This window comes from Spermophilus citellus, assembly GCF_964194105.1.
Source record: "Spermophilus citellus genome assembly, chromosome: 1".
NCBI classification, from domain to species: Eukaryota; Metazoa; Chordata; class Mammalia; order Rodentia; family Sciuridae; genus Spermophilus; species Spermophilus citellus.
This window is the reverse complement of record NC_138182.1, coordinates 61,098,932-61,171,020: the sequence shown is the minus strand read 5'-3', so window position 1 is coordinate 61,171,020 and position 72,089 is coordinate 61,098,932.

Here is a 72,089-nt window from a genome sequence, read left to right as displayed (position 1 = left end):
GTGTTGGCCATGATATTTACTTTTCCATTTAAAATTTTTTGAAATTTAATTTTTCTCTCTCTCTGTGAGAATGGCTAAGGGTTTATTAATTTTATTTATTTTTTCAAAGAATCAATTTTTGTTTTTTTCAATTTTTGAATTGTTTCTTTTCTCAATTTCATTGATTTAAGCTCTGATTTTCATTATTTCCTGACTTAAGTGCCTTTGGTGTTAATTTGTTCTTTTTTTTGAGATATAATGTTAGGTCATTTTTTCATTGACTTTTTATTATTTTCATGAATGTGCTCAATGCAATGAGCTTTCCTCTTATGACAGCTTTCATGGTGGCCCAAAGATTTTGATAAGTTGGCTCACTATTCTCATTTACCTCTAAGTATTATTTTATTTTATCACTGATTTCTTCTGCAACCCATTCATCATTCAGTAGCATATTATTTGGTCTCCAGGTATTAGAGTATCTTCTATTTTTTATTCTATCTTTGATTTCTAATTTCATTCTATTATGATATGATAGGATACAGGGAATTATCTATATTTTTGAATTTGGTAAATTTTGCTTTATGGCATTAAATATGGTCTATTTTAGAGAAGGATCCATGTGCTACTGAGAAAAAAAAGTATATTTGCTGATTGATGGATGAAAGATTCTATATATGTCTGTTAAGTCTTAATTATTGATTGTATTATTTAGTTCTAGAGTTTCTTTGGTTAGTTTTTGTTTGAAAGATCTATCCAGAAGTGAAAGAGGTATGTTAAAGTCACCCAGTATTGTTATGTTATGGTCTATTTAATTCTTTAAGTTGAGAAGGATTTATTTGATGTATGTATATGCTCAATTGTTTGGGACATAAATACTTACAACTGTTATGTCTTGTTGATCTATAATTTCCCTAAGCAGTATGAAATGTCCTTTTTTGTCTCTTCTGGTCAACTTTGGCTTGAAGTCCACTTTATCTGATATTAGGATGGAAATTCCTGCTTGTTTATATGATCCATGTGAATGAAGTTTTTTCCCCATGGTTTCACGTTCAGTCTGTGAATGTATTTTGTTTTTTAATCCAATCTACCAGTCTATGTCTTTTGATTGATGATTTTAGTCAATTAACATTCAAGGTTATTATTGCAATATGTTTATATTCCTGATCATTTTGGATTCTTTTCTGGTTTTTAATTTGACTTAGTTTTTCCTTTGATTGACACTTTCTTTAGTGTAGTTTTTCCCTTTGCTACTTTTCACTTTACCCTCTTTTTGAGAATATTCGGTAGTACTTGATTTCTGATTGTGAATTCTTTTAACTTTTGTTTAAGAAATGTTTTTAATTCATCTTCAAATCTAAAACTTAGTTTTACTAGATACAAAATTCTTGGTTGCCATTCATTTTCTTTCAGAAATTTCAGAACTATATTATTCTAGTACCTTTTTGTTTCAAAGCCCTGAGATGAGGAATGAAATGAGATCTGAATTGGTGCTGGTAGCAGGCCCAACCTGGCCCCTGGGGACTCAACCCCCAGTTCTTTGTTCTGCATGTCAATGCGGCCAGCTCACAAGGCCTTGACGCGGGCTTGCGGTTTCCTGTTTATCTGCCTCGAGCACACGTGTCTCTCGGGAACATCTTGACCTGTTCGAGCCTCCTGATAGGGAACGGTGATGGTGGCGGTAACCCAAGGATGCAGTTATTACTCTTCCCTCCTCGCTTTTGAGTAATTTCACGCAGCTGTTACAAAAGATATATAAGGGGAACAAATTTGGCAATAAAGCGCACACACGCCTCCTCCTGGATGAAGAACCTTGGTGTCCTGTGTATTTCTAAACCCCACCGTCCCTCGCCGGACTTGGCTGCTGTTAGCCGGACGCGGCATCTGGAGGTTCCCACCGAGATCCGGAAAGCAGGGGTAAGCGGATGGGGCTCACCTTCTAAGGAAGAAGGGGGAGGATTGGTTTAAAGACAATTTAAAGAGACAGGGTACATACCATGGGTAACTCAACAGGGAAGCTTCGTCTGGCCAGCGAGGTTAAAGAGATGTTAAATAGACAAGGAACAGGAATAAAAACCAAGACAGCAACGGAATTCGTTGAAATTATAGCCCAGGCTTGTCCATGGTTTCTGACAGGAGGCTTTTCCAATAACAATGATTGGGACTTGGTGAAGCAGGACCTCCAAAAGTTATTGAGAGACCAGGGTCCGGATAGAGTCCCGATTGCTACTTTCTCTCTATGGAGATTGGTTAAAGATGCTCTTTTTTTTTATTGATTGTTCAAAACTTTACAGAGCTCATGATATATCATTTTTCATACATTAGACTCAATTGGGTTTTGAACTCCCATTTTTACCCCAAATACAGATTGCAGAATCACAACCGTTACATACTCACATTATTACATAATGGCATATTAGTGACTGTTGTATTCTGCTACCTTTCCTATCCCCTACTATCCCCCCTCCCCTCCCCTCCCCTCCCATCTTCCCTCTCTATCTCCTCTGCTGTTGTTCAATTCTCTCCCCTTTTCCCCCCCTCCCCCTTGCCCCTCATAACCTCTTATAATTTTGTGTATCATTGAAGGTCTCCTACCATTTCCATATGCTTTCCCTTCTCTCTCCCTTTCTCTCCCCCCATTCGTCTTTGTTTACTGTTAGTCTTTTCCTCATGCTCTTCCTTCCTGTTCTGTTCTTAGTTGCTCTCTTTATATCAAAGAAGACATTTGGCATCTGTTTTTTAGGGCTTGGCTAGCTTCACTTAGCATAATCTGCTCTAATGCCATCCATTTCCCTGCAAATTCTATGATTTTGTCATTTCTTAGTGCTGCATAATACTCCATTGTGTATAGATGCCACATTTTTTTATCCATTCATCTATTGAGGGGCATCTAGGTTGGTTCCACAGTCTAGCTATTGTGAATTGTGCCGCTATAATCATTGATGCAGCCGTATCCCTATAGTGCACTCTTTTAAGGTCCTCAGGGAATAGTCTGAGAAGGGCGATAGCAGGGTCAAATGGTGGATCCATTCCCAGCTTTCCCAGGAATCTCCATACTGCTTTCCAAATTGGCCTCACCATTTTGCAGTGCCACCAGCAGTGTACAAGTGTACCCTTTTCCCCACATCCCCACCAACACTTATTGTTGTTTGACTTCATAATGGCTGCCAATCTTACTGGAGTAAGATGGTATCTTAGGGTGGTTATGATTTGCATTTCTCTGATTGCTAGAAATGGTGAGCACTTTTCCATGTACTTGTTGATTGATTGTATGTCCTCCTCTGAGAAGTGTCTTCTCAGGTCCTTGGCCCATTTGTTGATTGGGTTATTTGCTATCTTATTGTTTAATTTTTTGAGTTCTTTGTACATTATAGATATTAGGGCTCTATCTGCGGTGTAAGGGGTAAAAATTTGTTCCCAGGATGTAGGCTCTCTATTTACCTCTTTTATTGTTTCCCTTGCTGAGAAAAAAAATTTAGTTTAAGGAAGTCCCATTTGTTTATTCTTGTTATTAACTCTTGGGCTATGGGCATCCTATTAAGGAATTTGGAGCCCGACCCCACTATATGTAGATCGGAGCCAACTTTTTCTTCTATCAGATGCAGCGTCTCTGATTTGATATCAAGGTCCTTGATCCATTTTAAGTTAACTTTTGTGGATGGCGAGAAAAAGGGATTCAATTTCATTTTGTTGCATATGGATTTCCAATTTTCCCAGCACCATTTGTTGAAGATGCTATCCTTCCTCCATTGCATGTTTTTAGCCTCTTTATCAAATATAAGATAGTTGTAACTTTGTGGATTAGTCTCTGTGTCTTCTATTCTGTACCATTTGTCCACCTGCCTCTTTTGGTACCAGTACCATGCTGTTTTTGTTACTATTGCTTTGTAGTACAGTTTGAACTCTGGTATCGCTATACCTCCAGATTCACATTTCCTTCTTAGAATTGCTTTTGATATTCTTGGTCTTTTGTTTTTCCATATGAATTTCATGATTGCCTTATCTATTTCTACAAGAAATGCCATTGGGATTTTGATTGGCATCGCATTAAACCTGTAGAGAACTTTGGGTTATATCGCCATTTTGATGATTTTAGTTCTGCCTATCCATGAACAGGGTACATTTTTCCATCTTCTGAGATCTTCTTCTATCTCTCTCTTTAGGGTTCTGTAGTTTTCATTGTATAAATCTTTCACCTCTTTTGTTAGGTTGATTCCCAAGTATCTTATTTTCTTTGAGGATATTGTGAATGGAGTGGTTTTCCTTATTTCCATTTCAGAGGTTTTGTTGCTGATATACAGGAATGCCTTTGATTTATGCATGTTGATTTTATAACCTGCCACTTTGCTGAATTCATTTATTAACTCTAGCAGCTTCTTTGTAGACCCTTTTGGGTCTGTTAAGTATATTATCATGTCATCCGCAAATAGCGATAATTTAATTTCTTCTTTTCCTATTTTTATTACTTTAAATTCTTTTGTCTGTCTAATTGCTCTGGATAGTACCTCGAGAACTAAATTGAATAGAAGTGGTGATAGAGGGCATCCCTGTCTTGTTCCAGATTTTCGAGGGAATGCCTTCGGTTTTCCTCTGTTTAGGATGATGCTAGCCTGAGGTTTAGCATATGTAGCTTTTACAATGTTGAGGTAAGTTCCTGCTATCCCTAGTTTTTCTAGTGTTTTGAACATAAAGGGATGCTGTACTTTGTCAAATGCTTTTTCTGCATCTATCGAGATGATCATATGGTTCTTGTCTTTAAGTCTATTGATGTGGTGAATAGCATTTATTGATTTCCGTATATTGAACCAGCCTTGCATCCCAGGGATGAATCCTACTTGATCATGGTGCACAAGTTTTTTGACATGTTTTTGTATTCGATTCGCCAGAATTTTATTGAGAATTTTTGCATCCAAGTTCATTAGAGATATTGGTCTGTAGTTTTCTTTCTTTGAAGTGTCTTTGTCTGGTTTTGGGATCAGAGTGATGTTGGCCTCATAGAATGAATTTGGAAGAGCTCCTTCTTTTTCTATTTCTTGAAATTGCTTGAAAAGTATTGGTATTAATTCTTCTTTGAAGGTTTTGTAGAACTCCCCTGTATACCCATCCGGTCCAGGGCTTTTCTTGGTTGGTAGTCTTTTGATAGATTCTTCAATTTCTTCCTTTGTTATTGGTCTGTTTAAATTATGTGTGTCTTCCTTTCTAAATCTGTGCAGATCATATGCCTTAAGAAATTTATCAATATCTTCACTATCTTCTATTTTATTGGAATATAGGGTTTCGAAATACTTTCTAATTATCTTCTGTATTTCTGTAGTATCTGTTGTGATATTGCCTTTTTCATCCCATATGTTGGTAATTTGAGTTCTCTCTCTTCTTCTCTTCATTAGCATGGCTAAGGGCCTGTCTATCTTATTTATTTCTTCAAAGAACCAACTTTTAGTTTTATCAATTTTTTCAATGGTTTTTTTCATTTCAATTTCGTTGATTTCTGCTCTAATTTTAATTATTTCTTGTCTTCTACTACATTTGCTGTTGTTTTGCTCTTCCTTTTCTAGGTTTTTGAGGTGTAGTGTGAGTTCATTTATTTGTTGTTTTTTTCTTTTTTTGAGAAAAGAACTCCAAGAAATGAATTTCCGTCTTAAAACTGCTTTCATTGTGTCACATAGATTCCGGTATGTTGTGTCTGTATTATCATTTGTCTCTAAGAATTTTTTCATCTCCTCCTTTATGTCTTCTGTAACCCATTGATCATTCAGTAACATATTGTTCATTTTCCATGTGATGTAGGATTTTTCCTTCCTTCTTTTATCATTGATTTTCAATTTCATTCCATTGTGATCAGATATGGTGCATGGTATTATCTCCACATCTTTATACTTACTAAGAGTTGCCTTTTGGCATAATATATGGTCTATCTTTGAGTAGGATCCATGTGCTGCTGAGAAGAACGTGTATCCACTTGATGATGGTTGATATATTCTATATATGTCGGTTAAGTCTAGGTTATTGATTGTGCTGTTGAGTTCTATAGTTTCTTTATTCAGTTTTTGTCTAGAGGATCTGTCTAATGGCAAGAGCGGTGTGTTGAAGTCACCCATAATTATTGTGTTGTGGTCTATTTGACTCTTGAACTTGAGGAGAGTTTGTTTTATGAATGTTGCAGCTCCATTGTTTGGTGCATACAAATTGATAATTGTTATGTCTTGTTGGTTTTTGGTTTCTTTTAACAGTATATAGTGTCCTTCTTTATCCTTTTTGATTAACTTAGGTTTAAAGTTGATTTTATTTGATATGAGTATGGCCCTTCCTGCTTGCTTCTGAGGGCCATGTGAGTGGTATGATTTTTCCCAACCTTTTACCTTCAGCCTGTGTATGTCTTTTCCTATCATATGAGTCTCTTGAAGGCAGCATATTGTTGGATTTATTTTTTTGATCCAGGTTACTAGCCTATGTCTCTTGATTGGTGAGTTTAGGCCATTAACATTTAAGGTTACAATTGAGATGTGATTTGTACTTCCAGTCATGCTTATTTATTTATTTATTTTAATTTGACTGGTTTTACTTTTTGGTTATTTTCCTCCCCCTTTACTGAGATACCTCCTGCTGTTAGTTTGGGGCAGTATTTTTCAATTCCTCTTCTTGTAGTATTTTGCTCAAGATGCTTTGCAGTGCTGGTTTTCTTGCTGTGAATTTTTTTAGCTTTTGTTTATTGTGAAAGATTTTAATTTCATTGTCAAATCTGAAGCTTAATTTTGCTGGATACAGCATTCTTGGTTGGAATCCATTATTTTTCAGCATTTGAAATACATTGTTCCAGGATCTTCTTGCTTTCAAAGTCTGTGATGAGAAATCAGTCGTTAACCTCATTGGTTTACCCCTGAATATAATCTGCCTCCTTTCTCTCGTAGCTTTTAATATTCTCTCCTTGTTCTGTACATTGGCTATCTTCATAATTATATGTCTTGGAGTTGGTCTATTATGGTTTTGAATGTTTAGGGTCCTGTAGGCTTCCAGGATGTGGCAATCCATTTCATCTTTCATCTCTGGGAAGTTTTCTAGAATTATTTCATTTAATATGCTGTCCATTCCTTTGGTTTGAGTCTCTGTGCCTTCTTCTATCCCAATGACCCTCAAATTTGTTTTTTTTATGACATCCCATAACTCTTGAATAGATTGCTCGTGGGATTTAAGCATCTTTTCTGTGTTGACTATATTCTTTTCAAGTTGATAAACCTTGTCTTCATTATCTGATGTTCTGACTTCTACTTGATCAAGTCTGTTTGTAATATTCTCATTTGAGTTTTTAATTTGGTTTATATTTTCCTGCACTTCTAGGATTATTGTTTGATTTTTTCTTTAAGATCTCTATCTCCTAGTAGAGCTCGTTCTTTGCCATTTGAATTTGTTTGTTTAATTCATTTTCAAAATATACTTTTATTGCTTGGACTTGCTGTCTCATGTCTTCCCTAATATTCCTTTCCATTCAAGTTAGGTATGCCTTGAGTTCTTTCCCTATCCCTGCTTCTAATGTTTCTATGTCCTCCTGTAGAATTAAGTTGTCCTGCATTGTTTGTACTCCTTTTTTCCCTTGTTTTCTCATGTTGTCCACATTACTTTCTAGCTCTATTTGATTGCCGTGTTTCTGCTCTCTTCTATATATATGTTTTGGTTCTGTATTACTCTGTTGTTTCTTCTTTGTGTTGTTAAACTGTGCCTGCTAACGTGGATTCTGCTGGGAAGGAATTCCAACGGCCGAGCTCCAGTGATGTCACTACTCTGCTATGACGGGCCCCAGGCTCCTTGCTGGGGTGTCCTAATGGGGCTGTGTGACTGGACTGTCTCTGTTTGGTTTCAGCTCCCCGTCGAGGCAGGCGGGCAGTCTCCAGCTGCCCAGTATTTCAGGCAGCGGGCGGGTGATCGGTCGTGGCGTGGGAGTGGACTCTGGCCGCCCAGTCTCGTGGGCAGCGGGCCGGCTGTCGCAGGTGGTCAGGCGATCTCTAGGCACCCAGTCCAGTGGTCGGTAGTCGGCGGGTGGGCGTTCTCCTACCACCCAGTTACGCAGGCAGTAAGCTAACTGTCACCGGCGGGCCTGCGGTTTCCAGCTGCCCAGTCGCGAGGGCCTGGCCTCTAGTCCCCTAGTTTCTCCTGCTAGTCTTGGTTTCTCCTGCTAGACCAGATTTCCCCTGAGTGATGGCTCTCGGCAGTTCAAACTGTACTCTGGACCTGCCGTTTGTTGGGTGTGGAGGGTGTCTATTGGGGACCCTAGCACTCTATTGTTTTGTTTCCGTTATGGGGGATAGAACTGTACCGCTTCCTTCCCCCTCTGAAATCCCGCACTCAGCCCGGGGGTCAGTACGGGCTCATCCGGCAGGATTCCACAGAATTGCAGCCACTTTTCTCCCTGCTTGCTAATTAATCACTTCTCTGCAGCGCACCGTCTTCTGTAGCCGCGGGGAAGGCCGAGCGAATCAGTCAGCCCGGATCCCCATGGTCACACTTGGCTTTTGGGATCCCTGGCACTCTATCGTTTTGATTTTTTCTGCTTGCCCCTCCCCCAGCGCTGGCTAGACAGGTTTCATTTTGGCTGTTGATGGGAGGGGGAGTTGAAGGTCAGGTGTCTCTAGTTCTCCCCTAGTCTTTATGCGGGCTCACTCTGATACTCCCTCCCCCCGGAAAGCCTAGGAGAGGTTTTATGCGGATTCCCCGATGTATGGGGGATGGGCTGAGTGACACAGACCTGTTTTATTGTCGCAGTCTGTCGGAGAGTGGTGGTGGATACTTCAGCTCTCCAAGATGGTGGCCGCTGATTGCCTTGGTGGAGTTTCCGTTGTGGGGGACGGGACTGTATCGCTTCCTTCCCCGTCTGAAATCCCGTACTCAGCCCGGGGGTCAGTGCGGGCTTGGCCGGTGGGGTTCCACCGAATGGCAGCCACTTTCCTCCCTGCTTGCTAATTAATCGCTTCTCTGCAGCGTCCCACTTTCTATAGCCGTGGGGCAGGCCGCGGGGATCAGTCAGCCCAGATCTCCGGGGTCGCACAATTGCCTATTGAGCAAGGATGCTCTTTTAACTGACAAAGTAAAGATTGCCGAGTGCGAGCAAGCCCTCAGTGAGGTTCAGGAAGAGCAGATGGCTGCGTCTTTAAAGGATGAAGGCCCCCCGGAAGACCTAAATGGTAAAGCAAAGAGGCGCCTTCAGGTCCCTGCTTCAGAAAAGGGTGTTGAGGATCTTAATTCTCTCTCTCTCCGAGGTGGGGGAGCTGGAAAGGGAGATAGAGGAACTGGAGGGTCGATTGAGGAAGTCAAGACTTAAAGCACCCACGGCCCCAATCGCTGTTGCGCTCCCTCCTTATAATCCCGATTGGGACGAGGGCAGCCCCAGAAGGCGCGGGGGTGTTCAGTGGCAGCCTAAGACAGTCCAAACTTTTCCGGTGATTGAAAACTTGGGTGCCGATGGACAACTGGCCAGAGCGCATGTTCCTTTAGCCTTTAAGGATATTAAACAAATAAAGGAGGCAGTTACTAATTATGGACCCCATGCTCCCTTTACGTTGACTCTCTTCAAGTCTTTCTCTGCCAATCAACTGACACCTAGTGATTGGCAACAGCTTTGCAGGGCTGTGTTGTCCGGAGGGGATTTTTTGTTGTGGAAAAGTGAAAATCAAGAGAGGTGTCGCGAGCTAGCCCGAGTCAATCAGGACGCCAGCTTCCCACGGCGTAACCTCAAAATATTAACAGGCTCGGGACAATATGTTATCATAAATCAGCAAATTAATTATGATCCTGGGGTCTATGCTCAGATAGCCACAGCAGCCGGAAAACGGGAACAGGGGCCCACCCCGGGCCCCGGAATCCAAGGTGTATGGGGCAATCCAGGGATGGAATGGTGCCCCGGGGAGTGGGCGACTTTGTCACCTCCCACGGACCAACCCCTTTCTATCTGTAGACTCCCCAGGGGAACGCCAGGAAGTGCAGGATGTACATGAGCTGCAACCGCAGGTCGCAAAGACAGAACAAGCTGCTACCGCAGTAAGATCTTGGCCAGGCGAGGGAAAATGCACACAAAATCAAACAAAATGCAATCGGCTAGGAAAACTTGGGGAACTTTTGCCCCAAAAATGGGCAGCGGACTCCATGTTGTTTGCATCACCATGGTAACCATGGGGTGCCTGGCCGGAAGAGCGGCTTCCTGGTCCCACCTCCCACACTTTTGCGGGCTTCCGATTGGTTCTTCCACAGTCACTCAGACAGGACCTACTGATTCTCTTAAACATCTTCAAGTTATCAAGCTTTTGAAACCGCAGATCCCTGAGCTTGTATACCACCCCTTGGTGCTGCCTAAGATCTGGATGCTAACACGTTAGATATCTGAAGGACCACCTTTTCCTTGCTTAAGGACTCCAATCCCACACTTGCTAATGATTGCTGGCTCTGCATGACAACAGGGGCGGTTATGCCCGTAGCGGTCCCTATTAATGTCACCATGCATAGTAATGATACTTGCCAGCCCGGATTGCCTTTCAAGGTCCAGCCCATGGGTGTCTTTACAATATGCCTTCTGGGTATGATGCAAAACAATACCTACAATGTGGATGTTGGAGTGACCTCCTATGGGAACTGCTCAACGGTGAAGAATTATTCCTCACCCACTCCAGCCCTCTGTCCCCATAATGGAACTGTTTTTATGTGTGGGGGAAATTCTGCCTTTCCTCAACTCCCTGCAAATTGGACAGGTGTCTGTGTTCTCACCCTGCTCCTCCCTGACATAACCATTGTCCCTGTGGATGAGCCCCTGCCCATCCCCAGCCTAGACACTCTAGTGAGAAGACACAGGCAAGCTATACAGGCTCTACTCACCACACTGGGGATAATGGTTGCTGTGGGCACAGGCACAGCTGGACTGGGTACAGCGATACATTCTTATCGCCGTTTATCTCAGCAGCTTATAGATGATGTGCAGACCCTATCTGGCACTATTAGGGACCTACAAGACCAAATTGACTCTTTGGCAGAAGTGGTCATCCAAAATAGGTGAGGCCTAGACTTACTGACTGCCAATCAGGGGGGAATCTGTTTAGCCTTAGGAGAAAGGTGCTGCTTCTATGCCAATAAATCGGGCATAGTTCGCACTAAAATCAAGGAGCTTCAAGAAGACCTAGAGAAAAGGAGAAAAGAATTATTCGAGAACCCTCTTTGGACTGGGATGAATGGGTACCTGCCCTACCTTCTTCCCCTCCTGGGGTCCTTACTGGGTCTTCTTTTGATTGCAACCTTGGGACCTTGTGTTGCAAATAGGATAACTCAATTCATTAAGGACCAAATTAACATTTTAACCTCCAAGCCAATACAGGTTCACTACCAACGCCTGGAGATGGACAACTCCGCCCATGAGGTGTACTTACGACTCATCCAAAGATGAGATGTGATCCCTGGGGATGAAGCCAGCATCCAGGCCCCTGCATATGTGTGTTTGCTTTGTGTTTGAGTCCTTTTGTTGCCTTGCCACCGTCGCCATAAAACCCTGTGTTTAGGGAAGCTCACTGGTCATAACTGTCCCATCAACAAAAACGATAAATGGGATCCGCAGTCATGCCCTGCTGGCCATAATATTCCACCTATCAATAAGAGCTGATCTTGTAGTTCCCAGTGACGGGCAACTTCCATGCTTGCACTGCAACCTAAGACAGGGGAATGGGGCCTCCCCAGAGAAGGGTAAGCACTGTAAGGGCAGTGGACGACCTAAGACAGGGGCTACTTGATTCCCATTGACATGCAAAAAACAAAAGAGGGGGACTTGCTGGTAGCAGGCCCACCCTGGCCCCTGGGGACTCAACCCCCAGTTCTTTGTTCTGCATGTCAATGCGGCCAGCTCACAAGGCCATGATGCGGGCTTGCAGTTTCCTGTTTATCTGCCTCGAGCATACGAGCATACTGTCTCTCGGGAACATCTTGACCTGTTCGAGCCTCCTGATAGGGAACGGTGATGGTGGCGGTAACCCAAGGATGCAGTTATTACTCTTCCCTCCTCGCTTTTGAGTAATTTCACGCAGCTGTTACAAAAGATATATAAGGGGAACAAATTTGGCAATAAAGCGCACACACGCCTCCTCCTGGATGAAGAACCTTGGTGTCCTGTGTATTTCTTAACCCCACCGTCCCTCGCCAGACTCGGCTCCTGTTAGCTGGTCGTGGCAAATTGGTTTACCCATCTAAGTAATTTGGTTTTTTTCTTTCGTGGCCTTTAAAACTCTATCCTTATTCTCTATGCTGGTCATTTTTACTATAATGTGCCTTGATGTGGATCTGTTGTAATTTTGCACATTTGGGGTCCTGTAGGTCCTTGTATTTTATTTTACATTTTATTCTTTAGTTTAGGGAAATTTTCTGATATTATGTCATTAAAAAAGATTGTGAATTCCTTTATTTTGTATCTCTGCACCTTCGCCTTTCCAGATAAACCTTAAATTTGGTCTTTTCATGTTATCCCATAATTCTTGGAAGTTCTGTTCATGGTTTCTTACTATCTTCCCTGCATGGTCAACTTAATTTTCAAGATTATATAGTTTATCTTCATTGCCTGACATTCTGTCTTCCAAGTGCCTATTCTAAGTGCTTTCTATTGAATTTAAAATTTGCTTTATTGATTCCTTCATTTCAATGATTTCTGCTTTGCTTTTTTGCTCACAATCTCTAACTCTTTATTGAAGTGATCTTTCACTTCCTCTATTATCCCTCTGATTTCATTCCTCATATCATTTTTTACTTCATAGTTCAGTTTAAATATGTACATTCTAAACTACTTCTCTGACATTTCTTCCAATGTAGTTTTGATGGATACTGTTGTTGGAGTATCATGTTTTCCTTGGGGCAATTTGTTCCCTGCTTTTTCATGTTGTTTGTGTGTCTACCCATCTAATAATATGGATCTGAGACAGTAAATTCCTGTGGAATTATAGTGTCCCTGAAGGTTTTCAGTATCTCACTGTTTAGGGGAAGACAAATAGCAATTGATGCAAGCAGTATATAGTATTAAACCAAATATTTCTCACTACAATGTTAATTATCACAATAAACAGAATTGATATGACCAGTTATTGCCTAAAAATAAAACAGCAAATTTGCAAAAGGGTTCATAATTTCACATGGTGGGTAGGGAGAGAACAGAATGTTAGAGGATGTGATAATTATGTGGGAGGAGCAGAGAAGACAGAAGCAAAAGATTAAAGGAAGAATGAAAGAGAACAATAGAGATTGGCTAGATTGGCTATTAATGGAACAAAAGAGAATCAAGAGAAACAGGTAGGAGAAAAATATTACATATTTAAATTAATTTTTAATTAAAAATTAAAAATAAAAGAATATAAAACTAAAATATACTAATCAAACATCCTAGTTTACAAAAAACTAATTCATGAAAAATAACTAGCTTCAAATATGCTAAAAATGAGAAAAACTGATGTAAAAAATGTATAAATGCCCATGTCTCACTAATGTAATAATTGAATAGAGAAGAATTTTAAAAAAGAAAGAAAATTGATGAAAAGTTAAATAATCTTTCTTTCTTTCTTTCTGTAGCAGGGATTGAAGTCAGGGGCACTCAACAATGAACCACATCTGCATCCCTATTTCGTATTTTATTTAGGGAGAGGATCTCACTGAGTTTCTTAGTGCCTTGCTTTTGCTGAGGCTGGCTTTGAACTCACAATCCTCCTGCCTCAGCTTTCTTAGCCACTGAGATTATACTCATGTGCCACTGTGCCTGGCTAAATGTTAAATAATTCTTTCCGTTCGAGTTCAAAATATTTTGAGGTTCTCTTCTCAGCAGTTTTAGGTGGGGTAGTCTGGAGAATGATGCTTCATCCTCTGAATTACTGGAATGAGAGAGGTAATCCTGTAGGCAGAATTCCTGGAGTCAGGGTTTAGGGTCAGGTGGGCTCCACTCTCTTAGCTGAATCCCAATTGGTGTGGAAATTTTAAATTGGACCATCTCCAGTGTCCAGTACTTGCTGGTCCACACTGAAAGACTTTACCTCAAGGATCTCCTCTGGGTTCCTCTCATGTTGTGCAGGAGTCAATTTTTAGTCCCCTACACACCTGCAGACTGCATGTTTTCTGGTCTCATGTTTAATCTCCAGACAATCTCTCAGGCCCCCACCCTTCCATGTTCTCAGCCAGAGGAGTGTCTCTCCTAGCTGGTTCTGCATGTAGTTAAATTAGAGGGGAAGAGGTAGAAACAGGTGGGTTTCTCCCTATGTAAACTTCTCTCCACATTTGATTTTCTCCTGATCACTTAAGCCCATTCTTAAGTACTGCAGTATGTGTTTACTGAACCTGTATTTTCAGCCAAACTTAGGTATGCCAAGAATTGGTTTCCTCAGCTTCCATCCCCCATGCAGCAGCTGCAAAAGGAATTTCTTCCTTTGTCCTCTGCAAGCTGCCTGGGTAGATGGCAGCTTCTTTACCCAAACATGAATATCATGCATTGAGTGCTTCATGTTTGTTGGGCAATATCCTTGGTCTCTAAATGCTCTATTACCAATCCTGACTAGTGCCTCCCCCAAATGCAGGTTCCTTTAATTTCCTTATCCTTCTACTATGCTCATAGTGGGACAGTTCTGGCTGATGATTCTGTCCCTACCTGCAGTGGCTGTGCTGCTGGTGACTTTTTTTTTTTTAAATCATATCCAACTCCTGCATCTCTAGTCTGCTTTGAATATCCACTTTTAAATTCCAGTAAAGTTTCCCACTTTTGTTTTTGTTTCCCTACCTTACAGAGAAGCTGCCTGTCTGCTTTGTTGGTTTCATGCCATGGAACAGTCAGAAGTGCAACCTCTTCTATTCCACCTTCTTAGATGCAGCCCTCTTCATGTACATTTAAAATACTTTTGAATGTTAGTGAATTCTTTCAAACATCTATGAATTTTAATTTATACAAAATTGAAAAATGTTTAGATAATGAGCTACTTTTTACTTAACAGTCTGTATCAATTAAATTTTTGACCATTGCTTACCTTACTCATTGTAATTGTAGCCATCCTTCCTTGAGAAAAATCAAAACTTTTAGGGAACCTATATTTTTTCTGGAAATTGGATTTGATATATCAGGTTGAGAAAATGTAAAATACCTGACCTGAAACCTCTGCCTAATTGAACAGTTACAGTGGGCTTTTGCATATTATTTTATTAGGCAGTAATCCAAAGCTAGACTTGAAAACAAATCAGTCTTGCCACCAATAGTGTCTATCAGAGATGACTTTAAAAACTTTCTATATTAACCCATTAACATTTATTTCAACCATTCTTATTTTTGACCACATCTCCATATACTTTTCTGCAGAATATATTTTCAAATGTAATTCTGTGTATCTTTATATATATATATATATATATATATATATATATATATATATGATCTTGTTAAATGAAAAAGTGCTGACAAGTTCTTCAAGACAAGATGATACTTTCACAATAAAATCCTAGTACAACTGTTGAAATCTTAAAATCCAGGGCAACTTCAAAATCTAACTAGCAATGTTTAAAATGAAAGTTTGATACACCACATCCTTCTGCCCCCAGTAAATATTTCTGTTAATTACATGGGGTTTGAAAGAGGCTTATTTCATCCTGGCAGTCCCCTAGAGCTAATGATTATTGCTGGGTTTAGTAATTGTGGCAGAATGCCAACTACATTGCATGATGAGTGAAATATCTGCTGCAACTGTCACAAAGCAACAAAAATCAAGAAAACATTTAAAAGCCAGAGGCGTAGAATTAAGTTTGTCACTAAATGTGTAAACAACATTTTGCTTCAAACTTATTTATAATAATGGGAAAATATGCTCTAATATTAAGAACTACCAAAAATTATTATACTTTGTTACTCAATCCTTACTAGTATTTTATGACAAATGCAGAAAAGAATCACACTGAAAAGAGAAGTTGCTATTATTTTTATTTGTAGAATTAGTAACATGTGAATAGCTTCCCCACATTCTTGGAAATGCACAAATTAGTGTAGTTACAAGTCGTATCTACATACACGTTATTTAGCTAAGGAGAATTTGGTGATAATTTTAAACATGTTTGAAGTAGGATTAAGGAAGGGACAGAGAAATAAATTTAAGAAATAACTGGAAAATGTGTAAAGTACACAGCACTGAAAATCACTTTATTTTTCATTATTTAATTGTTTGTATATCATAGTAAATTTTGCACTTTAGCAATTTTTTTTTATAATAACAAATTTGTCATAGTACCAATTTGTGCTCAAAGATCTACAAATGTAGGATTCCTCCTGAAGTGTCTTGTTTTTGTTGGGGAAAGATATAAATAATCTTGGCAGGGTTCCTGTGTTTTTCTGAGGGAATTGTGCATAGACTCTTTAATTTGTCCTAGATTCTAGTATATATGTGTGTCTATGGGCACACAATTTATAATTAAAGTTGGCAATATGAAATTCAATTGAAAAATTATTTATATCTGTGAATTGTTCACTCTTTTGTGTGTGTATGTGATTTGTGTTTTGTATTTTTCTAAAGTAAACAGAGTCGAAATAAAATAAAAATGATAAAGAATAAAATATAAATAACTTAAAAATGCCTACAATGTTGAACACACAGGAAGAAAAAGAAGATCATTGGAAACAGGATAGAATTTGCTAGATTACAAAATGGTATAAAAATATTTAACACTTACATACATTTAACTGAAAAAGCATTGTTAAAATAAACAAACAACAACAACAACAATAACAACCACAAAAAAACCCAAAAGTATCATGAACATACAGAGAGAAGAAATGTTGAAACAACATTGAATTGATGATAACTATGCACGAGGATCTCAGTGCTTCCTCAGGCAAAATGTATCATCCAACAAGCGAGTCTCTCTAATGCATCTTTTCATTTTCATCCAACCAAACAAGGTAGTGATAATTGATAGCAGCAGCAACCTTGAGATCGTACATATTTTTAAAATTTTTTCATGAGTTAATTCATTGAACAAAGTATTCAGTTCTTTAAAAAACCCTGCAAAGTAAATGCAAGTATCATTAGCATTAAGTATTTGATGTGTCAGGCCCACAGAAGTTAAGGAATAGTTCAAAGCCATGACAATAGAGATTATATTTGCATTTTGAAATGTATATTCTGCACAAATAATTGATTTCTCACATTAATAGGCTTCCTAATATATACTCCTCTATTTGTACATTGTGACCTAAAGTTTATATGTGGTCTCTAAAAGCAGAATGATATTCAACAAGTCAATCTTTTTATAACAATAATTTACAAATGTGAAACCCTGAGGACGATTTATATAAAAGTTAACTGGATATAAAATAAAAATCAATAATTAAGTGAAAAAAAATCGATTTATTCCAATTCTTTTAACTTAGGCTCTTGTCTTTTCTGTTGTACTCTATGTTATACTCATCCAGTCAACTTTGACTTTGCTTTTACTGTAAGCCAGAGATGCAATACACTGAAGTTCACATACACTACATTCCAAGTAAACTGTATATCCCCCCACTCCCTTATTTAAAGAGATTGATTATCTTTTATGGGGTTAAGTTTAGGTAAGAAAACAATGAAACAGAAGGGGATTTAAGAAGACTCAATTTTATTGATAAAATATTTTATTTCTTAAATTGGATGGTGTATATGCAGGTGTGTTGCACATAAAAAAGGTAATATATTTATTTTAAATCGTACTTTTCTAAAATTTAAAAGTATATAATTCACAAATTATGCATACAATAAATTCATAGTTTTGAAGTATAATTAGTTGGCATCATTTAAAGGAATCCACTTCTAGGATGCAGTACAAATGAAAATTGCATAAATATAGTGGTCATTGAGTGGACTACGATATTCCACTGGAGATTCATTACCCTCTTGTTGATGATCAGTAGAATGTTTTAGTCTTCTGAAGTTCCAGATATGACTTGTTCGGCATATTCATATCCATGGAAGCCAGAGAGAGGCTTTAGAAACACTTCGGCTGCGGCTCCCAGATATTCCCTCTACTCTAGCTGTGCTTATGGTCAGAGGCAATCAGGGTGTTAACTCTTGCCCTTGAGGTTGTGCACCATGACCAACAATTACTGCTGGGAGAGCTGCTGCTTCAGGTTCTTGCTACCTTTGTGTGTTCTGTCTGTCTGTCTCTCTTCGTCAACAGCAAGCAAGAGGTTATTAAACAGGCTATTAAAAAGGAGCTATGCATAATTCCATTTACAACTGTTTGAATTATAATGAGCAGTCAAAATGAATTAATTTCCAGGAAGAGATGAAGTTAAGGTAACAGGAGATAAAAGATTGCATATGGTTCAATTACAAAGCATGCCTAAGGATTTATGGATATCTCACATTTTTATGTATTATTCATAATAAATTTCTTTAGTAGATATTTTAATTCCCATTTTTACAGAGGCAGAATCTGAATTCAGAAACATTAGGCAACATTCTTCTGAAAAAAATTACAGACATGTAATTCCTGTACATCCACTGCATAAGTGTGAAGGATCTAATGGCCTGACTGTAGACACAAGAATTCCTGCCTGTGAAAATATGGGGTAGATTTTAACCATGAGTAAACAAAGAAGTAGAAAGGAGATCAAGAAAGGGTTTTTGGCTTGTTAGGAATATTTTGGTGGCTTTTCACTTTTCTTCTTTGTGGTGCTCCCCAGCCTTGTGCATGTGAAGCAAGCACTCTACCAACTGAGCTATATCCCTAGCCCCTTTGGTGACTTGTTAAGAAAGCATTTTTGTGTAAAATCAGGGCTAAAACAAAAGTTGGAACACAAAAATAATAGGTGAATATCACTAGTTCATTGTGTCTCTTTAAATTTATCATTGTGTTTTTCACATTTTCCCTTTTTAAAGATTTTGTGCAGAGATAACACCATTTGGCTAACTATTGTTTTTTCTCTCTACACAGAATGTCAAATTTCTGAAAACTGAAATGACTAATTATCATGTTTCCAAGATATCCAGTGTGGACCCAGAAGAGCTACATGTCTTTGGATGTTTTTCTAGCCATTAAATAAACAGGGTTCCCTCACAGCGAAATGAATGAGCTTCTTGATGAACACAGTTTAGATACCTCTGTAGAAAAGGCATATTATTGTTGCCAGTAGGAAATTTTGCTTTTTTTTCTTCAATATTTCTAGAAGCACAAAGTATCCAGCAGATAAAACACAACTACAGCTGGAGTTAACTCCTATTCATTCATCATTGTCACTTCATGAATTAGAAGCCAGCAGACCATTTCTCTCACTTTACCTCAGCTCCTTTTCAGAATGAGGTAAGGTTCATAATGCTCAGATATCATAGTTCTTTCTCCTAGCCTATTATTTAGAGAACAATTACTTTTGCTCTGTGCCACCTCACAAACTCTTTGGTTTTTCAACAGAAAACTAAATTCTCACTGGTGTTTGTGTTTGAATATGTGTATACATGTGCATATGACATATGGTATTGACATTTGCTGAAAGCTTTAATATCATCACAAGGTTGTGTCCATTTTAAGGGCTATATTTTGATTTCTTTCAAATTTTGAAACAGCTTGCCTTTTCTCTCAGTTAAATAATCAATTAAATAAGCCCCCTTTTGAGGATGATAAGATTCATCGCTTAATATTCCAAAGGTTTTAATAAGACATTTAAATAGTGATAGGTGGGATGATTATTGTCTAATGTGCCAGTGGGATACTTGGTCAGAGCATCACAGAAGGGAAATTTTTTTCCAAAACATGGATTGTCAGTTTACTCTCTTCCAAGGCTTATAAGTGTTAACCTTTTGAATGTCTATCATTCTTTAATTAGCATTCTTATAATATCTAATGTATCATTAGCCTTCCTAGAATGTTTCATTAAAATCGGCAATAATAATATTAGTAAATTACAACACTGAACAAATTTATATCATTTTTTATGATATAAAAAAAGAAAACTAACTAACCACATGCTTGCATAAAAAGACAAAAGGAAGCTTTGTTGCAAGCAAATATTTTCACCTGATTAACCTATCACAGGTAGAGAAAAATACACCCATATAATTTTATCAAGACACAAAATGTAATCATAACTCAACCTTTGATAACATTTCTAATGAATTTTGTGTAACTGAAAACTGTGGCAGAAATAAAGTCTCCTATAAAATGTACATCATGACTTTAAAACCTTTGGAACTTTTAAATATAAAATTTATATTAAGGATATGAAATTAATATGAATATTTCCTAGAAATCAAATCAAATATTCATTGATCTTCACAATATGAAGATCAATGTTAACAGACCAGAATCAACAAGACCAAATTTTCATAGCATAAAGATTTTGGTATGACCATAGATAATATATAGAGAGATGCTCATACTAGGATTTTCATGTTGAGAAACAGGATATTGCAACTCTAGCATGTTAACAGTTATAAGAAAAAGATATTTGCAAACATTCTAAACACCAAGATATGCATAAGTATTTTGCATAGTAGTTTTCACACAAATTTAAATAAAGTATTCATAAGCCTAGTGTTGAGTTGCTGGCATCATTTGACATATTTAGATTGTGAAATAATATTTTAAAATATTATTCTTATATGGGATTTTTTAAAAACTCACACCTTTGGCTTAATAATATAGTTTGTTCTCAAACCTAAATTACACATCTAGTGCAAATATAATGTTTTCTAAAATAGTTTGGGAAAAGACTCTGTTCTCTCAGAAATCATGTAGCTTTAGACAAAGGGAAACCCTTGAGCCAGCATTACTAACTTCAATCTGAGATTAGCTTTGCAGACTTTGTAGACTGCAATACTCAGAAAAATGGACAGGTTTTTCTCTGCAATCAGAGTTCTTACAAATAAAATAACTTACTTCTAACTAGGTTCCTTAAGAGAGTGGATAAAATGAAAATAATCCTATGAGAGACTGTTGCTTTTTAATTTAGTAATACAACTAAAAAATAAATATTCAGATACTGACATCCAGTCAGAAATAGCTCATGAAATTCTGTTTATTTAGCAAACAAGACATATCTCAGAAATTATTATATTAAAATTTTGTTTATACAAAGTTCCATGAAACTTAATCATTAGAAAACAAAGCATTAGAATATTTTTATTCCAAATTAAAAAATATATTACACGTTTGTGATAAAATATATTCAGATGTAATATTGCAGAAACTTTTAGCAAAGGGTTGTCTTAGAGATATCTGTATATGATTGCTACTTTAAAAATAAAGAATCAAATATAAAAATATCTTCAAGACATTCTGGTCTCATTGTTTAATCAATAATTACATGTTAAATGCATCACCACCATTCAATAAATTCAAATACTGATTCATTAGTCCCACTTACTTATACAAAAAATCACTATTTACTTCTACTATATAAATAGCTGAAGTAGATGATGCAAAGCAGATGGATAGAAGTGGGATTGTAAATTTGAAAAAAGAAAGGCATATTTAAGCTAGCTATTTGGCAAAATACAATAGTGAGGTCATAATAGAAAAGCAATATATGGTAAAGTAATATGTCTACCTGGCATATTGGCAAAGTTTTAACCAAAAATGAGGCAACTTATATTGAGCTTTGGATTTTGATACCATTTAGAATGGAAAAAAAGATAGCACTATATATTTTCTAAACAAGTTTGTTTTTTAATAAAGGATATAAGATTTTCAGCATGATAGAAAGTTCCAGGCACATATTGAGTGCTATATAATAATAATCAACTCATCAATTAAATTATAATAAACTTCTAATTTTGAAAAGTAGAACAAATCATGCATTTTATCTCATTCTTCTCAGAGATATGACAAAGTTGTACAATTAACTTGTAACAGGTTTCTCACATTTAATATATGTACACATATGTACATGTATGTATACACAAAAATGCCACTTGATCTACATTGTTTTAGAGCAACATCTCAAACGTTTTAGCTTCAGAACTTTGATAAGTAAGAACCACATGGTTCTTGTCATCTATAAAACAGAACGTAGTTTTCATATTCTTCAAATTTTGTTATGGATCAGTATTTATGCTAGGTCTTGTGTTTGCTTGCAGGCTTATGCCATCATGGCATAGAGGACGTGTAACAGAAAACAAATTGAAAAAGATCTCAATTCCATGATGAAAAAATAACTTGAAAAGGTATCCAGCAATACATAACAAAACTGTGAAAATAGCATGTTATTCTTTACTTGGTGATTTCGCCTTACAAAACTTACCAAAGAACAATTGTAAATAAGAAAAAAAAATAGTATTTATAATTAAAATGTAAAAAAGTATTGTTTTATAATAACTAATTAGGGAAATAATCTAAATGAGTAAAATTGGAAAAATTAAAAAATACTATCACTGGTTCTTTAAAAACTTATCCAAGAAGGAATGGTAGAACAAACATTTTTCCTCCATTGTTTTCAAAGTTATTCAATTGAAATTATTTCAAATATTTAAGACCTTATAATAGCAGATAACCAATTGCAAGTCAAATTCATAAAAAAGCTAAAAATTGTCCTATAATTGACTTACAAATTACATAGAACAGATTATAATTTTATTCTGAGGAATTAACCATTTCCAGAGAATTTCTGGAAAATACTTATAAATCCAATTTGTGAATATAGTTTCTTTATTTTAATACTTTGATCAATTGAGTACTAGTCTCTTAGTGAAAACTCACTAGCAAGCTCATATTATTCATGATGAATCTATTTGGGAGAAAATATCACATTTTCACAGACCATAGTCAGAATAAGTCAGCGTGGAGGTGCACTTATTTCAATTATGCAAAAATTTACTGGCCTCAAAGAAATCCACCAGTAAGAAGATAAAACAAGAATCTGGATGGGGCTGGGGATGTGGCTCAAGAGGTAGTGTGCTCACCTGGCATGCGTGCGGCCTGGGTTCGATCCTCAGCACCGCATACAAACAAAGATGTTGTGTCCACCAAGAACTAAAAAAAAAAAAAAAAAAATATTAAAAATTCTCTCTCTCTCTCTCTCTCTCTCTCTCTCTCTTTAAAAAAAAAGAATCTGGAAATGAGAAAGGAAATTTTGAATGTACTATCTTTAGTTCTTCACTGGTTTAGAATTTTTCATTTTTATCACATTGGAATAAACATAGAAATCATTAAATAAAACACTTAAAAAGGCAAATGACGTTTTAATAAAAATAAGTGTTATTCCAAAAACTGTAATAACATATCTAAGATTCAGCTATTACATATATGGGGCCTATTTAACATCAGATCATATTAGGTAACTCAAAATAAATTTTAAAAATGAAAACAATAAAATTGACTAAGAGTTTTCAGATGTCATCTTTCTATAAAACAAAAAATTTACTTGCTTTCATGAGTTTTGGTAGTAATAAGCTACTGGAATTAACATCTAGTTTTCCTCCAAAGTCAGATTTAGCAACTTGTCTCTGTTATAGTTAGTGACCATGTGGAGAGAATTTATCACAAATTCTAGAAACAGAAAACAACTGGCAGTTATTGAATCCCTGCTATTACCAGCATTGTAAGAGCTGGGTTTGGTTAGCCTTAATTTTTTTCTTAAACTTATATGTTAGGTATTATAATTCCCCTGTTAAAAGGAGTACATTGAGTCAATGGGAGATGAAATATATTTTCTAAGATAAGCCCTACCAAGAGTCCCAGACAAGCCCAGGCAAACTCTGTAATCAAACTCTATAATCTTTTCATTCCATTCCATTCATTGTTTTCTTGTTATAATTCTCAACATGGATTAGATTTTTCCTCTGTATTTTAGAAAACACCTAGTAAAGAAATAAAATGTAGACTTACCTGTTATATATGTAACTTACACATTCTCAGAAGTCATTATATAATTAATTTTAAAATAATTCTACTAAATAAAACAAAATAAATTGAAATAGGAATCATTTCAACATAAAATCAATCATAGCTGTTATAACCTCCATTCTACTGTAAAAGATGTGTACATTATGTAATTTATAGTTAAACTTGTCATTTTAATTAGGCTATCTTATAACTCTGCTCCAAATGTGTCATCATTTTGCTTGATTAAAAGAAAATAACCCAACAAGCCTGATATAGCCCTCATCCACTAAGCTCTTTCGTATAATCCAATAACACAGAACATCTTATCAAAAAGAAAATGCAGCTGATTTTTCACACAATTTCTTTCCCCTTTTTTCCCTTAGCCTGAAAACTCTGATACTTTCTTCTTAATAATGAATTCACATGCCTCTCTTGAATTTCTTTTCCTCTGCAACAGTCCAATGAGTCTTTATCTAACGCTCCAGACAGCCATCTTCTCAAATCACCTAGAGATGTGAATGATAACCCTGTCACCTACTAGACAGAAACATCAAAATTCCGGCCACCATTCACCAAGATAGCTTTTTCTTATCTGAAGCTATCCATCTATAATGTGTAAGGACAGAGCCTGCTTTCAGTAATGCAGCTGGTTATAGCAACTAAGAATAGCACAAGCTTCTGTCCAGATGATGTAGAGTAACTCACCTTCATCAAAATGAACGAGACCAGGAGGCCTGACTCCTGAAGGACAACTGGAAAAGTCTGTGCTGAGTGTAAATTGCTGAGAGACCAAGTCAAATAATTAAAGTATATTTTTCACTCAAATCTTTAAATAGTTATGATTTGACATCAATAAGTACTTGAAAGCATTTAAAATTGTGATGTTTAATAATGTCATTTTGAGGTTTTCCATGCATAATCAAAAGCAAAAGTATTAATTGCATAAAGTTAGGGATTAATCAAAAACATTTTTTGGAAGTTACATTTAATGCCATGAAATCAGTAAATACATATTGTTTCATGCTATTTCTGTCAAAAACATACATCTCCAATTTTGATTTTACTTTTTGATATTTCTTTTTACATAGCATCATGTAAGCAATTATGAAATCCTCTATGATGTAAATTAATCTTGAATAAAGCATCAGTGTAAAACTTAGCTTGATAATTAAGATAAAAGATATTATTCTCTGAACACTTATGTATATTATTTAATATAAAATGATTATTCTCAAAAATTCTGCAGAAATTTATTTCTTGTTTTAATGAACACAATGTCTTAAGCTTTTCAGTAGAGCAGTGTATTATATTTAACTTAACTGTTAAGCATGTTCTTTGTACATAGATTTTTTTTTTTTTTTTGCATTTTGATAGTTTATTTTTTGTGACTCTCATTCACTTCCTCGAAGAGGTTTCCTTCCACCTCATATAAAGCAGATCTCATCAGATCTTGTGAAAGCCTGAGGTTAGCAAAATCATTTTGCTTGAGGTAAATTTAAAACTTGAGTCCCTAGAAATAAAAGGCCAATGCACCACTCCTGTTCTCAGGGTATTTAAATCTTAATGATTTGTTCTCCAGAAATGGACTTAGCTTCATTTTCCTGCCTCCATTTTAGAGCTCACTTTAAGTGGTGTGGGTATTTGCAGTTAACGGATACTGAACAACTCTAGATATATTATTATCCCTCTACCTTTTAAAAATAAGTTGTGGGGTTTTGTGTAATTTACACAGAGTTTAGGTATTAAAGGTACTAAATTGGCTTTATTAAATGGATGTGAGAGCAATTGAAGGTGCACCAGAGTGACATTTCCTAATTGCCTGTGGTACATTTTAATAAACTGCAGACTCATATGTCAATCACAGGATAAAGGCCGGGCATAGAGAAATGTTTGGATTAATTATTAATATCAATTGGCTATTAGAGCTCTTTGGTTTCTTGCTGTGTGGCAAAGCACATCAGTGAAAGTGCTAGATAGGAGGCAATTTGTTTTCATGCAGATGGCTCTGGTTTATAATAAATCTTAACTTCTAACTCTCACTTGACCTTCTGAAGCTTCCTTTTGTGGTGCCAGCCACAGTGGGAATATTGGGATGTCTTAATTATGTTGGATCACGTGGAGGTTCTGAATCCTGCTCAGATGAAGCATGTAGCAGGATGGAAATAGTACTGACTGCTGCTTACACTGCTTCTACCATGGTATGTTCCTCAGGTGTTGTGAGATATTGACATCTTTACTATTTTAAGCATTGGAAGTGTCAAAGGATCACTATAGCTGCTCTTTTCTGAGAAAGATCACATGAACACAATGAATGATTAATTTTTCTTTTCTCAAACATTTGCCTCCCTCACTTATGCAGATATTTAAACTAAATGAAAGAGAATGTTTTACTGTCAAAAGCAAAAGAGTGTCAATGACCAAACTATGCTTTTTAAATCTTTGAATCATCATTTTACCCTTAAGTATCCCAAGCTAAGCAGATCTGGATAATCAGTATACAAATAAACAATGCTGGTAAGTCAATAGTATGAGGAAACTAATGTGTAGACTAGTTTGAGTTTCATTTTGACATCTACTGTTTTTATTTCTTTTCTGTGTTGGTAGAATCAATCTCCTCTTTTCAGCTTTTGGTCTGTAAAGTGGCAACAGTCACCCACTTCAATTGAAACCACTAAGCAAATCAATAGAACTATACATCTAAAATCTCTTCATCTACAGAAGAAAAAATAAATATTTCTCAGAAAGTTTTATGTAACATGAAGAAATTCTTACATAAAGTATTTAAAAAATTATAATAAAGCTGTTTAGATAGAAGTTTAAGAAATCGTTAATAATAAATTTTTTATTTGTGTTAGATACATCTGTAGTCTTAACTAGTGACCTGTGTAGTCAGCTTTCTGTCACTATAACAAATGCTTGAGCTAATCAATTTATAAAGAGAAAAGTTTTATTTTGACTCACAGGTTTGGAGGTTTCAGTCCATGATTGGTTGGCCCTGTTGTTTGGGGGATGGTGACAAGGCTGCACATCATGCTGTGAATGTTTGGAGGACTTGGAGGACGAAAATTGATCACCTTCTGGCCAGGAAACAAAAGAGAGTGGAAGTCGCCAAAATCTCTTTTCAAGGGTACACCTCGAATTATCTGAAGATCACCCTATGTCTTAAAGTTTCTGCCACCAGCCAATGGCATCAAGCTGGGGACTAAGCCTTAACACATGTACTTTGGGGGACATTTAAGATCCAAACTAACACAGGGAGAGGAAGATTTAATAGAAAAAAAAATAAGTAAGTAGTTGGCTTTCAGAGGCATATTTGTTTTATATATTATTTATTTCATTATGCACAAATCTTGGAAGCAAGATCTAAATATAGCTCTCTTTTTATTTATCATGTATTGTTCTCTTCCTCAGGGGAAATTTTTATATTGAATGTATCTAATGATGTAAGGCATTTAGCATTTAAAAATTAAGATATTTTTAAATTTGCTTTTTACTATCTAAGAAAGTTGAATAATGATTTTAAATACATATATCTCATGAGAAGATTATTTCCTATGTTCTGGGTCTTCTCCTCTCCTTCAAATAGAACAGAAGGACATTATCTCCTTGGCAGAGTTATGGAAGCCAGCTTTTATTTTCAGCTCTAATGGTCTCATCTGAATCCTCATCCCAGGAGTGTTAGCTGACAGAGACCCCATGCTGAGATCCATGCTGTTCAATGCCAAGTTGACAGGTAATAAAGTTATTATAATCCATAATTTAATTACAGATGATAGTCCCTGTTCTGACTGTAACACTGAGAATCTGGCTTCATTTACACTTCTAGGATACTTCACAAATGATTTGGGCTGATCTTTGAAACAGGGTCAGGGATGGAGAAACTTTTTATACATTATATTCACTCTTATATGAATGAAACAGTCCACATCTGCACTGGATTTAATTTTGAGTTGTCATATGTCTATTGTTTCTATAGTAAATATAATTTATTAAGGATTTGTGTAGATGACTCCTCTTTGCCCCATACTTCAGGTTAGAGTTCTCTTTTCATTCGAATGTAAAAATTGCTCCTTTTCCTGTTACTTTCACAAACCATGAAAAAAGAATAAAAAACTATTGTTTCCTAGAAGTTAGAAAAAAATATAAAATTGAAAATTGTTTTTATTTTTCTCAAATACAAGTTTTAATGCAAATTTCTTGTCAATTCAAGAATTTGCTGAAGCTATAAGCTTAGATTGTGCCTTCCTTTTTTCATGTAATTTGAAAACCAATTGTATTCCTTCTCTATGAAGTTTTTTTTTTTACCCCTTGGCAGTATCATATGTGAGGTGCTAAACTCACCTGCTGACTATATTGCATTTATTACTTCTGTGACTGAGACATTCACTAAAATTGTCTGAATCTTTCCAAATTCTCATGGTGATAGCAATTGAGCCTCTTTCAGAAGGACTTGATGATTAAGCAAAATGATACTTGACAGATCCAGTCAATTCTCAGAACGATGTAATCAAAATGCTACGGAATATCTGGATAAAAATGAATCAGCTGGGCTTTGTCTCTAGTTCATAATATGTGTATGGAATATGATTATTATATATACATTTATGTAAGAAAATGTTTTATAATATAGATGCTCAATACTACTTTCAGATCTAAGAAGATTAGCTTTATTAGAAATCCCTTGGAAACTGCAATTATATTTAGGAAAGAAAGCCAGTTGATTATGGTTAGGTAAAGACTACAGGGAATATTATTTTATTTCCAGTCCTCTAAAGAGTATAACAAGTCAGAAAATCACAAAGCTTATGAAAATTGGATGCAAATGTCTTCTGATTGACTTCATCCAAAAATTATATATAAATCTGTAGGTAATACTATCATGATATAGAGAAATATTTACAATATTAGATTATGCATTCCCTAACAGTATTTTTAATGGAATAAAAATAGGTACACTTCATTATTCAGTATATTCTCTAGGGAGTCATAGGCCAAAAGCATGACTGCTTTCTCTTTTATTGACATATAAATATTTTTAATTTTTTGATTGATAAGTAATAATTATACATAATTTACAATTCTTACAATTTGATATTTCTATATATATGTGTACATTGTACTTCTTTCTGGGGAGAATATTTAAAACCCACTCTCATCATTATTTGAAATATACAATATATTATTGACAACTACAATCATCCCACTGTGGAAAAGAACACCTTAACTCATTCCTTCCATCTTGCTTTAAACTCTGTACCCAAGGACCAGCCCCTCTTTGTAACCACTGCTAACTTCCTGATACACCTTTCAGCCTCTGGTTAGCACTGTCTCTTCTCTACTTCTATGAGAACTTTTTTTTTTTTTAGGTTTTTGGATGAGAAAGATCAGAAGGTGTTTTGTTTCTGTGCCTGGATTGCTTTACCGAACATTGAGTGCTCCAGGTTCATCCATGTTGTCTCAAATGACAGGATTTTAGCCTTTTTGTTAATGGCTAAACAATATGTCATGGTGTATATTTACCATATTTTATCTACTCATCTGTTTATAGACCCTTAGGTTGATTTCATATATTCATTATGTTGAATAAATATGAAATAAATACTGGAGTTCCATTTTCTCTCTGACATATTAGTTTTATTTCTTCAAAGAATGATTCTTCCCAGAGATCATGGCTTATAAAGGAGATAAATATATTTCTACAATTTTTATCTCAAATAGCAAAGAAAACATATTGTCCCAGATAAATGATTTGATGGCCAATGTGTACCCTGCAAAATAGTATCTATTTTGGATGAATGCAATTCTTTGCTACTAGCAGGTTAAATGGTTTGGACCATAACCTTGAATAACCATCATCCATGTGTGCTTTGCCACTGGGTTCATCAGACTTTGAACAAATGTGGCTGAGGAAAGAAATGGATAAGTCTATCTGGAGTTTTCAATGCCTACCTCATTGCTGTGAATCTTCTTAATGGGTACAAGTGGTGACATTTACAGGAATACATGTCAAACTCTGTGCTTATTCTTGGAAAACCTTTCACTTGTTTTTTTAGGTTTCCTTGTCTTAATCTTCCAGTCTTCTCCAAGATTGACCACTTAATGAGTCAGGATTACTGTTTGAAAAGATAGTATCTATCCTACTTAGGTGATCACTATTATCAAGTAAACTATAATATTTTGCTCTAACTTTTGCCCTAACTTATGCTGTCTGGCAGGATATTTTGTCTCCTCTTTCACACAGATTCACATCTAAGTGTAATTATAACTATAAAAATAAGACTATTTTGTATGTCCCAATATATCGTGCAAATCAATTTTTATACTACATCCAGTGCTACTTCTTCAGTCAACTTTCACAAGAGCTTCCCATGGGAGGTTTTATGGCATGGTCATCTAAGAGGATTGGTCATAGCATCTTCTTTATCCAATTCTTAATTTTCATACCACAAAATTTCTACCATTTCAATTACTTACATTCTAAACCTCCATTCTTTTTTGTAAAGGTGGAAACCAGAAAGATACTATTAAATTATTTTATACCATTCTGTATCACAGACGATAGCACTGAGCTGGAGTTGAGGAAGTTACCACCATGAATGTTGACTCCAGGTTATACTAAGGTAAACATAATCCACTTTTGAAAATAGGTCTTCATGCCCTGTTCCTCAAACTAAGAATGAATACTGAGTTCTGCACATTGCTACAGCAGATAATTCAAATTCCTCAGTGACCATGCTTGTCAACAAAACCAATAGAAGTACACATTCCCTATGTTTTTTTTTTGTTTTTTTTTTTTTTGGTACTAGTGATTGAACCCAGTGGTGCCTAACCACCGTACCATATTCCAAGATACCAAGTCCTTTTTATTTTGAGGCCTCAGTTATTTAGAGCCTCACTAAATTGCTAAGGCTAGCTTTGGATTTGCAATCCTCCTGCCTCAGCCTGCCCAGTCCCTGAGATCATAAGCATGTGCCTCCATACCCTTCTTATTCCTTCATTTATGATATCTAGATATTTGACTGATTTAAACATTTGGTGAAAGACAAAATATTTGCAAAACCTGAGATATTACAAAGTCTATAAAAGGTAGTCTTCAGAATTTCTTCTTCCATCAACCCACTAAAAGGGCATAGAATGCAATTAATTGAACAAATACGTGTAAACTGCAAAGACTGATGTATGCCTCATGATATATTTAATAGTTTGAATTGAGATATCACATTTCCTTATGCTGCTGTGACTTCATCTCATTAGCCTATAACTTGACCTTTAATTTCCATCTTCATGTGTAAAAATTGTACTTGTAGATTTCCCATTCTTTATAGTTCTTCATAGTTTAAATTTTTCTTTAGCAATATATGTTATATTTGTGTCAGTTAATAAGAGGAAAGAAAGCATCCTAATTAATCTGCTATTCTATTTGAAAAATTAAAATGCCTTTTCATGTAAAAGTTTCAATGATTATTTTTCTTTAAGTTATCTTTGACCAGCAATCTATAAGACATTTGAATAAATTGTTTCTTTTTTCAGTTCAGTAACATTTTTCCAAATAATATTAGCATTATTTTAGTTTCTATTTTGTTTTTTATTTCAGTAAGAATTTATTACTAATTCTAACTTTTAATAAGCAATAAACTATCAAAATCTATATTTGAGCTCCTTTTTTTTGGCAGAATACATGGTGAGATATTTCAAATTTTCAAGACTGTTTTAGACCTTGTTTTTTTTTTAATTCAGAAAAGTCATTCTCTATTCAAAAATTCTTGAATTTAGTTTTTTTCTATTCCTTTTTTTTTTAAAGAGAGAGTGAGAGAGGAGAGAGAGAGAGAGAGAGAGAGAGAGAGAGAGAATTTTTAATATTTATTTTTTAGTTCTCAGCGGACACAACATCTTTGTTGGTATGTGGTGCTGAGGATCGAACCCGGGTCGCACGCATGCCAGGCGAGCGCGCTACCGCTTGAGCCACATCCCCAGCCCCTAACTTTTTAATTATTACTATATCTATGTGTCATCTCTTTTCTCCTCTTTCTGTGACTTTAGTGTGTATTTGGAATACTTAATTCCAATTATTTTCTTCAAAGGTTTGAAGTTTCATTATCCCCATCTTAATTTACTTTTATTAGCTTTATTTTCTTTTTTAGTTTTATTTTTTTAGTTAGTTCTAGAGATTGAACCCAGGGTGCTTTGCCTTTTAGTTACATACCCAGCCTTTATTTTTATTTTTATTTTGAGTCACAGTCTCACTGAATTGCTAGGCATGGCCTCAAATTTTGGAATCCTCCTGCTTTAGCCCCTGGAGTCACTGATATTATGATATTACAGATATGCACCACAGTAACAGGAAACTGGTGGTGCTAGAGATTGAATTCAGGGCTTCATGCATGCTATGCAAGTATTTTATCAATAAGCTACATCCCTTTGTTTTCTATTAAATTCATTATGTTAATTATTCATGTTTTATTGAATAAAATGCAGAATAAGTGCTTTAAGTCTATTCAGATTACAAGTCATTATATACAATTTTTATAATTATGTAGGAAATTTTATCTAATTTGAAGTTATTGTGCATCTATCTTTCTTTTAGTATTTTTCTTTCCTTTTTTCTTTTTCTTTTTTTAACATTATTGATCTATGTTGTTATTTCCCCACTATTTTTTGTATACTGATAATAGTCACCATGCACTTGCAATTCTTCTTGTTTATTTAGGCAACATTTATTTCTCTATTTCAAAAGTTCAGCTTTTCAGGTATCCATGGTACAAGGGAGCTTGGAGCACATTCTTATCTCTGGAAATTCTCTGCATCAGTGAGCTATTTCCAGTTAGAGTTACACTGTTTTGAGGGATACAGCTCCAGTCTCAGTTGTTCTGTGGTTTAGGTCTAAGTACTTAGATAAAATAACTGTTTCTCATTCAAATTAACTACAGATATCTATAACAACTCTCCTTTCCCCTTATTCCCATGGAAGCCAGCCTTATCTATTGAGAAGGGAAGATATTAGCTTTATCTTTTCTTTTTTTCTTTTTGTTTCCTTTTATCTGACTCTATCTGACAATGTACTGTGCTCTTGTAACTTAATACTTGAAACCAAATGTTATGTTTTCAATTTAATTGGGATATATTTCAGAGAGATTGCCCTCACAACTTTTCATTTTGAAATTGAAACAGTTAATAATTGTAAATTTAAAGTTGTTTTATGATATAAAAATGTGCTATTTTTAAAAAATATTCAGAGGAAGCAGGCATGGTGACTCAAACCTATAATCCCAATGGCTCAGGAGGCTGAAGCAAGGAGGATCTCGAGTTCAAAGCCAGCTTCAGCAAAAGTGAGGCACTAAGCAACTCAGTGAGACCCTGACACTAAATAAAATACAAAATAGGACTGTAGATGTGGCTCAGTGGTTGAGTGACCCTGAGTTCAACCACTGATACCCCCTTCAAAAAAAATTTCAGAGGCAGAGTTCAGATAAATAGTTCAGTAACTTAATAAACTTGTTTAATTTTTATGTTTACGTTATGTCATTTTCTTCAATCTCTGTCCAAAGTCTATCACTATGCTATTCTGTAATTTTGTTGTTAAAAGCCATATAATTTATTATTCTATAGCTTGTTTTTTTTAAAAAAATAAGTTTCAGGTGAATAATTCAATAGTTATTAGAAAAATATTCTCAATAACATTATTGAAGATTATGAATATGTGCAAGAGCTTTATTGAATTAAGTAGATTTTGTTTTATAAATATGCTCATATAAAAGACACTTGGAGTGCCTTGGAATTAAAGACTAAAATTTATACCCACTTTTATTAAGCACAAACTGGGAAAGTGTTTATACTTGAAATTTATTATTCTGTAAAGAAATTATATTTCACTTAAGTCATTTAGATATATTTTGAATCTCTGGAAATGTGTAATTTCTAACCTATTTCATACTTCTAACATCCACCAATACAATATTGAGTTGTCAGTAGGTTTAAGCATGACACAGTGGGTGTTATATGGGGCAGTTTAGCAATATACTGGAGCCTAGGGAATGAGAAGCTTCAGTGTTCTAAAACACAATTAGAATTTTCCTTTCAAGCTTTAATTTCATTAATTTATGCTTTGTGCAAGAAAATTGCTTATTTGATAAAGATAACCTAAGAATGCGAATTTCAAAATACTTGTTAGAAAATTTTAAGAATATAGGATATAAAAATTTTAAGGAAATAATATAACTGCTATGTATAATAAATCAAAATTAAAGCTAAATACATTTAGTTGGTTTTCTAGTGTTTTACCATCCTTGAGAAGGTCACTGATCATGTTCATTAAAAATGTTTATTAAACACATAAATGTCTTTCTTCCAAAATATTTTCTTCTTTATACATATATCCTTACAGGATATATTCAGACTGAATTGAAAACTACTTGATATAAAAATGAGTCAAGTGGACATTAATATATCAAACTAATAAAAATACATTCTGAAACACTGTTTTTTTGTTTTAATTTATTAATTTCTCCAGTACTATACTATATTGATGATACAAAGATAAGTACAATATATTTTAATCAAATCAAATGATGGTAAAGTGGGACTATGATAAAAATAATAAAATCACTTATAATATCATACAAGTGATGTTAGGGAAGTATGAAGTACACTCTGTGGGAGGGAATCAAACAACAGAAAGATCAGAGTTGTTGTGCAGTCTTTATTGAGAAGGTAGGTAACATGTGAAACTAATCAGGCTTTATTGAGAAGGTAGGTAACATGTGAAACAGAACTTGAAATCAGATGGGATATTAACAGTGAGAAGACAAGGCTTTAACCTAGGGAGAATATTAGGGAGAAAGACACAATGGCAGTTGGGTGTTAGCCAAAGTAACAGCACATGAAAGAAAGAGCAGAAAACACTTGTACAATAAGGTTGAGACATTTGCTGTATCCTTATGCAGAACAGTTTGAATTGCCTCATGTAGTCAAATATGGAAGCCACATGGAAACACTGCTTTAGAAAGATTATATTGGAAGCTATTATTTGGGATAGAATAATGGGAATATATTTTCAGTTGTTGTTAAAATATTGTAGGCCAGATATAATTAGCACTCAAGCTGATTAGTTGTAGTGGTCTTGGAAATAATGGCCTTAGAAATAACGGGGCAGATGAGCAAGAAAATAGATGTAAATTATATATAAATGGGCAATCAGTATGGATTGAAAGAAATGGGTAAAAATGATTAATTCCAGCACAGGTGTCTCTTAGAATAATTTCCATTGATATTTGCTTTTGAAACATGGTTAATTTAAAAGCATATTGACTAATTTTCAAAATTTTTATTTCTATATTTTGTGATTTATTTATTAGTTGTACTATGATCAGTGATATAACTATACAATTTAAACCTTTATATATTTGTGGAACTGTTGTTTTATGATGCAATATCTAGACAATTTTGGTAACTGTTTTCACATGTACTTGAAAATCATACATATTTCCCAGTTAGTAGGTAAATTTCTTAATATGCATTAATTAAAATTATTAATCATGTTTTTCAACTATTCTGTCTTTAATAACTTTATGTCTACTTATTCTATGTTTCCTGGAGAATAAAAATTTCTGACAATGTTTTTGTATTTGTGTATTAATACTTCAACTTATTGATACTTGGATTTAAGGTATGTGTTATGTAAGCAACTTATTTATTTTTTAATATAGTGAAACAATCCTCATCTTAGAACTTCTCTTTTTAAAATTTATGTATTATAATTGTACATAACAGTAGGATTCATTATATCATATTCATACATACACATAATATAGTTTGATTAATCTCATTCACCTGTACTTCCTCTTTTTCTTCTTTCCTCCCTTTCCCCAATCACCATGTTATTTCTTCTAATACTATTACTTAGTGTATTATGATTATATATAAAAGCAGAATTCATTGTGGTACATTTGTACATAGATATGACAGAATTTGACAACTTCATTGTCTAATATTTCTTAATTCTTACCCCTATTCCCTCCCTCTCAATTTTCTTCCCCTGCTCCATTGGTCTCCCTTCTGCTTTTATGAGCTCTGTCCTCTGTTTTATTCCTTCTCTCTCTGTCTCTATTTTCTCTCTCAACCACAAATGAGAGAAAAGGTTTGACCCTTGAACCCTAGTTAAGGCTTATCACTTAGCATGCTCTTCAGTTCCTTCCATTTATCAACAAATGACATAAACCATACTTTTTAATCCCTTCATCTTTTCACAGGCACCTAGAGAGTTTCCATAATTTGACTATTGTGAATTGTACAACTATAAATATTGCGTGTATGTATAACTGTAGCATATTGATTTTAGTTCTTTTGAATAAATTGTGACAGTAAAAGGATCATGAGATGATTCCATTTCTCATATTTTCATTTTTATTCTTTATTTTATCTTTTTATTTGTTTGTGTGTGTGTGTGTGTGTGTGTGTGTGTGTGTGTGTTGCTGTGAATCAAACCCAGGGCCTCATGCATGCCAGGCAAACACTCAACCACTAAGCCCCATTCTCATACCCATTCCTAGGCTTTTCGAGAAATCACTATACTGCTTTTAAAAGTGGTTATATTAATTTGAACCCTACCAACAATGTGTAAGTGTACCTTTCTCCCCATATTCTCTTCAGCATTTATTATTACTTGTATTCTTGATGATTTGCATTTTAACCAGAGTGAAACGAAATTTCAGGAGAGCTTTGATTTTTATGTCCCTAATTGCTAACAATATTGAACAGTTTTACATATATTTGCTGATCATGTATATTTCTTTTTTTGATAAATGTCTTTTAATCATTTTCCCATCTATTTATTGGCCTATTTGTTTTCCTGGTGTTAATTTTTAAAAATTCTTTATATATTCTGGATAGCAATCCCCAATCAGAAAAATAGCTACCAAAGATTTTCTCCCATTCTCAAGGCACTCTCTTCTTGCTCATTTCTATTGCTGTGCAAAAGCATTTTAATTTGATGTCATCACACTTATTGATTCTTGGATTTATTTCTTGAGCTTTAAGACTATTACTAAGGAAGTAAATGCCTGTGGCAATACATTGAAGTGTTAATTTGACGTTTTCTTCCAGGGTTTTTAAGGATTTTTGATAAGATTTATTGGTATTTCATCCACATTCAGTTGATTTTTGTGTTGAGGGAGAGATAGGTATCTAGTTTCTTTCTTTTATATATGGTTGTACAGTTTTCCTAACACCATTTGTTAAAAGGCTATCTTTTGTCCAATGTACGTTTTTTGCCTGAACTAGATGAATTCTTCGCTGAATTCTACCAGACTTTTAAAGAAGAAATGACAGTCCTCCTCAAAGTATTCCATGAAATAGAAAGAAAAGGAACACTCTTGAGTTTGCTTTATAAAGCCATATCACCCTGAGAGCAATACCAGATAAAGATATAAAAGGGAAAGAAAACCACACATATTAACCCTGAGATAAATAGTTTCAAAATCCTTTAATAAAATTTAGCAATGAAAATTCAAAAACACATTAAGAAAATTGCACACCATAATCAAGTTGGTTTCATCCCAGGGATGCAAGTTTGTATCAACATACACAAATTAATCAATATAATTCATCACCAAAAGAATTAAGAATAAAAATCACATGATTGCCTTTATAGATGAAGACAAATTTTCTACAAAATCCAGCACCCACTCATCTTAAAAACACTGGAGGAACGAGGGATATAAGGAATTCACCTCAACCTCATAAAACCTGTATGCAACAAAGCTCAAACCAACATCATACTGAAGAGGAAAACTGAAAGCATTTTCTCTAAAATCAGGAGTAAGACAAAGATGTCCACTCTCACAATTCTTAGTCAAGTTTCTTCTCTTGAGAGCTTCAAGAACAATATTAAGAGAATACAAATAGAAAAATAAGTTATCTATTTGCTCATGATGAGATCCTATACATAGAAGACTCCACGGAAATCTTCACCAGAGGATTTCTAGACATCATAAACATATCCAACAAAGTAGCAAGATACAAGATCAACAAAACAAAAATAAACACCTTTCTTGCAAACCAATAATGAACCTACTTATAAATTTAAAAAAAATAATTCCATGCACAATAGCCTCAAAAATACTGAGAACAAATCTAACCAAAGAGACAAAATGAAATAAAATTTCCTACAATGAAAATTATAGACACTGAAGAGAGCAATTGAAGAAGACCTTAGAAGATGGAAAGACCTTCCATATTCTTGAATAGTCACAACTAATATTATAAAAATAGACATATTACCAAAAGATTCAATACAGATTCATTATAGTCCCCATCAAAATACCTCTGATAATCTTCATAGAACTAGAAGAAATAGTCCTAAACCTCATATGAAAGAATATAAGTCCCAGAATAAATAGCAGAAATTCTGAGGGATACAAAAGATGCTGGAGGCATCACGATATCTGATCTCAAACTGTGCTACAGAACTAAATAGTAATAATAAAATATCAACTTACTATTGGTGTAACAGACATGAAAACCAATGGAATAGAAGAGAGAAGTCCATATATATATATATAATATGTATTTATCTGATCCCCAAGAAAGATGTCAAAAATATATTTAATTATTTATAAGATCAGAAATATTGTTTGTGCATACCCAGTGTCTATCAACATACTTTTTAAATAAGGAATACTAACACATTTCATGGAATTTATAGCTACATAAGTGAATAGTGAACTCCTACTCATCAATTACCACTTTTTTATCACATTATTTCTTTCAGTCTCTATGTGAAGATAGTAATCAGTTTTCCTCATCTGGCCTAAACCAATTAATGTGAGCTATTTTGCAACCCAATATTTCTCAATCCAAATAAGATTGAGCTTAATATCTACCTATTTATTTTCATGTCTCCATTTATACATACACACATATATACACACATATAAAGATAAGCAAAATTGTGATAGAATAAGTGCATATCCCATTTTATAGTTCAAATCCCTATCTAGTTCCAAAATTAATTTCAGAATGAGAAAGTGTAGTCTAGGTTCATATATTTATAAAATCTATAATTATACTATGTAATGTAACAATATATAACATAGTCTACTTACTATTTGCAGAATAAACTAATGTGAAATTATATCCTAATTTATCACAATCCAAGCACTGGAGTTTGTTGTCTAAAAGTCATAGAAATAGTATAATAGAATAATGTTTACTCTTGTGTATAACATAGAAACATCCAGTATGGAGTTTAGACAAGACATGTGCATGCATCATTTATAATTTGATTACATTCTAAGTGCTGAAAAGGTACTGTGAACATGAATAATTCAAACGATCTGAAAGAATGGGCTTTTTACATTCCATTTCAGAGTTTTGTTTTTCAGACAAGATGTCTTAACAATGTAAAACACGTGTCACTGATAGAATATGATTAGAAATACACTGTGACCTGACAGCTAACAATTATTCCTTTCTGTATTATTCTTGCAGGCTAAATAAATGATATAAGAATATGTGCTGGAACTTAAAGTATAAGTCACAGACACTTTAAAAAGTAGCCAATATATGTAATTTCTTTTGTATGCAAGATAGAACAAAATAAAAAATAATAATATAACATTTTAGCCAATTAAGTGCAATGAATTTTGTAAATAGAATGGAAAAGGGATTATAAAAATTGATACACTAAAACATGAAAAGTTTAAAATGTCTGTTTTTCATTTTCTTAAGCAAAGTAACTGAATATGAAAGATTCATTTTTATATTTAATCACAGTTAATTGTATGATTTTCTTTATTCAAAATAATCTTTATGTGTTTCTAGTAATGACAATAAATTGACATTCATAAAAATTAAAATTTGAATTTAAAACTAAACAGAAGAATCATTATATTTTTCTAGGTATAACAGAAATTGGTAAATTTGTATGTTGTTTATTTAACCATTAGTTAATTTCAGTTCAAATATTTTGGGGTTGAAAATTAATAATGAAGTGAAAAGAAGCAGTGATTTGGAAACATTTTCACTGCTGTTATGGTGGCTATAGGTGTCCTCCCAAAGCTCCAGAGGTAAAGTTATTGGATTGTGAAAGCTATAACCTAAAATCAGTCTATCCTAGACGAGGTGGTAATTATAGGCAAGGGGGGCATGGCTGGAGGAAGTGCTGATCTGTCCTGAAAGGATGCATCTTCCATGTGGTCCCTTTTCTCACATTGCTACCATAAGGAGAAAAACTTCCCTCAGCTTTTCCTTTTCTGCATGATGTGCTGCCCCACCTGGGCAGAGAGCAATGGAGTTGGCTGTCTATTGACTGAGACCTGTGAAACTGTCTGTGAAACTGTGAGCTCCAAATAAACTTTTCCTCCTCTAAGCTTTGCTCCTTGAATGAATGAAACAGAGTGAAGCAAAAGATGACTAAAAAAACACCTACCTACTTTTCTAAACCAATTTCATTGGTCAACATAATCTTTAGAATAAGATTGGCTACTCTGACTGAATTGGCAGAGCTGACTAAAATTTAATTCCACATTTACTCAATCTATTTTTTATGTACAATTATCTATCATGTGTGTTAATGTAAAATTGCACACATATTTTCCCCCATGATTACTTACCAATACATGTATTAACTAATTTTGTTATTTGCACAGTAGGCAATTGTGAAAAATGTTTATGAACAATTTATTGCTTTGATAGATATTATTTCCATATAGTCCAAAAACTAAAAATAATTGAAAAGTTCATGTAATAAAAGCATGTAAGATACAAATATTCTCCCTTTATACTTTTGTTACCCTCACAATTAACTTACTCACCCTCTAAGATACATCTTATTTTATATATATATATTTGCAGATACTTTACGAATATGCAAGTAACATCATTAACATAAATTATAACTTTTTTACTTTTTCAAATTATTGTTTTTACTTGCTAACACACATTACAAATTAAACTATTTCTTTTTTTTCAATGTAATGGTGTGCCATTATAGCATTCTAGTGGATGTTACTTATACATACTCTGTTGACCATCATTTAGTTGTTTCTGAAACACTAAAGTGATTCAAATTTTACTCCTATGAACATGTTTGTGCCTAAAAGTCAAATTTCACAAATAGCATGGTTAAACAGAATGAATGTTCATTTGGCAGATGGAGCCAAATTGCTAGCTTTAGAGGTTTATCAACTTTTATAACCACCAGCAATGTATGAGGATGTATGTTATTTAGTGATATACTCAACACTATATGTGTTTATTCCATTTCAAAACCCATCTGGGACACTGCATGCAATTCAATTCTGACACTAACACCCAGAGTTCTAAATAAGTGGCTATAAATCCAGAAATTCCCACGCTTCACTGTAGGTTTGATAATTTGCTAGAACTATTGATAATTTCCTAGAAAAATTTACAAAACACGGAAAATAATATTCTTAGGATTAGAGTTTTATTGTAAAAATATACATAAGGCAAAAATTAGAAGTTCAAATATGCAGAATGTCAATGGTACTTTCCCATGGATTTGGTGTTTAATACTCTATTGGACACCAATATGTTCACAAAATAGTAAGTTACACTGAGCTTTGGAATGGTGTTTCATTATGTTGACATGATTGATTACATCAGTGGCCATGTGATTAACCTCCATCTTCAAACTTCTGCCCCCTTCATAAAATCAGGCATCTAAAAACCCCAAACTCCAAATTACATGCTTAATCTTTCTGGAGACCAGTCCCCATTATAAAACCATTTAGGAACCCGCCATAAGTCACCTAATTAGCCTAAAAAGGAAAGTTTACCATCGTTGGCAAATTTCAATTTTCTTTACTCTTTTCACCAGGAAATGTGGATGGATAGAATTATTTATTTTTTACATACCATAGTAATATAGCATGGGTGAAAAGTTGATATTTCAGAATGGTATCTTATAATGCTTTTATTATTTATTTAACTTATTATTACTGAAGGATGAGTATGTATTTGTGTACCTAAGAGTCATTTTTAACTTAATATTTCATTTTCTTTAATAATTGATTCTTTTCATTGTCCATTTCTCCTAGAGACTTATGTAGTCTTATTGATTTAAAGTGACATATACATTTTATTGCTGACTGCTGTACCTTCTTTGAAATGCATCTTTCTATCTATCTATATATATGTCTATCTACATATAGATAGAGTATATATATATATATACTATACTATATATAGAGAGATTATATATACTTTATATTTAAAGAGCTATATAATACATATCTATTATATCTATGTACATATATATACTATATATATATGTGTGTGTGTGTGTATATTGGGGGAGAGGGAGAGGTTTGTGCAAAATAGAGAATTCACATGAAAGTTCAGGGGTGCCAAACAAATTCTAAAACTCAAAGAAAAGCCAGATTATTGAGGCTTAAATATTATCTTAATTTGGAAGAGAGAAGTAGGGATTTTAGGAATTTTAAAGAGGAAATAAATAATTTTTAGAAAAAACTGAAGGGGTGAGAAGAACAGACTATTGGAACCAAGTTCACTTGTACTTTGCATGTGAAGTCAACTCTAAACTTTCTGCAGGATAATCTTCTGAGGAATCAGCTCTTACATAGAGGAACCTTAGAGAAAGACCTTTCTTGTACTTTAAAATAGAAAGGATCAAGAGATTTGGGAAAGATCAATATCAGAGAGACCTGGAGCCTGCATGTTGAAGACTCATTTGTTGGGATATTGTTTTCTTAGCCACACTATGTACACACACACACACACACACTTTTTATCATAAGGTGGGTTGTAATTATTATTTGCATTTGTAATTTGTTTTTCACATTTGTATATGATATCCACTTTCCTGTGGGTATTTTGAAAATATAGCTTAATTTACTGATTTTTTTGCATCTTGAGTTTAGTAATTCTTTTTCGTAAATATTTATTTTTTAGTTATACGTGGACACAATATCTTTATTTTTATGTGGTGCTGAGGATTGAACCTGGTGCCTCACACATGGTAGGCAGGAGCTCTACCTCTGAGCCACAGTCTTACACTCAACTTTTCATTTTTTTCCCCAGTATATTCATAGTGAAGTTTGGGCTTAGTCTCATGCATATGAAATATATTTTAGAAGTAATTACACTGAGCATTATTAACTGTTTTTTTCATAAAGATCATATCATTTTTTATTTTTCCTTGATTTAATAATATAATGTTTTAAAAGATATAATATTAAGCCAACATTTTATTACTGACATGAAACTGGTTTCTTTAGTTGTATCTTAATTGTTCATAGTTTGTGTTGCTATGTAGGATAGATGTGAAAACAATTTTTTTGGCATCTAATTATAAACCTTGGACTTAACAATATTCTTCAAAGAAGAAATTACATATTAACTGGTTCATTAGTTTCTTAGCTTGTGTCCTACCTAAAGTGGAAGCTGGGACAAAGTCACCAAGGTAAGCACATGTTTTATAATGAATTTGCAAGAAGCTACAGTGAAAATTTAGGAGATTAAAATAGGTAAGGAGAGAAAACTAATTAAGGTTTTTTTTTTTTTTTTTTATTACTGACTACTACAATGGATGACAGGGTGTGGACCTTCCTGGGACCTTTGAAATGCATCTCAAATTGATCCTAATCAGGGACATGAAAGAAAATATTTATCTGTTAACTTTAGTCTTCCATTATTTCATGACAACAAAACACATTTAAAACCCCCAACATTCAAGCTCACATATGTATTAGTGTTCAGTAGATTTCCACAGATATTCCACAGACACACATTAGTTATATAAAAATCTCTGGGGCTGAAAGCAAGAGGCAGGAGGACAGTACTCACTTATTTTTTATTTTTTATTTTTGTGCAAATCATTTCACAATGTGTCTAGTTAATTATTGTCTCATCATCACCTTGAGAAAGAAAAGGCCCTAAGAATTTACAATGATGTCCACAGGTGTTTCATATAATTATTTGCATCACTCGGATTCTTAAATCAAAGGCAGTCAGCCAGAGTCTTTTTACAGGGGAAATCCAATTTCTTAAAATTAAAGGAATACAAATAGGAAAAGAAGAACTCAAACTATTTCTATTTGCCAAAGACAAGATTCTATATTTAGAAGATCCTGAAAATTCCACCAGAAAACTTCTAGAGCTAATAAATGAATTTTGCAAAGTGGCAGGATATAAAATCAACACCCATAAGTCAAATGCATCTCTATACATCAGTGCTGAATCCTCTGAAACTCTTGATACAACTCAGTCTATTAACAAAAGGGGGAGGTGGCGAGGGGTGTTCTCCAGCAACAACAAACATCTCCAAAGAATTACTGACGTTCATATGTTTCTCTACAAGCCCTAATAGATTTCTCTCATCTTTGACTTTATTTTGGCTAGTCTAGATTGCTAACCAGGTAGGTTGACCCAAATTATCTTTCCCAAAAGAAAACCTTATTTTTGTTTTCATTTTGTTCTCTAGTTGTTGCAATTGTCCACTTGCTGCTATTATAAAGCAGCAAAGATGTAAAAGAAATTCCAATGAATCTCCAGTTTCCAGATATACCTTCTCTTACCCTTAACATAGCTTATTATCTGCCATTATCCTTCTTTGGTTAATAATTCCATTTTTTTTTCCTGATGATTGACTGGAAGAAGAAATCTTAGTGGCTAAATAGTGGTCATCAGTTCAATTTCGGTGGTATTCTACTTTGTGCCAGTGGGAGCAAGAAACTCTATCTAGTCTAGCAGAGTCTGAGGCAATAGGGGAAGAAAACACAGATTTCCTAAATTATTTATTGAAAGTTATTGTTGAACAGTCCACTACTACTACTGCCACAACTCATTTTTTCCATTCTTGTATTCTATTAGGGAGACAACATGATTTATCAGCAATTGATAAAATAATACATATCCATGGATAGATAGTCCCAAGAAGGAGCCTTGGCTGGTTCTTTAACAGTCTATTTCTCTGTGTTATTCTATAAGGTTCTTCAGATATATGGGATTCCTAAGACCATCATAAGCCATGATCATGTGTCCATGATTACATCTTCTTTCATGCAAAATGAACACTTTAATCAGATTCAACATTATATGAACTACTTGATCAAAAATTTTTAAATGTTTGCATAACAAAGTATTATTGTGGAAAGATATTCTGGTTGTGTGACTGTGAGGTATTTTATAGGATGCAGTGACCAGAGGAAACCTACAGATGCCAAGATGACTGCTGCTAGCTGAAATTTTTCTGCTTAGAAATGTTGACCAGATATAGGAAATATAAACACTCCATTTAAGCAGAAAATTACATGGATTAAGACTATAACTAAATGGCTTAACAGGACATCAGAGTCTTTTCTTTTTTTTCCTTCCTTTTACCTTTCATGTTATAAAAGGCTAGACAGGCATGCATTGTGAGTGTAGAGATGTAACTCATCCAACACTGCCTGGTATGTAAGTTCCCCTGACTGCTTATCAACCTGGACTGTTCTGCCTCTTTTGGTCTGTTTGATTTTTACTTAGTGAGAGCAGTTCTTCGTTCCTGCAGGAAGTTTCCCCCAAATCAAACAGGCAGGAAAGGTAAACTTATATCTGAAATAATACTAGTTATTTTTAAGAAGAATCGGCATCTTTCCTGAGTAAACTATATCCTACAAAGTGGTTACAAAGTAGGTAACTCATTCTAAGAATTTAACATCATTCTCACTTTCTGGTAGATTGTGTACTCTTTAGTGTCCATATCTAGAACAGCATTGTTAGGAATGTATCCATGCTGTTGAGCTACCATGATGACTGGGATGTTCATATGCTCATTGTGCCAGTTAGGCAGAGGAATCCTACAGAATGAGGCGTTCTGGCCACTTAGAGTCAATTCTTTTTCTAATGGGCATTAACAAGAGAAAATAATAAATAATGTTTGTCCTCACTAGCATTCCATATACATGTGTCTTTCCTATTCTACATTTTATCTCATTTTCTAATCTTGTTTCTTCTGTGTCACTGACTAGTATACCAGATCAATTGCTTGTACCTAGGAGTCCTTTTATCCCTAAACCTCAGGACACTTTTCTACTTCTCTTTCCATACACAGTGAATAACTAATGTCAAACACTACATCTGTTCCCGCTGGGAGAATATTCTTCTTTACCATCCTTTAGTTCCATATCTGATTGGCACTGCATTATAGCAGATATATGTCTATTATTTTGAGAAGAATGAATTCTCTAGGTCAACAGGTGTTGGAGGCTGCATTGTTCTGCCTAGCAGAAATACCTCCTCTAGCAAAGGAGCTGTGATTGAGACTGCCATTTGGCTTAATCTGTAGTAGTTCATCACCATCTGCCACAATCCAGCTGGTTTTTCTGATGCCAAATACAAAAATTAAACAAGGACGTAACAGAGGCACCATCCTTGAATATTTTCAGTCTTTTCTCCCTGTTCTTCCAAGATGTAAAATTACTTCAATTTACTATCCTGGCCATCAGTGGGAGAAGGTGAGATATGTATCTTAATCTTCTTGCTATTATAAATATCATTATACAGATCAGTATATCACTGTAAGGGAGTATAAAATATTATGCACTCATACTTGTCTAAAAATAAAGATCTGAGAATAAGAAATAAAAAAGTCAATATCATCTTCACAAAATGCTAAATTTGCATAAACTTAGATCCCTCTGGGCAATGTCAAGCATCCATTAGGAAAGGATAACATAATTTCTATGTTTCAATCAGAACACAAAGTTTGTTAAAATGTGGGTGATTTAAGTTTGCAGGGGTCTTTTATACTAAATATAAAAATGACAATTGATGTTAGAGAAGTCATGTGTATCAGGGATGGATCTAGATCAGTTTGGAAACTTATAGAAAACACTGAAAGATTAAAATTGAGCTCAGGAATTATAATGTAAAAGATAATTTACATGATACTTATAATAACTGGGAATTTACTTAAAGAAAAGGGAGGTAGTTTTGTAAAAGAAAATTCTAAAATAAATGTTTAAATATATTCCTAAAGATGTCTTCAATATTATGTAGATAATAATCACTTAAAAGTAATTTAATAGGGTGCTAATTGAGATTCAATTTTATAATTGAAAATATAAATGTAATAATAAAAAGTAAACATTTTTTCATTATCACCGTGAGAGGCCTAATTAAAATTCTCTCTTAGTAAAGTTTTAAAATTTTTATTCACATATATTAAGGAAAAATGTAATTTTAATGTATATTTTGATTAGCTACATATAGGAAACTTTCAAAATTCTCCTTACATTGACCTAAATCAATTATCTAAAATATTTAATACGTAAAACACAAAGTATATATTTTATCCAATGTCCAAATTAATAAAAAATAAGAGATTAATTACAAACTCTAACAATATTGCCCAAGTATAGAAAAAATACTGAATCACAATGTTTTAATTTAAAAAAATCTACTTGAAATGAGTTTGACTACATACAATAGTTTAACTAATTAGAATCTACTTGTCAAGAAGTCACAGGTTAGGACTTAAATATGTTTGCTTTATAGAAAAAAATAATATGTAATTAGAAATATGAGCTGCTTTGTTCTGTTCTTTATAAAAATGGGAATATATGCTGAACATTTGAATGCATGTTTCATTTGTATCTATTGTTTCTATAGTTTTTCAATAGAGCCTCAAAGATGCTGAATACAGGTTTAATTCTAAATTTCATTTCTTTGTGAATTGCATTATTCTTAAGCAATGCATCATCATCACAGGTCATTGCACCAATGAAATTAATCTGATAAAACACCTGTGTGACAGAGAAAATGATATATTAGTGTGATTCATCATTAATGAACATCATCAGCCCATGATCTATTAGTGTATTGCTCAAAGAATGGTGTCATTAGGAAAGAGTGAGTCCTACTGCTAAATTATGGTGTAGAAGGCAATAGCTAAAGCCTGGCATAACCCAAGAGGCAGAAAGTATATGTGCCAATATAGAATCAAAGACCCTGAAGTTTATTATTATTTTTCGTATAAGTATCATAGTTTCATCTTTGCTAATAAGGTTTATTGTCCTGTAGCAAAATTAAGTTTGTCCTGATTATTCATCTACTATTAATTGCTTGTATACCTACATAAACAATATTATTTATGAGAGACTTACACATTCTGCATCACCAATGAGAAACACAAAAGAGTTTATTTGAGATTTAAATACAAAAGAATTTGGAACAACTTTTTAATTAATATCTCTTTAAGTACTTTTTTAGGCATAAATGTGCTACAAACTACACAACATTTGGCTAGCTCATTATTTCCAGATTTAATAGGAAATTGTCCTAATATGCCTTTCATTAATCCAAGCAAAAAAAATTAATGAGTTTATTCAAGTTAAAATTTATGTCTGTAAAAAATAGAATTATAAATTAGAGATTGATAAATAGGTAGTGAAATAATAATGTGAAAAATTTGGAATCTAAATCTATGTTTTTAACATAAACTTGATGAGTTTGTTCTGTTGATTTAAAATAACCTTAAAGTGTGACTAAAGCTCTAATAACTGCATTATTAAAAAAAAAAAAAAACTTTGACTTTGCTTCTCTATTTTGAAAGTGTTAACTGAATTAAATTTTTATTGGATGCATTATAATTATACATAATAGTAGTATTTATTATGCCATATTCATACATGAACATAGCATGATTTGATAAATCTTATTCTCCAGTACCTTTCCTTTCCCTCCTTTTATTCCTTCCTCTCATTTCCCGCTCTGATCTACTTGCTCTACTCTACTAATCTCCTTCTTTTATTATTATTTCAATTAATGTATTATAATGAATAATATATAAAAGCAGGATTCATTGTGGCATATTCATAATTTGGTCTATTTATTTCCCCAGAACTTCCCTTTGCCTTCCCATCTTGCCTCCCTCCCTCTCTCTGGATCCCTTTCTTCTATTCTACTGGTCTTCCATTTTTGTGACACCTCTGTTTTTTTATTCCTCCCTGTCCCCACTCTAGCTTCCATATTTGAGAGAAAATATTCAATCATTGAATTTCTGAATCAAGGCTTATTCATTTAACATGATGTTCTTCAGTTCTATCCATTTATCAGCAAACCACAATTTCATTATCCTTTATAGCTGTATAAAACTCCATTATGTATATATGTATATATGAGACTTTTCAAAATCCATTTGTCTTTTGACAAACACCTAAACTTGTTTCATAACATGGCTATTGTGAATTATGCTGCTATAAAGATTGTTATGTATCTATCACTGGAATATGCTGATTTTCGTTTTTTCATATAAACACCAAGGAATAGAATAGCTGGGTAGTTTGGTGGTTTCATTCCAAGTCTTTGGAGGAATATCCATATTGCATTCCCACCAATAATATATAAGTAAGTGTACCTTTTCCTACACAGTCTCTCCAGCATTTATTATTTTTTGTATTCTTGACAATTGCCATTCTAAGTGGAGTGAAATGAAATTTCAGTGTAGTTTCGACTAGCATTTCCCTAATTGCTAAAGATGTTGAACATTTTCTCATATATTTGTTGTCATTTGTATTTCTTCTTTTGGAAATATGTTTACATCATGTGCCCGTGGTTACTGCATTATTTTGTTGGAAATTGAAAATTGCTTCTTTCTCAAAAGTATGTGCTCAGCGAGGGTAAGTGTTTTATCTGTTTAATTATATTAACACCAGTTTGGAAGAATCCAGCAATTGTTAGACCCTAAGACTTTTTCTAACTCATTCATGTACTCATTTAACATAATAACATCTTGAAACAGATTCATACCTCTTAAATCATGTGTGTATTTAAATAGTGAACATATGTGTTTTAAATCATGATTTATATTATTCTTTTTCAAATATTAAAAGTGTCTTGTTGATACTATCATTCATTTTCTTATCTATGTAACAATGCATGCTTATAATCTTTCCTTCTGATTTTATAGGTTTAGAGACCACCATTAAATGTTAGAGTTATGCACAAATGAGACTAACATTTTTATCAAGGGGATTCATGTTACCAGCAAGAAATATAAATACTGTTGTTTGGACTCAGTCCAGAATATATGGTTCAGATCCATTTCTTCCTCTTCACTAAGTACAATTATAAACTCTCAAAATAACATAGAGGCAAGTAAAGGAAATATTTGAAACCTAGTGAGAAGGAAGTTAACTGCTTTTAAATTTCAAGACTAGAGTAGTAGCATAGCAGCCAGGAGTACTGCCCACCTGAAAAAAACCCAAGCCCAGCCTTCCAGTGTTTCACCACCATAATCCAGCATAAGATATATCCCAGGGAGGTCCATTCTTCCCTAGAGCAAGTGAGAATACTGCCCAAAGCTTGGTGAATCTGTAAGAACATGAAGGGAGTTTACAACAGTAAGGGCCATGGATGTATTCTCCTTCCACAGGAAATTTCAGACTCTCCCTGGTGGCATAATATCATTGCAAATCCCAACCACAACCCATAAAAATAGGCCAAGTCCCTCATGCTAAACCTAAACAGACTATCTTCTAAAAGAAAATATAAGTAGAACATAGAGTGCCCTAACATGGTATTAAAAAAAAAAAAAAAAAAAAGATTGTGCAGGATGCAATTAAATCACTTGTCCTACCAAGAAAGTCATACTGAGAAAAGATGATCAACTGACTTGAATTCTGTGAAAAATCAGATATTTGGACTTACCAGATATCATAAAATTCTACTACAACCAATTGTATATCTTCTTGAAATAAGTGAATGAGTAGAAAATTTCAGGAAAAAGATGGAAGTTATAAAACAGAGGAATGAGAAGGAAATTACAAAAAAAAAAAAAATCCAAACATTTCATTATCTGGATTGATTCAGAAATACAGTGAAAAGGACAGAGATTAGAATCACTGAACTTAATAAAATTACCTAATATGAACAATAAAAAGAAAACAGTTTGAAAGAAGAAGAACAATAACAAAAGATCTAACATTTGTTTTCATCAATATTTAGAAGTGCTGTGCATACCTGTAAACCCAGGGCAGCGGCTCAGGAGGCTTAGTCAGGAGGATGATGAGTTCAAAGCTAACCTCAGCAAATTATGGAGGTCCCATTCAACTTAGCAAGACTCCACCTCAAAATAAAATATAAAATAGGACTAGCAATGTTGCACAATGTTAAAGCATCCTGGGTTTAACCCCTGGGACCCGAGAAATAAAGAAAGATAGAAAAAAATAGAGATCCAGATTAATAGTAGAAAAATATGAAAGTGAAAAAAATGGAAGAAATAGTGGCTTGAAAACTTTACAAATTTGGTAAAACAACAACAACAACAAAAAATAAAGCAACAGACACAGAGCTACAAATTGAAGAAAGTGAATGAAAGACAATAGACTCAGACAATTTTATTTCAAGACACAGCATTAGTCAAACTTCTGAAAACTAAAGACAAATAAAAATTTTGAAAATAGCCAGAGATAAATAATATTATATTTCTCATGAAAAGATGTACAGTTTAAAAGAAAGTTATAGAATTAAAACAAAACAACACAACACCTATCAATTGTAAATTCGACATCTGGTCAAAATAACCTTCAGGAATGAGGTAAAAATAAACACACCTCAAATGAAGGAAAATCAAAAGAATTTGGTGCTAACATACCTACTTTTAAAAATGTGGTTAAAGGAAGTTCTTTGTACAGAAAGTAAATGCTAAAGGAAAAATCTTGGATCATTGGAGAAATTATCATGATCAATAGAAATAGTGGATATATAGGTATAATAGATAGATTGGTATCCTTTTCCATTTAGATTTTTAATTAATGCATTATAATTACACAAAACAGTAGGGATCATTTTGATATAATTGTACATACATGGAATATAATTTGCTCCCTTTCAGTGCTTCATCTTTGCCTCCCTTCTTGTTTCCCCATTTCTCTTCCTTTACTCCACTGATTTCAATTTATTTATTTATTTTTTTAAATTTGTGCTTTATAGATATACATAATTGTGGAATTCACTGCTTATATTCATATATGTCCATAGCATAATTTGGTCAATTTCATTCCATAGTTCCTCCTTTTTTTCCCATCCCTCCTCCCTCCCCTCAACTCTCTTCCCCTACTGTACTAATCTCCCTAAATTTTTATGGTATTCCTCCCCTTTTTCCCCTTATTCTGGTCTAGCTTTCACACACTGAATAAATAATTCAACCCTAAACTTTCCGTATCTGGCTTATTTCACTCAGCATAATATTCTCTAGCTCCATCCATTTACCTTCAAGTGCCATAATTTCTTTGTTCATTAAGGGGGACTAAAGCTCCATTGTGTAAATAAACTTTCTTCCCTCTCTTCCCCTGGTTCACTATACTTGAGTCTCACTGGCATCCTTCCAACACCTTAGTTGGCCACCCTCCTTCTCAGCCTGCATGGAGCTCTTACATAAGGATGATCTTCCGTTTCTTCCTCCCACTCCCAACCTGTCAAGGCTGACACTAAAATTATAGTCTAAAATTAACTCCCTCAAACTATTCTATCTATGTAAGGTGACTTGTTTGTTTTGTTTATTTGACTGTTTTTCCCTCCAGATGTTTTTCCTCCTTGTTTCCTCATTTGCACTGTTCTTATTTGTACTTACACTGCATTTGGCTAATGGCACTTTCCTGCCCAGACCATAAGCTCTATTATGGTAGAACTTTGTTCATTGATTCTGCTAAGGTCCAGATGAAGACACTGTGCTTCTATCTATACCCGTCCTACTCCTCTCCCTTCCTTTTCCTCTTCTTATGTATTAAATTCTTCCATTTGTACTTTTCTTTCTCATCCAAATTCTGGAAATCACATGCAGTTTTTCAGTTGAAATAAACTTGTCTCTCTGTATCTAATACTTGTTTCTTATTAGCATTTGTGTGTGTGTGGCGGGGCAGGGGTGCTGGGGATGAAACCTAAAGCCTTGTGTATGCAAGGGAAGCTATTGAGCTATATCCCAAGCTCTCTTATTAGCTTTTAACTGTCTTGAACTCCTCCTCGGTAAATCTAAAACAAACCCCAAATCTGGATCCTCCACACTTCTCCAGCTATGGGAGTAACTTTACTTTTCCTTCCCAGCCACATGTCCATAAATAGATATCTATACCTGCCAAATCCCAGAAATTCAATCCTCTGCTCACAGAGTTTCCACCCCTATCTGGTTAAAAAAAAAAACAACATTGGTAAAAGTCATCATTCAGAAAAAAACTAAATTCTTAGGCCTCCTCTTACAAGATCTCAGCTGTTGGGCATGGTGGCACATAATTGCATTACCAGCGACTCTGGAGACTGAGGCAGGAATATGCAAAGTTCCAGGCTACCCTCAGCTATTTAACAAGGCCCTCAGCGACTTTCCCATGTCCATAGCTTCAACAACTTCTTAAATGCAGATTTCTCACAAAGTTACTTTTTTAGAGTATCGAAAAATGTCTCACTGACTTTTGTCCCTGGGTTCCTGGGTATTAGCATCAAACTCCTTGTGATTTCCATAGTGAGAGGAGGGAGTTTGTTATTTTTGGTGAGTCTTTTGATTTTTTTTTTTTTTTTTTTTTTTTTTTTTTTTGGTATCAGGGATTGAACCACTGGGCCATATCCCCCAGCCCTTTTTTGCATTTTATTTAGAGATAACATCTTGCTAAGTACCTTGCTAAATTGCTGAGGCTGGCTTTGAATTCACAAAACTCTTGCCTCAGCCTCCCAAATCACTGGGATTACCTGCATGCACCACCATGCTCAGCTGTTTTGGTGAGTCTTTTGGACCACACCTGTTAGTTTGTGCTAACATGGTAACCGAGAGTGTGCTCTTAGCTTGTGATAATGGCATAACTTAGAATAGGGGCTGGCCATACTAGAAAAACAAAAAAAAAAATCGCATAGAGGATTAGGACTAGTGCTATCAATTTGATTTCCAGGAAGGTAAAAAGGGCCAGTATGAGTACTGTGAACAATAATCCAATCAACACAACCTCCATAATAAGACCTCAACCAAAACTGGACCTGGAGGTTTAGTTGAACCTTTTTTTTTTGAAGACTCACTGAAAGAGCTAGGCACAGTGGCACATGCCTGTAATCCCAGTGACTTGGGAGGCTGAGGCAGGACGATTGTGAGTCAAAGTCACCCTCAGCATCTTAGCAAGGTACTCAGTGCGACTTTATCTCTAAAATAAAATACCAAAAATGGCTGGGCATATGGCCCAGTGACTAAGTGCTCATGGGTTCAATCCCTGATATAAAAAAAAAATAAAAATAAAAAACTCCCAGAGTTTGTCAGGAATCTGGGTATTGGCTCCCATCATTCTTTTGTGATGTCAATGTGTGCTGACTGAGAAGAAAAGGGAAACTTTGCATTTGGGATTTTTCCAGACCTTGTCCTGAGTGTCTTTCTCTTTGACTCATTCTGATTTGAATTGCCTTTCTATAATGAAATATACTTATACATTTAAAACTTTTTCTAACTTCTGTGAACTCTAGTAAATTATTGAACCTGAGGAGGAGTAGGTTCACTCCAATTAGTAGCTAGCTAGTCAGAAGTAAAGCTGGCCTGAGGACCCCTGAACTCACAACACTGTTGGAAATGAATATAGTTTTTTTGGAGGACTGTGCTTCTACCCTGTGAAGTTTGACCTAAATCTAAGTAGTTGGTGTCAGAAGTCATGACAACTAGCCTGAACTATTTTTTCCACTTCAGATCATTATATCCAACTCACAGTTCACATCTCTTAAGTAGCTCAAAGACAATAATTGTTTAAATAGTTCTAAGTAAATTTGTGATCCACCCTCATTCACCCTTCTGCAGAGGTGCCTATATGATTGAATGGCTTTCTTACCTATAAAGAAATGCAAGGAAGAGATTCACTGTCATTCTTGACCACTCTTATACTTTTGCAAACCCCTCCAAATATTTGTTTTCACATTTTAAAATTTAACTACTTACCACAAATCTGATCATTGTAGCCATTTGCATAAGTAATCTTCATAGGTCAAATTATTATTACTACATATTTGGATTTCTCTAATAGATTCCTACATGATTTTACTTGATCACACTGTCAATCTATATTCCATAATCAGAAAGAGTGATTTGTTTTTAAATATACACCTAATTGTGTCAGCTTTTTTTTACTTTGTAGGCACATGTAAACTCTTTTAAGTATTTTCAGTTATTCCTAAAATAGAGTCAAAATTATTTAAATAGGTCAGAAAGGCCAGGCATGGATGACCCCCTCCTTGCAACTACAGGCTAATAGTGTGACACATGCCCCTTTTCACCCTCTGTTTCAGCATATAGAATGTTTTATATTTCTGGAAAGCTCTACTTGTTACCTGCTGCAGCAAGAACTTTGTGCTTACTATTCCTTCTGCTTGCAATGTGCTTCCTTTTCCTCTCGGTCAATTACCTCCCATGAAGCATTCAGATTTAAGCTCAGGCAAATTTACTCAATGGCACCCTGAATCTGACACTTTCAAAACATATGTATCTGCTTTGTGGCACATAGAAAGTTAGAATTTTGGTACATAATTCTCTTATTATTTGCCTAACATGTCTCTCATCAGAATGTGATCTGTGTGAAACCAGAAATTATGCCTATTTTCCTCAATGTTTTATTACCAACTCTTGGTAGCTAGTAAATTCTTCATATCTTTTGGCTTATTAGTGCAACAATTTAATATGTAATATGTATTTTTGTCTGATATTTAAAAATATGAAGATCACAAACAGATTAACAAAGCCAAATTATATCGTCTTGTAATCAAGCCAGACATTGACTTCACAAATATTATGTGAAATTAAATATTTCATAAAACATTTTATGAATAACATCTTTTAACACACTGAGCCGAAAATCATATATGCTAGCAACTGATATGATGATTTTATGTAGATCTGGAGTTGTTATAAAGTACTATCTTATAAAAAAAATTAAATATCAGCCCTAAGTCTTTCAATGTGATTGGGGTCACCTTTTAATACTGAAATATAATTATGTCAGGTATATCCAATGCATTCAAAAGAAACCTACTATCCTTCCAAATTAATATGGGAATTCTTGCAGGACTGACATTTACCCTCATCGCTTGCTTCTGTTTCTATGCTGTCTCTGAATTCTCAGTTTCTACTTTTGTAGTGGCATTTGCATATATTCTTTCCTTTCCATACAGTTTCATCTCCACACAGGATTATCTAAAAATCATTCTGTTTAATGCAGCACTGACAGGAAATATGTCTGACTACTTTTACTTAAGAGAGGAGGGAGTAGCAAAGTGCCTTAGCATTGAAATCTTGCTCCTTATCAACTGTATATCAAAAACTGCTCAATTTTGCCTTTCTCATTTTACTAGAATTTTACCTTTCTCATCCTACCTCAGTCCCTTTCTAGACTACATCTACCTGTTCTTCTGCATCCCTACTCAACTCTTTTGAATCCAACATGGTTTTAAACTGCTGTAAAATAATAAATTAAACATACAGACTGAACACCTTTCACAATTTCACCTTATCTCAAGTACTATGATTAAGGCTGTATTAGATAAGCCCTCTCCTTCATGAACTTGCCACTAGTCCTAACTTTTCATATTCATACATCTCATCAGGTTATCTTATCTTTAAGAGATAGTTCTTTTTCCAGAAGAATTATGAATCTGACTTCAAGAATGATAGGTTTTGTCATGCAATACATATCTCTTAGAGGAGAAGTTAATGATGAAGTCAAATAGAGTCAGAACAGATTTGACATAACATAATTTCATTGAAAAAAATGAACTTCATCTCCCAATTATATAACACAGAAGGTATATGACTAAAATAGAAATACTACTTCAACATGATTACTACAAACTAGAAATATCCAAGAACATTCTAGAAGTTAACCAGTTCTATTTTCAAGAACAAGCTAAATTATATAGACTAATTATATGCTCCAAATGTAAAATTTTATTGTATATGATAAAGATATATATCATAAACCATATTTATACATATACATGTATGTGAGTGTGTGTGTGTGTGTGTGTGTGTGTGTGTGTGTGTGTCTATGTCTGTGTGTACACACACACCATTAAACTACATCCCCAGCACTTTTAGTCTTATTTCGTATTTTGAGACAGGGTCTTGCTAAATTGTCGAGTCTGGCCTAGTACCTGGGACCCTCCTGCTTCATTCTCCCAAGCTCTTGGTATTACAGGCATGTGCCACCATGTTCAGCTTTGTGCTATCTTTATTACAGCCCATAAAATCACAGGCACTTTGTTATAGAAATGATAAATAAAAATACAACTTTAGGAAAGTGCATGTTAATCACATTGTTGATACTAATTTTTATAATTTAATTATCATTTATCTGGTATATTTTTTATTAGCTTATAATTCAAACTATTTTGGAGAGCTGAAGACAAAGGGAACACATTTTTTAAGTGTGGCATTAGTATGCAAAAATTGTATCTCAAAAGACTATAATTAAGTTATTGCTAAAAGGTATAAAAGTTTCATGAATTCCAACTTCCAAAATACTCTTCCTATAGTAAGTTTAGGCTTTTGATATTAACACTGATAGGCATTTTAGTGAAATATTTCCAATCTACTGAGCTCAATAAAAGTGGATATAAATAAATGTGTATAGTTTGTTAAATCTGTATATTAAAACACTTTTAGATTTAGAAAGACAAATAAAAATCTCTCAATTCCAAGGAAACTTTTCTCAGACCTTTGAATATATAACATCACAAAAATAACAACTATGATATAGATAAATAAAACCCATTTTTTTCCTGCTCTAATAAATGACAAGACCCTTACACACTGTAAAATTGTGTAAATAATATTCACAACATTCACCTTCACTAGAATAATATACATGAAATTCCACAGTGGCTTCCAATGAAGAAAAGAACTAAAGAAAAAAAACACTGAAGTTCTTTTCACAATGGTACATATAAGGTAGAGAATATTAATGAAAGAGATAACAATAAATGGGATGGAATCAAACTAAAAAGTTTCTTCTCAGCAAAAGAAACAATCTGTGAGGTGAATAAAGAGCATACATCCTGGGAGCAAATTTTTACCCCTCCATATCAGATAGAGCACTAATCTCTAGGTTATATAAAGAATTCAAAAAGCTAAGCACCAAAAAACAAATCAACAAATGGGCCAAGGATCTGAACAGACACTTCTCAAAAGAGGATATACGATCAATCAACAAATATATGAAAAAAATGTTCATCATCTCTAGCAATTAGAGAAATGCAAATCAAATCTACTCTAAGATATCATCTCACTTCAGTCATAACTGCAGCTATTATGAAGACAAACAATAATAAGTGTTGGCGAGGATGTGGGGAAAAAGGTACACTCATACATTACTGGTGGGACTGCAGAATGGTGAAGCCAATATTGAAAGCAGTATGGAGATTCCTTGGAAATCTGGGAATGGAACCATCATTTGACCCAGCTATCCCTCTCCTAAGTCTATACCCAAAGGACTTAAAAACAGCATACTACAGGGACACAGCCACATCAATGTTTATAGTAGCACAATTCACAATAGATAAACTGTGGGGCCCACCCAGATGCCCTTCAATGGATGAATGGATTTAAAAAATGTAGCATTTATTTACAATGGAATATTACTCAGCAATAAAAGTGAATAAAATCATGACATTTGCAGGTAAATGGATGGCGTTGGAGAAGAAAATGCTAAGTGAAGTTAGCCAATCCCCAAAAAACAAATGCCAAATTTTTTCTCTGATATAAGGGGGCTGACTTATAGTGGGGTAGGGAGGGGGAGCATGGGAGGAATAGATGAATTCTAGATAGGGCAAAGGGGTGGGAGGGGAAAGGAGGGGGCAGGGGACTAGCAAGAATGGTGGAATGTGATAGACATCATTATCCAAAGTCCATGTATGAAGACACGAATTGGTGTCAACATACTTTATATACAACCAGAGATATGAAAAATTGTGCTGTATCTGTGTAATAAGAATTGTAATGCATTCCGCTGTCATTTACTTTTTAAAAAAATCAATTTAAAAAAACACTGAAGATCTTTTCACAATGGTACATATAAGGTAGAGAATATTAATTAAAGAGATAGGGAGATATTTTTGAAAGGCAGTTTGATATTGAGAAGGGAAACTCTTGAAAAATACATATACACAAGTTTAGTAGTTTCACTTTGAAAAATGGAAATTTTTTTCCTAAAAAGTTTAACTAGGAAGACAGAATACATTTTTGCAATAGACAAAAACAAATTAAAAATGACTAAAACACTTAAAAATATATGATTATTTACTTAAAGTATAGTAAAATATTGTATGTAACCATTTAGTATCAGAAGAAGTAAATACTGTCAAATGTTAAGCAAAATAATCAAATCAGTAGATTTGATGACAGCAATTACATAGTTGTGCAAAATATAAATGAGGTTAATTTTTTTCTGTAGTCTATGGGGAAACCATTGATGTTATGTACATAATATAATTAAAATAGGATGCTCAAACTAATAAATTATTATCTTAAACATTTGTATTGAGTTGCATGGTCCTTCAGTTGTTACCTATAAAATAGCTACTATGTACTAGGTAGTATACAGAGAATTTATATATATATAGATGTATGTGGACTGCTGAGTATGTGTATGAGTGTGGGTGTGAGTGTGTGAGTATAGAAATTACATATATATGCATACATGTGTGTGTGTGTGTGTATATATATAATATATATATATATATATATATATATAAACATTATGTAATACTGACCTTTTTTTCTCAGTCTTTAAGTGCTTATGTTTCAAAAATACTCTTATCATTTACCTTATCTATTTGAATCCACAGAATAGTCCTAAGGAGAAAATGATATTATTCCTGATTGATAGAATGTTCATTAAATTTTATCACATATTATTCTAAAACAACATTATCAAATCTACATAGAAAATAACTGAAGTTCAGAAAGTTTTAAAAATTACCCAGACCCACACATCTCTAATTGTCACTAGGAATTGAGCAAGGATCTCCCTCATTTTTAACTGAATGTGTTTATCAATTTTTTGTAGAGAGAAAAATAGAGCCATGAGAAGTAGAGAGAGAACCATGGTGCATGGTTCACAGAATGCAAACCAAGAGGCTTGACTCTATGTTTTGTAAAAGCAAGGTCAGTTTCAGCCTGTACTTTTTTGAATAAGTAAAGACCAAAAAGATCTAGAACATTCTGTTTGATCCAAATCAACTATTCTTTGATTTTTATATTGCCCTCCTACCCAATCACCGGGCACTCAGAACCTGAAAACAGACCCCTGAAAAATTCAGTTTTATCACTCCTAATATGCATCTTATCCTCTGAATTTCATTTTCATTCTTTCAAAATGATAACTCTGTCCTAAAAGTGGAGGAATGTAGAGATGCGCCCAAGAAACAGTGCCTGACAAAGAAACAAAATAGTTCTTTTTCTGCACATTCCCATTGCCTTTCCTAGCATCTTCTCCTATCTCTCCATTTCTGAATACAACTTATCTTTAAATGCTTAAATTCCTTCTCCTTCAGAAAATTCCATTACGAATCCAAATCTCATAGACTGCTTAATTTCTTTTTGTCCATATGCTATTTATTTATTTATCTATTTATTTATTCGTTCATTAAATTTTATCACATATTATTCTATATATAAGGAAGCTTATTAGTTATACATAACAGCAGAATGCTCTTCAATACATTGTACACAAATGGAGCAGAATTTTTCATTTCTCTGGTTGTACCCAAAATAGGGTCACACCAATCCTGAGATCATACATGTACCTAGGGTAATGATGTGTCCATATTCTTTATGGTAACTCTAACAGTTTTACCCTGTATCAGAATCTGAGTGCTACATGTTTTACCCTCCCTTGGTTTTACACTCCTCCACGAAAAAACAGTTTTGTTCAAAATTCTTAGGGATGATCTTAAGGATCAGAACTTAATAAGTCATTAGAAATTCAGAGACAAAAAAGACAGAATCCCTGATATTAAATGCCTCACGGTCTGTTAAGGAAAAGACAGTGTTTGAGCTTTTGTACTCTCAGCAATAATAATAAAAAATATTAAAGTACTGTTCTAAGAATAAACAAAGAAACGAATTAATTAGGTCTATTATATGATTTATTACATGTATTATCAACCAACTATTTCTTGAGAATAATATCAAGCTTTAAAATAATATCTTGGGGCTGGAGATGTGGCTCAAGCGGTAGCGCGCTCGCCTGGCATGCGTGCGGCCCGGGTTCGATCCTCAGCACCACATACCAACAGAGATGTTGTGTCCACCAAGAACTAAAAAATAAATATTAAAACTTCTCTCTCTCTCTCTCTCTCTCAAAAAAAACAAGTTAAAATAATATCTTTTGGAATACAGGTGTAAGTATCTTTAAGTAATTAATATGCATATATACATATGCATGCATATATAAGAAATAAAGCAAATTCCTCAATGAGAACTTTACCCAATAAATGGTTTATAGAGTCTTAACTTCCTCACAGGAAGACATAAGGAAACTGAGAAATTATCTATACTTTTTTTTTCTAATAAAAACTCCTTCACTGTCAGGTGCAGTGGTATGTGCCTCTAATCCCAACAGCTGGGGAGGCTGAGGCAGGAACTGTGAGTTCAAAGGTAGTCTCAGCACCTTAGGCCTAAGGCCCTAAGCAACTCATGGAGACCATGTTTCTAATTAAAATATAAAAAGGGCTGGGATGTAGCTCAGTGGTTAAAAGTCTCCAGGTTAAATTCCCAGTTTAAAAAAAAAAAAAAAAGAAGAAAGAAAAAATAAATAAAAAAGAAAGAATCCCTTTACTTATATTTTAAAACCTATAGAACTTGGGCTTTGGACATACTTGCATCAAAACTTTATACCTATTGAATAAGTTACCTGGAATACTGGGTCAGTAGCATTAACCACAGTCCAAGTGACAATCAAAATCAAAAGGTACTAATTACCAAGTATTTAACATACTGGGCTTTATTAAGCACCTACTATATAGAACCTTGTATAATCCTCACTAAATCTGTGAAATATGAAATATGTATTATTATAGCACACTGACAAAGTGAGGTCTAAAGAAATGGATTAATTGGATTCAATCCCATGCCTGTCTGATTTCGGTAGTCATATCCTTAGCTACAAAAACCACAGTTATTTCTGTTTGATTCATTTCTTTATCAACAAAAAAAAAGAGATAATCGGGCTGGGGATGTGGCTCAAGCGGTAGTGCACTCACCTGGAATGAGTGGGGCGCTGGGTTCAATCCTCAGCACCACATAAAAGTAAATAAAGATGTTGTGTCCACCGAAAACTAGAAAATAAATATAAAAAAGAAAGAGAGAATTATGTTTATCAAGTCTGTTGAGATGACTAAATGTGTCAAATCCTGTGAAAGATTTGGAACTACAGGTTGTTAGTCTATAGACTAGCATAAAACCCACCAACCAACCAACCAACTACCAAAGAACCTTGATATGCAGTGTAGGATGTGAGTACCCAAATTAACCCTTGCATTCAAGTCCTGACTTTACAAGTTTTCCATAAATTAAGCCATTGGAAGTTTCAGTGGCCTACAAAGAGCTCAGTAATCTTGTTGGTAACACAGTAGTACAGCTTAATTTCTTCACAATTTAGACTTTGTGATAGTGCAGGTACTGAAAAAAAAAAGAATTGAATGAGATTCAGAGTTCAAAGGCAGCAATATTGCAATATTTAAACTTCTGGAAAAAATGGAAAATGATAGGATTATTTAGCATTGAGAATAATATAACCTCTGAACTCTTCTAAAGAACACAAAAGTTAAATGGAATATGTAAAATGACTATTCTTTCCATTAAGAATGAAAAATTGCAGTTAAATAGAGCAAGAACTATTGAGGTAATGTGAAAGACTGTTTTGCTAAATATTAGAGCAGCTTAGTAGAGGAGGTCTAGAAACATTCTCTTTTAAGGCTCAAGGATCAAATAGATAACTATCTCTCTGAGATGAATTAGGCTCAGTTCTTTCTAGGCAGTAGAATAAATCTGAGGTCATCTGAAGCTCAATATTTAGTGATTTGCATTCTGCCACTGTACAGAATTAACTTAATTCTCAGATCTATTATATTCAAAATCTGATATTTTCTATAATTAAGAGAGATTCTTCAAAAATTAAAGCAATTTAAATAAGCTGTTCAGCTTTAAGGTTCTACCAAATACTGCTTCAGCTGAAATAACTCCTACAAGAGAAGATAAAATAATAGTTCCATTTTACAGTCTTTTAAATTCTGTAATAATGGCTTGTAATTACAGAATACCTCTCTTCCACGGAGCTTAATGTGTTTTGCAGACATTGCCTCATTAATTCTTCTACCTTCCTTTTAAGGTAGGAATCATGGTCTTCATTATACAGATGGAGAACCTGAGGCACAGAGAAGTTAATTGATTTGCCCAAGGTCACACAGCAAGTAAGTGACAAGGCTATGACTTCTGACTCATGATCTAATGCCTTGCACACCAGGCCATCCAGCTTTTCCCATTGGGGAGAAATAATCCATTCATTTTTATCAAAGTTCAACTCCAGACTGCTAGATTCCTTGAGGCAAAGTTACATACTGCAATTTCACACCACAGCATTGGCACACTGTCAATTCACAGAGAGGAGATCATGTTCTGAGCTGCAAGGTTACTAATAAAAAATGGAGAAGAAAAGGGGTCTAAAAATGACTCTGTGAGACATCTGAGTTAGTGCTGTTAATCACTCACACTGTCCTTTTCAAATAACCAGCAGCATAAAAACCTGAAAACATCCAATATCAAATTGTAATGATTGTCAATGTTTTGAAAACATTCAAAAGGTGATGAAATAAGTGCCCTAACCAGGTCATAGTGAAAGTGTTTTGACGTATGTGCTCCATTTATATATGTGTTTGTATTTTTATTGATTTGCTTAAGATGCACGAACTCCTCTATCTGATCTTTGGAAAACATTCACAAATAAGCACCCTATTCCAAACAAGACAAACAACCAGCACATTAAAAAGTTATCACTTCAAAACAACAGCAAAGCAATACGTGAAACCACTGTCTAATCTGCACAATAAATCACTGATTGTGTAAAACCAGAAGGAAGATATCACAGACACAAAGGCTGTCTGATTATTTGATATCCCAATATTCAATCTAAGTGAGCAGCACAGAATACCATTTTCTTGGTGGATGAAGATGCAATAACAATGTTCAACAGCCCATTTGTACTGCTTAGTCCAAAATGGGACAAATTCAGAGGAGTGCGGAAATGTAGCTCTCTTCATTCCGAGGAAGCCTCAGAAGATTATTGTCATTAATGATTTTTTTCTCTGAAGCATAACCAAGCAAGAACTGTAGAAATTCTTAGTTGATTTAATGTTCTATAGATGCTGCAAAGTATTACAGAAAGTGAAAGAATAACAAAAATCCTTCCCTATAAAAGTTATTGGTGTTTAGTGAGAATGACCTTTTTTGCAGTTCACATACACTTCCGGTGGTTAAAATTTTAGTTCATTCTTATAGGTACTAAATAACAATTGTTGCATCCTGGTAGAGGAGTACTATTATCAGCAAAAGGATTATGCCCTAGTGATCTGAGACACATTTGATAAAATCACTCCCTGGCTTGGAATCCACTTAACATTTATCATAAGGTCAATGATTGTTATGGTGTGGATATAAAGTGTCCCTGAAAGGTCATTTGTGAGACAATACAGATGCCTTCAGAGGTAAAATGATTAGTTTATGACAGCTGTATTCTAATCAATGGACTGATTCATTTGATAGGTTATATTTGAGTGGATTAATAGATGGAAACTATAGGCAAGTAGGGCATAGCTGGAGGAAGTAGGACCCAGGGCACATGTCCCTGGGGATTATATTATCCCTGACTTCTTGCATTCAAGCTCTCATTGTTTCCTTGATGGCATGCCCTGAGCTTTTTTCCTCTATCATGCTTTTTTCCTCTATCTTTCACCATGATATTCTACCTTACCTTGGGCCCAGAGCTAAGGTGTAGCCCAATCATGAACTGACCCTCCAAAAACATCAACACAAATAAACTTTCTTCATTTAAATTGTTCTTTTTATGCATATTGGTTATAGCAATGTAAAGCTAACACAATGGTATTTTCCTTATCTCTTAGGGAAGAAGTGGAAATAAGCAAATTTTACCTCTTGACAATACCCTCTCTTAGAAAGTAAACTCAGTGAAGGTGAGGGTCTTTGTCCTTTTTTGTTCACTGATAATTTCCAAAGCCTACAATGTCAATAGATATTTGTTAATTGAATAAGTAAAATGAAAATAATCAGTAATTAAAAACAGAGTCACATCAATGTCTTTGTGCACATGTCGCAGATATATATTTTAAATTCTCACCACATAAGGATTATGTCATGTTGATATGGTTTCTGGATGTCCAAACTCATGTCAGTTTCTTGTCTAACATTTGTAAATCTCATAGAGTTTAGGAGATAGACAAGTTGACCGGGATTTAGTCAAAATCCTAATGGTCATTTGGCTGTATAACTTGCACAGGTTACTTGACATGCCTATTGCTTCTTCTCTAAAATTGTAGTAGTAATAATAATAAGTATCTCATATGGTTATTTTGAGGATTAAATGAGAAAGCATATAGAGCTCATTTTATAATCCTTGAATAATATTAAATGATACATAAGTATTAACTATTATTAGGTAAAAATACACCTTTTGATTCTACTTTAGATAATAGTGAAATTTGGGTTTAATCATTGTTAACAATTTTTGTCACTATAAAGGATATGAATGGAACACAAGACCATCTGATATTTCTTCATTTGGCCTGTCCTCTGCCTCAAAAAATAACAGCAAGCAACAATTCTTGGATACATAAGAAATAAACTAGTACTGGAAAAGCTGAATCATGGATTAAATATCACACTCTTGCGCAAAATATCTCTTTTTGAAGCCATTGGTTTTTTGGTTTTCTGAAAATTCAGACTATTACTTATTTGAAAAGGAGAAAAATTAGTCCTGTCTAGAGAATATCTCAGTGAGTTTCTTTGCAAGCACCTACATGAAAAATAGCTTTTAGAATGCGTACTCATAAACATTTAGATACATTTTGCTTTTGTCTGCTGCCATTGGGTTTTGGAAAGGCCTGAGTCTAGAACTCATAGTATTAACATGATGTTGCCCAGAGAAAGGCATTTACATTCAAAAGAGATATGTAATTCTTATAACATCAGATTAAGTTGGTTATCCAGATAAGCTTTTGGACCTCACAGCCAGCTGATCACAGGTGTGCACCAGAAGAACTGTCAGGGCAGGGACATTCCAGACTTTTAAAACACCAAGGACCTCTACTAGTAAGGAGGAAAAAAGGGGGACAAAAAGAAAGCTGAGAAAAGGCCAGGCAAAGGGAAATGACATATTTAATAGTCTCATTATGATAAAAGTGCAATAGGAGATTTGTGCTAGTTTATTCTAGTATTTTACCTATACTTCACTGGCTGGCACAGAAACACAGACTTAAACTACAATGTCATTGACTGCCTAATGCCCCGACAACCACTGCACCAAGGCTGCTTTTTTTCCTAACATCAGAACTGAAACAACTATCCAGGAATACCTACTCACAGTTGTTTTTATTTTATTTTTTCTTTTGTGTGTGGGGGGGTGGATACCAGGGATTGAACTCATGGGCACTTGACCAGCAAGCCACATCCCCAGTCCTATTTTTTATTTTATTTTATTTGGAGACAGGGTCTTTCTGAATTGCTTAGTGCTTCACTTTTGCTGAGGCTGGCTTTGAACTGATGATCCTCCTGCCTCATTCTCCCAACTGGCTGGGATTATAGTCTGGATCATGGTTATTCTTAAATCTTTTTTTTTGTTTGTTTGTTATATTTCACAAGAAAAGCAACATATAATTCTTCCTACTCTACCTATAGAATATATTCCCAATCAGATTGCTTCTCATTACTATTACATCACTAGCACAAGCTCTATAGCAGCAACAGAGTTTGTCTATACTCCTGCTAATCTTTCTGCTTCCTTTCTTGCCTTCCTGAAATCTATGCTACCAAGATATTAAAAGTGACTCTCTATTCATTAAAACACAGTTTCTCTTTCAATATAAATCTCTTAACTTTTCAACTCGTTATTTTTGGGAGAAGGGCCAGCACAGTCTAATCCTGCTTACCTTTCATGTTATACTCTGGAACTGTGTCAGAGATTCAGACTTTCTATCTGCTCTTTGAATATTCTGAGTTTATTACTTTCCTAGACTTAGGTGTTAAGGATTTATCATTTCTTCAGCCTGATTTCTTTTTTCCATAAAACCTTCACTTAACTAGATACCTTCTCACCCCAGTCTCACATTAAATTCTACTTCATCACATGTCTTTTGTCATAGACAGTAAATTAATCTCTAGATTTACTAGCTCTTTATTGTTTTATTTTCATTGTCATTCTCATATATTTTAATTGCTCTTCCTGTTGAATATAGGTCAGAATTTTTTTTTTTGGCTTAATCAGTACTGCCTTGACAAATTGCATACTCTTAAAAATATTTGTTAAAGGAGAAAGTGGAGTAACTATTTAAATTAAGAAGCAAGAAAGACTAGGGGTATATTGAAGACCACTGAGTTTAAATCCCTTATTCTAGAGATAGGGCCACAAAATGAAGTGCCCAAAACAGCCAAAGTAGTTGTTATTCGGTGTCTCTAGAATCCTGGCTTCTTGATATTTAAATTTTCATGCTTTCCAGAAGGCGTACACATTTTAAAGACATAATATTGTGATGGGATTTGAAATGTCTAACAGAAAATCATATAACTGCCAGAAAAAGAAAAAAATCATAAATTAATTCATTATGCTTTCAAAACTTAACCTATGGGGGGTTCTGGGGTTGTAGCTCAGTGGTTGAGCGCTTGCCTCAGGTGCGTGAGGCACTGGGTTTGATCCTCAGTACCACATTAAAAAATAAATAAATAAAATAAAGATATTGTGTCCATCTACAACTAAAAAAATATTTTAAAAAAACTTAAGCTACTTTGAAAACTCCACTAACTCTCAAACATCTATGTTTTTCTTCTTATTCCAACCCTCAAAACCTATTTTTTGAGTGTCAGAAGATACCACCAGTAAACCCTAAAAAAGAAGTAAAATACAGTATACCACATTAAGATAATGATTATTGTAAGGAAAAAAAAACTAAGCAGAAAAAAGATAGAAAGTAACTGGTAATGGGGTATGTGGCCAATTTAAAGTAACATAAACAAAACTGAGTGATTTCTTATGGAACTTTTGATATTATGAACATTGTTGGTTTAAAATATAAATTTGATATTACTTGTTATGGAGTACAACATTTTCTTATTTTCAATTTTTTCTTTTCTCATATTTTTCTATAAAAAGCAGATTGTTAAGTTTAGTAAACTCTATATTAGGTAATGTGATGAGTGAGGATTGATCTCACCTATTTTTATCATTATTTATGTGAGGTTTGGATTGCTAAGATATTTTTTAACATAACATTGCTTAAATTTGTTTTCACAACATTCTTTTCTTTCCTCTAAACACATTCTCATACAATTTCACTTATTTTATATACCCTTTAGAAAGCTTTGTAAAATGGCTTAATGAAGTAAAAAGATGAAAATGTGAGGCTAAAATAAAATATGAGTTGTGATGTTTATAAAATGTAGCAAAATAAAAATTTAGCAACCTCAAATATGTTTTTTTTTTAAACTTGGTAGTCTAATGGTGAAAGGAAACACACACTGAATTTGAGACAAACTTTTTTTTTCCAATTTTTTTTTAACTACACCAGCTATTTACAAAAAAAGCACTTCATTCTGTCTTCAGCCTCAAATTATATTCAGTATGCATCAGGATGATCTCCCAGGAGAATTTTCAGGATTATTCATTCTTTGAATAATGGCTTGTATGTGGGCTTCAAAGAAATGCAGTAGAAGTAGGAAGAAAAACATTTTCATTTCCAAAAGAATGTTCAAAACTTCCTAGGGGACCCTGAGAAAAGATTGTGTTGAACTGAGGGACACCTGACAGCCACTTAAGTAGCTCAGTGCATTCACAGTTAAAACTATTTTCTCTCCTCCCCATATCCTGGTTTTATGCAGGAGGACAACTTGGTATTCAAATAATGAATAATCTCACTTTAGTACAGGGAATTCATTAATAGATAATGCAGAGAAAAAGAGACACAGTGACACAGTGTCATCCATAGAAAAAGCAAAGTGATCCCTAATGGCATGATAAGGTTTCCTTCAGTCTGATCTGAATTGAGAGACTTCTGAACCCCTTCTCTGCTTAGAGACATTTTTGCTTTTTAACAGCAGCCACTGAAGAAATGCAGAGGGATTTTTTTTGGGGGGAGAAGCAAGTGTGTTTTGATCTGCATTAAATTCAGGGCACTACTTTTCTGCTACTAACTTATCATGAGTCTAACAAGATTTTTTTTTTTTTTTTTTTTTTTTGGCCAAAGCAAAGTGTGTTCAATTCAATGGTAAACAAACAACTTGAACATGTAACCACAATGCACTTGAATCCTCTTGTAAGCAAAATCCCTTCCTTTATTTTCACTTATAGGCCTGGGAATGTTTTAAATGTGAATCTAGTGGCATGAGCATATAATGCACTATAATCCTATGCATAAATCTTGAATTTAGATGGAGTAAAGGCCATGAATATATTTGATTGTTTTCTCTTGCCAACAATGGTTTTAAATTTAAAGTCTTTATAAATTTTATATGATTCTCTATATATTTGTTTAATATAGTTACACTGGTAATGAATGAAATCTTTAACAAAAACTTTTTTAAAAAAATTATGGATATAGTTTTCTTCTCAGATATTTCTGCCTAAATGAATATCTAAGTATTCCTTGAAAAGAGCACAGATTCTGATCATAGGTAACATTACATATTGGTTTACTAATCATATATCTCTTATTAGCATCCAGATGTTTAAATTTTCTCTACACTGTCAAGAAATCATAAATCCATTCAGTCATTTATTCATCAAATTTAACAACAAATTTTATACTCATTGAGTATCTGCATTCAATGTGGAAAATTCAGCAGAGATAATGCAGACTTGAAAATATTATAGGGACTTTAGGAGAGGATCTGTCATGATTCAGTTCATAATTTTAAAGATTGTTCTGCCTACTCCATGAAGATTGGTGTGAAAAGAAACGAAGAGGTTGCAAGGATACTGGGGCCAGCATCTTGATACACACTAGGCTTCACATGATGATGGCTGGATGGAGAGTAGAGGAAGAGGCAATAAAATATAGTGGAGGGTCACAGTGAAACCGACAGAAATGGACAGATAGGGGTCTGTCATTTTGTTGCTAGTGAGATCTCCAAGGGCAATTTACTCCCTCAAATATTTGAAATGGAGAAGAAACTTACTGTAGGAAATATGAATTTAATTTAGAACATTTTGAGTTTTTGTGACTTGTTTGGCAAAAGAAAAGCATTAGTTTAAAAAAAAATATGCCTGTGGTTCAGAGGCTTAATGACAACAACTATGCTCAGGATATACTTTTTTAAAAAATAATTCCTTAAGATATATTTTGTATTAAGACTTATGAAAATGCATAGAGCATTTTAGAAAGAATAATTAAAGTAACAATATTGAAGTCTTAGAGCCAAAAACAGAAAAAAAGCATAGGAGTCATATAAAAGAGGTAAAATCAAACGTAGAAACCAAAAGAGTAGTGAAAGGTAGAAGCCAGAAAAGCATGTTTATCTTTCTTCCAAAGGAAATGCTTCATGGAAAGAGTGTCTACTATTATCTGATGATAAGAACAGAAAGAAAAAAAAAACTTTAATAAATAAATAAATAATTTAGCATGCATTGAAATAAACTAGGAGATCTGAAAGAACAAAGTTTTTCTTTTTATAAGCTGATGCACAGCAGGGATGGCAGCCTCTGAAGAAAGTGTTTCAGACAGATTAAACAGGACAGGGGATTTATAGATGGAGCCATGCTAAGGACAAGTAGCAGTGATTCCAGGGGAAAATACTGGCAGGCTTTAAGTATTCTGACATGCAAGTTTTCACCTAATTGGACAGCAGTTGGTTTGAACAAAAACTAAAGAACCTCTGCAGGGTCCCTAGAGAAGAGTAGACATTATTTTTTTGTAACTTTGTTTTAACTTGGAGGAACTAGAATTTTCCTTCTGTGATAAGTGGGGTCTGGGAAATTTTGTAAGATTTTATAAATTCAAGATTTCTTAAGTGAGTTAAGGAAAATATAGACTTTCAAGTGAAATATATTAATTGAATATATCAACATGGATGACATCAGTGACTTTAACAGACAAAACTACATTGGAATATGTTTGCAAGTCAATTACAAAAAAAGTAAAGTTTTATTAATAATATAAAAGCTCTTTTGAGAAGGTAACTCTAAAAGGCTAGAGAAAAAGGAGATATAATTGTATGGAATAGATTGAAGAATGTATGTGAATGTAAACTTTTTCAATTATTTATTTTATTATTCATTATTAAGATTAATTTCAATATATTTTAATTGATTGATAATCTAGAGCATGTGAAAATACAAAGATCCAGTGAGAGAGAAGAGAGGAAATAATCAAGGCTGAAGAGATGGGAAGGAATAAAATAGAGAAGAATAGGTAAAGCAATAGACTTTGAGGGAAGACTTTTTTTCTAATCTTATCATGAAAGAAGGATAGTAATAAGTGAAAAATGATTCTAAGGTTGGTTTTAAGAGACTAGGAAATTGCCAATTGATGGCTTCTGATTTTTCTATAATGAAAACAATACTCTTCTGCCAAAAGTGAGAGAAAATAAGAGAGATGAGATATATAAAAAGGTTGAAAATATTTTCACATTGTTAAGTCAGGAGAGTAAAAGAAAAAGTTAATGAGACAAATGGAATAAAATTAATTGTAAGTAATGAAAGACCAATAAATAGTAATTACCATTCACTATTGAGGACCCAAATATTTATGGAAGAAATTGTAATTTTCCCCAAATTTATGTGCCGATTGAATCAAAGGGCCCTTAACTACTGAGCCACATACCCAGACCTTTCAGTTACTGATGATGTGGATGGCTAAATTCATTATGAATGATTACAGCTTTATTAAGAAGGTAAACATTTCATTTTGAAAAAAAAGGGAGGTGTATCTTCCTCCAAAGGAAAAAAAAAATCTCCTTTTTAAAACTTGAGTGTTATGTATCTTGGAAGAGTGAGAAGTGTAAATAATAATGTCAGAATGGATAAAAGTGAAATGCAGAGAAGAAATGATCT